This window comes from Columba livia, chromosome 6 (genome assembly GCF_036013475.1).
Source record: "Columba livia isolate bColLiv1 breed racing homer chromosome 6, bColLiv1.pat.W.v2, whole genome shotgun sequence".
In the NCBI taxonomy this organism is placed as follows: Eukaryota; Metazoa; Chordata; class Aves; order Columbiformes; family Columbidae; genus Columba; species Columba livia.
In genome coordinates this window covers 7,596,214-7,667,676 of record NC_088607.1, presented here as the reverse complement: position 1 = coordinate 7,667,676, position 71,463 = coordinate 7,596,214, and the positions used below count along the sequence as shown (strand labels likewise).

At 44.1% G+C, this 71,463-nt stretch overlaps 1 protein-coding gene, 2 long non-coding RNA genes and 1 other non-coding gene across 5 annotated transcripts; 1 reads left to right on the top strand and 3 right to left on the bottom strand.

Moving 5' to 3' along the window:
• Positions 1–14,815: 14,815 nt before the first annotated feature.
• Positions 14,816–14,898, bottom strand: TRNAL-CAG (transfer RNA leucine (anticodon CAG)). The gene has a single exon. It is a non-coding gene; the product is annotated as a tRNA-Leu (tRNA).
• Positions 14,899–28,777: 13,879 nt separating this feature from the next.
• VAX1 (ventral anterior homeobox 1) lies at positions 28,778–36,225 on the bottom strand. Its single transcript, XM_065066902.1, has 4 exons — positions 35,786–36,225; positions 34,604–35,098; positions 32,675–32,862; positions 28,778–30,984 (listed from the first exon to the last, which is right to left on the bottom strand). Exons 2-4 carry the CDS (start codon positions 34,839–34,841, stop codon positions 30,448–30,450), a joined length of 963 nt encoding a protein of 320 aa, XP_064922974.1. The 5' UTR covers positions 34,842–35,098; positions 35,786–36,225; the 3' UTR covers positions 28,778–30,447.
• Positions 32,855–33,862, top strand: LOC110363114 (uncharacterized). The gene is made up of 2 exons (XR_002421004.2): positions 32,855–33,092; positions 33,350–33,862. It is a non-coding gene; the product is annotated as an uncharacterized LOC110363114 (long non-coding RNA).
• Positions 36,226–52,617: 16,392 nt separating the features above from the next.
• Positions 52,618–55,453, bottom strand: LOC110363112 (uncharacterized). Of its 2 annotated transcripts, XR_002421002.2 has the most exons (3): positions 54,775–55,027; positions 52,948–53,158; positions 52,618–52,846 (listed from the first exon to the last, which is right to left on the bottom strand). It is a non-coding gene; the product is annotated as an uncharacterized LOC110363112 (long non-coding RNA). The 2 variants fall into 2 exon arrangements; XR_002421001.2 differs by having other exon boundaries at positions 52,618–53,158; positions 54,775–55,453.
• Positions 55,454–71,463: the final 16,010 nt, after the last annotated feature.

Here is a 71,463-nt window from a genome sequence, read left to right as displayed (position 1 = left end):
GGTTCCTTCCAATCCGTGACATTCTGTGATTCCATACTCAGTAGCTATTATAAATAAATGTATTGTGGGTTTTGTTTGTTTTTGTCCTGTCATTTCCCAGCAGTAATTGGTTATTTGCTGTCTCCCTGCACAAGAGGGGAGTTAACAGGACTCTTAGCTTGAAGTCAGTCGCAAGACTAATTTTTAAATGATTGGTAAGAGGCCCTCAAACATGCTACTTAAGCCCTGTGAATGTCAGTACATATTTCTTCGGAGATCTGAATTAGTGCAGTTGTTTTTTCTCTCTCCAAGCCTCAGTTTACCTTTACAATCCAGACTCTGGAGTCAGGACAAAAGGACAACTCCATTTTCTCAGGCATCAAAGCTCTTTGTACACAACCACCTCTAGCATGATCTTTCTGCTGCTCAGGGAACTTGAGTGAACAGAGAACATCCAAGACTGTTCAGCCCTACACGCCATCTCACACGGTAACTCTCATACGCTTATCAAGCTACCTTTTAGGACCAGGTAGACACTACTCACACTTGCTCTTATTGCAAAGCTACTCAAATGCTAAACTAGAGCTTAGACAATGTCTAACTACCTATTCACAGCATCAGCCTTACCTTATAGCTTTTCTCCCTCAGGGCTGTTTTCCTTATATACTTATACAAAGTAATAATTTCTCCCTTTTCACCCTAATTTTCATAGGGTGAGCAAGCAAAGCTCTGTCAGTCCCTCTAAATCACAGGCTCTCCTGTTCCCAAACTTATTTGACCTTTGCTTACTTGCCCCACTCATCTTCTCTTTCACACTACACAATTAGTTGCTTTCTTATCAGTCAAACATAACTCAAGTGCAACTCATTCCATTAACTTTATACAGGCATAGTAAAGGGTGAGTGTCACAAGGATGGAGCCAGGCTCTTCTCGGTGACAACCAATGACAGGACAAGGGGCAATGGGTACAAACTACAGTACAGGAGATTCCACTTAAATACGAAAAGAAACTTCTTCACAGTGAGGGTGACAGAAAACTGGCCCAGGCTGCCCAGGGGGTTCATGGAGTCTCCTTCTGTGCAGACATTCAAACCTGCCTGGACACCTTCCTGTGTAACCTCATCTGGGTGTTCCTGCTCCAGCAGGCTAGTAAACTTGATTTAAATGCTCTAGGTTAAACACCTGTGTTTTATTAGGACCACTATGGCATGAAGTAAAAACTCCATCTTTTGCTTTTATGTTTGGTTTCTAAAAAGGCACTGCTTGCTTAGGACCTCTGCTCAGGTGAGAGAGTCTATCCAATTCTCCAAACCCAGGGCCAAGGGGAAGCTCAGGATTTAAACAATCCTTTCCAGCACTCCCTTTCCAGGCACCCTGCAGTTTACATTTACAAGGATTCACAGAAGCCAATAGCAGAAGTTTCCTAAACATTTTTAGACAAAACCTGCTTATTTAAGATAACAGAGAGTATAAAAGACTAAGGTGCAACAAGTCAGCCCAATAGCTAATATCAAAACTTAGGTCAAGATACACATACCAGTGATGTGCAGTTAGACAGAAAGCAGCCAAATACGCAGGATACAAGCCAGAGACACACTCAAAGCAAACTGAGTTGAAGCATACCAAAGCACTCCATCTCTGTGGGGCTCCTTTAAACAGAGTTAGAGCTCTCAGCTGAGTGACCACATGTGTACTTAAGAACCAATAATTGCTTTGTGGCCTCAGATAGGACAGCTCAGGTCCCGGACCAGGAGCCTGATGCTTGTCAGTTGAGGAACACAACCATGTGAGAACAGTGTGGCTCCATCTCTCTTCTACATCTCCCTCTCTGCCTTTTCCTTCAGCTTCCCTGTCTCACACTATTCCCTCCTTTTCTTTTTTTGCTTCAGAATTTTTCCATTCTTTTCATGAAGTGGACAGGCATCAGATTATTTGGGATACAGTGACCTGCTTTTCTAAGATACTTTAGTCACTTGTTGATGCTTTCTAATGGTTGTCCATTCAGAAGGTGTTACAAAGGCTATGTCTATGTTGATAAACAAAAGAAAGCCAGGGAGAAATCTCTGTTTCCAAAGTCAACAGACTCATTTGGGCTTGTATCCTTGCTGCTCAGGGCTCATTCCTCTTGATGGGTAATGTTTACACTACCCTGGAGGTGGCTCTCTACTTCTTAGGCAAACTGTGGGCTTAGACAGAAATAAATGTATTTTTAGGTTTTAGAGTTTTTTTACCTTTCAAAACACTTGAAATAACGCAAGGGATGTGTTGCAGCTCATTAGATATTTTTTTTTTTTTTTTATTGGTATAGACCAAGACTATGTGCTATGCACTGCAATTGAGACACAGTGGTCTGTGAGAATGTTTAGGACTGCAAAGCCTGTGGAATAATGCCAGAGGAGAGACAAACTGCTTGGTATGACGGAAGACATGCTACCTCCTGGGAGCAATCCCTACAGCAACCTGTCCTTCGTGTTACCTTGGAGACTTAGCTAGAGCCTTGAGAGCAAGCTGGGAACTGATCTTAAGCAATGCAGTCAATGGAATGCTCAGGTGTCCAGCCTGCTCTTTTCCTTCTTTTATTTAATGCTGTAGATGTACCCCAAAATGCTGGTTTCCCTCTCCTCAGCAAAGGAGAACCTCCCCTGCTTTCTTTTGCCAGTCACCTTGTGAGACTGTCCAAGTCCACACAGCAGCAGCAAATTCACTTGGAATCCCACAAGGCCCTTTCCTGTACCTGCTTCACCCATGGTGGCCATCCTGAGGCACCTTGATCTTCCAGCGACTGGGACAAACACACGCATAATGGAGAGTCTGGCATTGTGCTTTTATCACAGATGACTTTTAATGATTATGCCACTATGGTCAGAGGGGGGGAGAAAGTGTTCCTTGTTAGATATAGGAGGAAGGAAATGCATACCACTACTGCTCTTCTTTTTTAATCAGTTTTAGGACACCTCTCAGTTCAGGAAATTCCCACAAGGAGCCATGTGATGGGGTAGGTGAGACACCTTTGACTATGTAAAGAAGAAAGACAGCCCTGTTCCCCCAGCTGTTACCCAGCCCCACTGCCTCTCTCCTATGCTGAGATTTTAGGCATTTTGCTGACTTATATTGTCCAAGTGATGGTGCCTGATGATTTGGGGCCAGGAGTGAGAAAGAAGCATTGCCCTGCAAAGCCAAGAAGGACACTGAGGAGATAAAGGGTTGGGAAAGGAAAACAAAGCTGATGCTGAGCATGTGAGTCCAGACATGCATGTTTCGAACCCTGGCTCTGTGGGGAATTACCAAACTGCTGTGTGTTCAGGTCTAGTGAGATGGTTGGTTATTTCTCATCCTAGGTCACACACACATCAGACACAGTTCTTTTCTGAACTAGATGATGCAAAGTTCCATTATTTAGTTAAAGTTGTGCATCTTCTCTGAGGACAGTGGCTGTGTGGTGGGACAAAGTCTTGCCATGCTCTGAATGGGAGAAATGTTAACAAAATAAAGATTCAAAGAGTGAAATGGCTTGTGCAGGCTAATACAGTGAGTACAAATGTGTGCAGAGTGATTATATGCACCAGTTGCCTCTCTCTGATGCATTTGATGGTTTAAGTTACACCTGACAAAACCCAGGCCTGATCTTTCTTCCTTCTTTAAACAGCCCATGTCCTTCTTCTTTTACCTTGCAATGACCTTATTGCTCTTGGATAGTGGCAAAGAGGATTCACTGTGCCAAAGCATCTTTATTTGTACAGTTTACTGTACCAGTTTCCCACCAAGCTCCCTACTCTTGTCATCACAGGTAGAATCAGAAGCACGTCTGCTCTCCCTCTATAATATCACTGAATTAGGATTTTTATGTAAAATCTTGGGGCCAAAGGAGCTTTAGCCACACTAATATCAGTGGAAATATTCTGGCTTGTAGCTGCTGAAGCTCAGGTCTGGTATTACTGGGTCAGCAAGGAGTTTGATGTTGCACCTTGATGGACCCTTTTTATTCTGATTATTTTTTTTCTGCTAGAAAATAAAGCTTTGAAACTGCTCAAATATTGTCAGAGTTGTCTTATCGTGTGTAATTTTGAAGCGTTTGTTCCAGGCACACTACAATTTTTGCCATTTAGTGATTACCTTTAAATTCTGCGAAGCCTTTTCTCATGTGCCCTTGTGCAGCGCTTTGGGAGATTGTCTGATGTGAAAGGCACTATTACACATTGAACTGATTATTGTTGTTTGTTGCTGTTAACACAGACAAGAAACCCTCCTGGCAGGGAAACAACTTCTTTGCTAATAAGTATTCATAATTTGTATCTCAGCAAAAGATGTAAACATATATTATCATTAAATAGGCTGTAATTTTAATTGCCTATAAATGTTATTAATTCTGATTGTGATTATTCAATAGGTAATAAAGATAAAGGCTGTCAAAATTAATTAAGTACATATTCATTAAATTCAAGGTAGCTTCAGTTTCTTTATTGCACAAATACAATTAACACTTAATCTGAATCTCAGTAAGTTACATAATCATGTGACTCAAAATAAAGGGAGGATACAACCTTGGCCTTTTACTTTTTACATGGGAAAACATTAATGATGCTGACATTGGAGACAATTAGACAGTGTCGGCCAATTGTTTTTAGTCAGCTTTCTCTCACATCTGTGGTGTCTACAAGCAAGAAGGGCCATTGTTTCTGCAGGCCTCCGTCGCGCTTTGGCTCTTTGTGCGAACCGTCAATCTCTTGCTGAATATCAAAGCTGTGAGGAAATTAGAACAGACCAGCTCTACTGCACCACACTAAAGCTTAGCAGGGTGCATCCACTATGCTACTAATTAGGCAGTGGCCAACAAAATAACCTGTCAATGTGTGCTTGCCATTTCCCACACACCTGCATTTCATACACTAATAAGCGTACAGCCAGGGAGAGAAAGGGATAACTGCTGAAGTGTGAAAAATGAACAAAATATAACAATGTTTCTCTCCCCACCTATACTACTGCCAATTACCATTTAACATGAGGTAGAATCAACATGTCGGAAGAAATACAATACAGTATCTGAAACTAAAGAGGGGGTAGGAAGGGGCAAAGCCACACATAGCGAGTGTATTAATGTTTGCTGCAGAACGTCGCGCTAAGTAGAATCTGTCCTTATTTGTATAAATCAGGAGGTTGAAAATGATCGTGATTAGGGTTTTTCTATTCACGTCAACTCGGAGAGAAATCCATATTTTAGTTGCTTACCAAAAATACATTAATAAACACCGTAGCAAATGGCATCGAGTGCTCTTCTAGCAGATTGCATCCTTCACGTGCACTGGTGCAGCTAAACCAATGCAGACTGACCCAACTTCTGATCTCCTCTTATTTACTTTCAGACAGCCGGTTGCAAACCTCCCAGAAACTTTTGTGCACCATCCTTCCACCTTATAATCCCTTCGTTTAAAAGTGTATCAATCAGGACATCAGTACCAGCTTGACTGGTGGACTTACTACATTTGTGCTATTATTTCCTATCACGAATCTTCTCTCTATCAAACACACAGTTAGAAAACTTCTAGAAATTACTTTTCAGTCTCAGTGACAAAAATATACAAAACTTCCATGTTATTATTATTATGAAAAGAGAAGGAGGAATGCTTATGCAGTGTTACAAATATTGTGTTTGAAAACAGCTCATCCTCAAAATGCAGAAATCAGTTTCGTTACAATCGTTATAACATCGCTGCGGATTCGCACAACTCCCACTTACAATCCCTTGTAAATTGCTGGTTTCGTACAATAGTAATTCACATACCACATATTTCTTTCCCTTTCCCTTTGCTTTAATGCCTGATCAGATTGCAAGAGTGATGATTTAGAAGGGATATGCGCTGAAAACAAAGCAGAGCAGAAGTAAAGATATTAAGTCAGGTGCAAAATACGCAGGGCCAAGCTGCTGAAGCCATTACCTCTGCTGAGGATCTGGCTCAGCTGAATTCAACACTTCAGACCTGGAGCTCTTTACTTTTTCCCTATTTGCACAAACGCAAGTGGTATAAATGCAAGTTTACTCATATGAAACACAGCAATTCCCTTGTAGGACTCCCTCCTCCATCTGCATGCATACACCTAAATTATATTTTCTTAATTTTTTTCCGCATGCTAAAGCATTGGTGGGTCAGGTAGACGAGTGCCAGAATTCCCTTCAAAAAGAGATTTATGGATGTATATGCTCCTGAGTGGCCATCCTACCAGGAGTCTTTAAAGTATAGCTGAATTTAAAACAAGAAATGAGAACCAGAAGGGCTGACGCGATGTGTGGATGAAGCTGTTTTCCTCCACAAGAAAAATCACTTCACCTCAATATGTAGGAGAAATGACTATATTGTTATGCTATCCTTGATGGAAATCATACAATAAAGGCCAATATTCAAATGGTATTTGTTAGATACTTTTGAACACCACTCTGCCTTTCATTAGACTTTATCCAGGAGCAGCATTTTCAATTATAAATAAAAACTTTCTCCGCCTCTTCCCACTTGAGCTCAAGTACAGAAGGCCCCTATTTAAAATGCAGCTCCCGAGCGGGCCACCAGGCCGCCTGTTCAGCTGCCAGTGGCTTTTGTGTACAAAGATGTTAATTGGTCCTAATCCCCTCCTAGAAGCTGTTTTGGTAGCCTGACCTGGCACCCCAAAGGACACCTTGGTGTGAAAAACTAAAGGGCCCATTGAAAAGAGAGTGAAAAGCAGCACTGAGCATTCCAACACATTTTAATTTCAGGAATTAAAAAAAAAAAAAAAGAGAAAAAAAAAAGAAGGGGATGGTGTAGCCAGAGGGGTTGGGGCGGAGGGGAGACAGCACACATCATCTTGCTGATTCTGAGTCGGTCGTACAAAGCTTTAGTAAGAGTGAAGTAAGCTCTACAAACGCCCTTTGCACACGCACACGCACACAAAATAAAGCTGAGGGCTGCTAATATTTCAGGTTCAGGTTTGAATATTTCTTCCATTTTGTTATTCTAACCCACGAACTGTGTTTTGGAGGGCTGGAGGTGGTTGAGAGAGAAACCCAAATGCAACCCAAAGGTCCAGCATCCTTTCTCCTGTTCGTCTGGGAAGGTTGTGGGTAAGTCCAGACGAAAGTCCATTTCCCTGCGTATTCTGATGGTCCGTTATATGGCACAAATAAACATCCAGGATCTGAAGTAGAGAAGACATTTTTATTAGGCACTTCCAGAGCAGCTGGGAGAAAAAAAATGGATGGAAAAAAGGGAAAAAAACTCAGCTATTATGGCAAACTTATAATCAAATGTGCACAAGAAATGTTAGATATAAACACTCCCCCTCAGGAAGTTGTAAAATGCTATCTGTTCAGCATGCCATTGTACAAAGTGTACATTTACAGCTTGGGTGGTAAATTATGCTAATAGAATGCACAAACCTCAACGGTGAGGTTTTGCATTTTTTGACACAGTTCACAGATCAACTTCATAGGTCAAAGGAATTTGCCTCCCACAGCCTGATAAAGTAGAGAGATACAAAGTGTGTGTGTATTATTATAATCTTGCTGAACGCAAGTTTTTAGATAGAATACATTTGGTATATTTTCATCCCTGCATTTGCTCATAATGAATATTTTTTATTAGACACTGCTCTAGGCAAGGGCAAAACACTTAGGAGACTCTTTTCACATAAGTGTTTCAAGGTGTTGCATGTAAAAACCCAGTAATAAAAGCTTCCATAGAACATCAGTGTACACAGAAAGGAAACTACAGTAGCAATTCTTTCACCAAAGAACAACTACTAAGATGTACTTTTTCATAAGTGTTTGCAATACGAGAAAAAAAAAAAGGCATATAAAATGATAGATTCCTTAACCAGCAGATACTTGCTGCTCAGAGAACAAGGACCCATCATTAGAGATGGAAGATAAGGCAAAGACACCAACACTTGCACAATTACTGTAAAACAAACAAACCAACCCTACAGATACAAAATGTCAAAGAAATATGGAGTATCTGGAGATAACAGTAAAAAATGGTGCACTCTCCTGTCAGTTTCCTGAAGCACTTCTGGTGATGAAAAGGTTGCAAATGAGAATGTCAGCATTTTCCACACCCATATTTAAAAAAATGAGTATTTTTCCAATGTCAACTAAAGAAAAGATATCTACCCGAAGTTAATCTTGCTCAATTAATCTTGCCCAGTTATCTCAAGGTGCATTTTTGATATGAATGACTGGTTCACTGCTCTCATCATGATAAAAGTCTTTCTCCGGCTTGGCACTTTCTGGGTCAGCTGCTTAAAAATATTAAGGTAAGGTATATCGCAAAAACAAGGCACACCACAACAGCGCCTTAAGAAACGGATGGAAAAGCAGATGATCAAGCTGGAAAATAATTCCCTCAGAAGCTGAGAAATTAAATTAATGGAAATGTCAAAAATTCAGTGCATGGGTAAAAAGACTGATAACATGCATTTTCCCACAATATATTTGTCATTTTAGAGCATACAGATAGATTTAAATGATTTTGGATGTTTCACAGATTTATTTCTGTTTCAATTTACTTCTTCACAATAAAAGCAAAGGCAAGAAGAAGGAATGCAAGGCAACTCAGGGAGTCAGGATTTGGGTAAGTGGCAGGGTGTTTCCACATGCCCTCCCCATGGTGTGCTGGAGGAGATGCTCAGCAAAGGCAGAGCATCTGCCAATGGAAAAGGTTGCATATTTGAAGAGTTTGAACCCAGAGAAATAAAAGGAATCAATTCTGCAAACCTAGACCTCAGTCCCTGCATCGTCTACGGGTGAATCGTGCTCTCTCTCCTGAACTGAACTGATTATTCACATGAGTAAGGTGAGCAGGGCTTGTCCCAGGGTCATCCACGTACAGTGCTCGTTATGAAACAGGCCTGAAGTTGCACGAGATGTGGCAGCAGAAGAGGCTAAACTAACTAACCCAAGAAATCCTGCTGCAAATCCCTCTGTGTCTCCTCCAAACTCTGCAAGCTTCTCTGGAGCTGCATAGGATCAGAGGAGAAAACAGTTCACCTTAAAACAAGGGCTGAGAAACACAGCAGATGATTAGGAAAAAAAAAAAAAGTAGCATTTCTTTTCAAGGTAACTGCAAAGTAACAACTCTGGAGGACCATATGGTTCTTGTTTTTCACTGGACTGCTCAGAGAAAGAGCTTTCCAATGAAGCCATGCTTCCGAACCGCTGGTGGTGTGTGTGAATCTGTGCTTTCCACTCAGTATCATTGCATTAAAAAAAAATACAGGGAGAGAAGTAGCCTCTGAAAACCACTCCATCCTCTTTGGGGAGGTGAGTGTTTAGTGAATATGTTGAACTTTTTTTTCCTCCCCATTCCAATCATTTCCCTCCACTGCCCCTCACATTTACAGCTCCAGTGGTATTTCAATCCAGGTAATGTATGTGTGTTGTAAATGTCACAGGGGTTAATCTCTACCAAGCTTTTAAGAAAATAAATCAGCATTTTGACTGATTTGATACTTAAGAAAAGTTTCCACCCACTCTTCCTTTCTTCTCTTGACATGGCAGGAGGGGTATTAAACTCTGGGGGAGCCTATAAGAAACTGTTGGGTATTTTCTGTTATCCCTGCCAGGTGGCAAAGAACCACAAGAGTATACAACTCCTTTTTGCAAGAGATTAGTAAAATAGAAAGATTCCTAAATGAGGGCCCGATCCTGCTGCGTGTCGTCTGTCCCCCTTGATTTCTGTAGCAACTGAAAGAAAAATAAAAGAATTTAAATGAAAGGGAAAAAAAAAAAAAAGGAGATAGAGTGTGCAGTGGGATTCCTCACCCCTCTTGTTGCACCCACGAAACTTTGAGCTGTGTGCTGAGGATTTCTACAGTTGTATGTTTTATGTTTGAATTTACATTTGTGGTGAAAATCGCAACCACACTCACACCTGCTTAAATCAGCTCCAAGAGCGCTACTCTCTCTAAACGTAGCTATGGCAGTGGGGCTGGCTGGATGCACGGACAGAATAGAGTTGCAGAGGGCAACACATTTCCAAGGTGTAAAAAATGTCCTCATTCCTGTTTTTGTAAAAGTCAGCAATCGGCAAAACCAGGTGGCTGGGAAGGAGGGGTTGTGGTGTGCGTGGTGCCAGAAGAAAGACACATCGTGACCAACAGCTGCAGAAGCAGTGAGCTCAGCCCTTCCAGGGTCCTTCTCCATCCTGAGTCAGGTAAACAAGGACTCCCCCTGTCCCCATCCCTTGTGAGGGACCTTGGTTCAGATCTGGGGACCAAAACGGAGTCAGCAGAACTGCAAAACTGACCTGATTTCTTCAGAAGGATGCAAAACATTCACAGAAAGGCCTAGAGTGATTAAACAGATAAATAATACAGGTGTTCTCTGCATACCCCATGTACCTCAATGAGATAAGACCTGTTCTGAAAGGAAAATAACAGCATCTTCATTTTAGAGATGGAGAGGTCTAGTATTATAATAAAAGACCTGGCACATGACTTTCAGAGGTAATCTGTCACAAAACCAGGAAAAGAACATAAACATATTACAATATTTAAACCTTTGGGGCTTGACACTACAGCGTGCCCTCCAAAACCTGCTGCTACTGAACCCAGGGCTGAGAAAGCCCATTAAAGGTGTTACAAACTCCAGACTGCTTAAGCTCTCACATGGGGTATGTTATCCCCCAACTCAGACTCAGATGGCAACAGTGGTTCCTGTGAATCAGTCAATTCCTTCTCCAAAATCCCCATTCACTTTACTCTTTAACCTTTTTCTGCAAAATTCTGGCAGTATCAAAATGTGTAGTTTTTCTAAAATGGATTAAGTGCCAGGAAAAAACAATAACAACAACAAACAAAAACCCACCAACCTCGTTCTCTCTAAATAACCTACATGCCCAGAAAACAATGAATACCCAGTGAATACACAATTTACAGAAAATCAATCTACATCTGTCCCCAAAAGCACAGCAAAGGTAGCGGATGTAGATTGGCTTCCTGTATTTGCATTTCCTTCACACAATGAGTGGATCTAGTTACATTTGTTTCACCTTTCAGCTATTTCTCCGATTTTCCTTTCTGAATGGAGGAATTTATCCCTTTTTTTTCTCCCAGAGTCAATGCTGGGGAGGGAAGCAAAGAAGTTATCAAAAGGGGGAGGGTGGGGAGAACAGCCTAGCCAGAGCTAAGGCTGTAATTACTTTAGAAACATAAAGGTCTATTCTCTCATTGCTGAAAAAGGGGAATTACACACATAACTTCCATTAGCATTAATGGGACTCACCTACATAAATCCCTGGTACATCAATGGGAGAATAGATCCTGTATAACTATAGGTACTGTTTACTCAAAGGAAGTGTGTACCAAAGCATACTGCCTAAATCAGGATAGAGTGGGTGAAAGCTCTACCTTACTCATTTCATTGTCATTTGCTCTTGAAGGGCAATTATCAAGAAATTATTAGGTAGTGGCATCTTAATATCATGCTCTCCTGCCTTTTTACTTCTTGTCTGACAAAGGCAAAAGCTGAGAGAACGCAAAATATTTTCATAATGGATTTTTTCCTAGTTGTTTTTCTAGTACTCCCTCAGGTTTGTTTTCTGCAAACAAACACATACATCATTTCTGTTTATTTCCCTCTGCCCTTCCTCCTTATGTGATTGTGAAGGCTGGGCCAATGTAAAGCCAGTAATGTATTCAAGGACTTTATCTCTTTTTCTTTTCATAGATATATGAGAGATAGAATTTGCCTTTTTTTTTTTCAAATTGGTCTGCTATTCAGAATGGTTAGCTAAATGTCGTGCATGAATGTCACTTCAGAGACTGTATGTAGCAAGGGATTTAGTGTTCACTATTACTGTTCCGCATGGTGCAGCAACATCTCGTTGGGTCAGTGCAATCACAAGGCAGAAAACTGGGAGCACCAGATATCCACGATACATTGGATCACTCCAGGTTTTAGAGTGGTAGGACAAGAATAAAGAGTACTTAAAGCAATTCTGGAACTACAAATCACTGTTTGGAACTTTATGACTATAAAAATGAAGCTGTAGTGTGTTTATAGGCTTACCTTGGCAGGCTGTCTCAATGCTCTGCCAGCACCAGTGTGCTGACAGGGGGATTAAAGGCAGAGTCGAGGCAGCTGTCTTGCTACCAAACAGAACATCCCATTTCCTGTTCCTAAAATATAGGTCTCAAAGTACTGAGTGGTTATTCCTTATTTAAATCCCACATCACTTAGGTGATGTGGGGTTTTTTTAGGTTTTGGTTTTGCTTTGTTTGTTTTGTTGTTGTAGTTGTATATATAGGGATATATTTCAGGGACTGTAAAATTCATCCACAGAAGAGTCTTCATCTTTGGAGGAGGCAGATGTCACCCTCACCCAGGAATTCAGTGAAGGGAAAATACCATTCCATGCATGCAGAGCAGGACCCCAGATGTGCCCTGCCAGTGAAGCTGCCCTCTCTCCTCCACACCTCTTCTCCCCTGCTTGCTCTTCCCTGGTTAGTAGAGGGCTAGCTGGCTGTTCAGATGGCTGTGTGAGTTTGGGAGCTAGTGCCTTTACCTGCTGTTTCAAGGAGGTTTTCTCTCTGTAAGTGACTCTTTAGCCAGCTTGTGGTGCAATGCATCCCATTCATTGCCAACATAAAATCTAAAATTAAAGGAAAATGTGATGTGGGAGAACTTAGCTGAGAAAAATGTAGATAGTACTTAATCAGAGACACCAACTTTAAGTCTGGAAGCACTGCAGCAAAGTCATCCTTTGCTCTATGAATTATCAGTTTCTATTGCTAAATGCAAGGATAAAAGGAGGAAGAACAGAAAATAAAATACAGACCCGTTCAGGTCTAGATGGAAAGACTGGATTTATAAAGCAACTCAGCTAATGTGAGTGGCATGAGTCAGCTCAATATATCATATTTAGAGAGGGAATCATTTGTGATGGTCTTGCAGCTCTTCCAGGCATATGCAGAGATCATATCAAATCTATCTAAAATGTGAAATTTCTGGTTCTGTAAGTCAAAGTCATTTATGTCCATGACTTTGATGAGGGCATGGTTTCACTCACGCTGAAGATAGAAGGTGTAGGGATGGAAGTTCTCACTGTTGGCTTATTTGATTCATTGGGACTGCTCCTTCGATGATTCCCCTTTTAACCAGAGGTATCACTGTGGCTGTGAGGGAAGATCAGGTTCTGCAGTTCTTATTTCTATAAAAGTGTGGATGAATCAATATGAGTTCTGCTTGAGTAAGGACTGCAGATGTGACCCTGCATTTTGGTAAACAAGACTCCCAAGAGGCAATTCATTTTGTAAGCAGCAAATGTGGGAGAGCAGGACCAGCCAGCTGAGGGAGAGGGGGGATCTAACTTCAGAAAGCTGTTGGAAATGGAAGAGATTTTAAAACCAAAAAGCTATTTTAGTTAGACACAAGTGTCCTGTAAAGCTCCTACAATTTACCTGCTCAGCACAGTATGCAGCCAATTGAAGCATAATGTATTGACTTTTCTTGGAAAGATTAGCTTCCTTTTGTACTTAGCTGCTTATTTTTATGCTGAACTTCTGCCTCTCCTGGAAGCTCCTCATATGTGTGTGCTTGTAGTCAGATTTTATCTACATACGCAGTGATCAGACAGGAAGAATACCTGAGGTATGCTCTTTTCTGTTTTTCATGTCTTAAGCATAGAAGACTTCTGTATCAGTCAAGCCTGATAATAAGCCCTGGATACAAAGTAAATTAAGGTTGACAGAAAGCAGAGCTTTAGCTAGTTCAGCATATTATAGATGTATTTGCTCATAAAAAGCAGCTAACTAACCTCTTCTCCTCCTCCTCCTCCAAAAAAAATCTTGGCATTCACAATCTGGTTGACAAATGATGTAATCCTTTCAGAGTGTGCCAGGTCCAGGAAGCCCCCCAAAGAACAGGTGATTCAGGTCGGTTTTGTTGGTGTGTATACATGCAACATCTGGGCACAACTGTCACGGGTGCTTATTGAGCAACTAATCCTTGTCTCAAAGAGGTTATACGTGTAGAATCATAGAATCATTGAGGTTGGAAAAAAACTTTAAGATCATCAAGTCCCACCACTAACTTCACACTGTCAAGTCCACCACTAAACCATGTCCCTAAACACCACATCTACATGTCTTTTAATCACCTCCATGGATGGTGACTCCACCACTGCCCTGGGCAGCTGCTCCAATGCCTGACAACCCTTTCTGTGAAGAAATTTTCCCTAATATCCAATCTAAACCTCCCCTGGTACAACTTGAGACCATTTCCTCACATCTTGTCACTTGTTATTTGGGAGAAGAGACCAACACCCTCCATGCTCCAGCCTCCTTTCAGGTAGTTGTAAAGAGTGAGGAGGTCTCCCCTCAGCCTCTTGTTCTCCAGGCTGAATAACTCCAGTTGCCTCAGCTGCTCCTCATGAAACTTGTTCTCTAGACCCTTCACCATCTCCATTGTCCTCTGAACTCACTCCAGCAACTCAATGTCTTTCCTGTAGTGAGGGGCCCAAAACTGAACACAGGATTCAAGGTGGGGCCTCATCAGCACCGAGTACAGCGGCACAATCACTGCCCTAGTCCTGCTGGTCATACTGTTCTTGATACAAGCCAGGATACTGTTGGCCTTTTTGCCCACCTGGGCACACTTCTGGCTCATATTCAACTGCTGTTAACTAACAACCCATCGCCACCAACACCACTACCATCTTTTTCCACCGCTTAGCTTTCCAGCCATTCTTCCCCAAGCCTGTAGCATTGCCTGGGGTTGTTGTGACCCAAGTGCAGGACCTGGCACTTGGCCTTGTTGAACCTCATACAATTGGCCTCGGCCCATCTCAGTCCCCTTGTCCAGAAAAGGAGCTGTCAGAAGTGGGATTCGAACCCACGCCTCCAGGGGAGACTGCAACCTGAATGCAGCGCCTTAGACCGCTCGGCCATCCTGACCTGCTACTGCCTTATCAAATGCTATTGATGGAAATAAACCATGAATGTAACTGCTCATAAATCTCTTCTCCTCTGAGAATAGCTCCTGCCACTGGAGTTCTCACTGCTGCCAGCTTGGGGCTTTTGATTCCTCCTCCAAATGCATGTTTGTGCCCTATGTACGCTACTAACCCTTCTTAACATTTCTTCCGAGAGAGCAGAACCACCTCAATTTAAGGGTTTAACTTGTACAGGCAAAGAAAAGCTGCCCCACTTTAGCAATATTCCTCAGTCAACAAAGACTATGATGCCAGTTGCTAATCTCAGCCATAGTTATTGAACCATTTTTTCCTTTAGAAACACACAATTATGGAATTCTTTGTAGATATATTGTATGCACTAACTTAATTTGAGCTGTATAATCTCATAATGGACATCAATGAATAGAGGATTAGTTAAAACCTATTAATAAAGAGATATAACAGGCCCTCCAATATTTTCTTTCAAAAGGCACAGTAAGCTTCAAGTTCTGCTTCTAGAGCCAAGCCTAAAAACCCAGCCTGTGTAGTGAGCATCACAGTAGGGGTGAGAGGGAGAAATTACTGCCTTTAAATTGTAGATTAGAAGTAAATCTACCTTGCACGTCTGACTGTAGTTTTCATTTTCCAGGAACTGCTTTATCTTAACATTCCCCTCCTTTGAGGTCCCGAGATCCCCTTAGGGGGTGGTGTCTGAATCATGTCCCAAGACCAGAGTGCTTTTGTGCAGAAATCTGGGCTCTGTGAGAGTGCGAGGACTGTGATGGCGTGGGGCTGAGCTGGAGCTAGAACTGTGCACCACCAGCAAGGGAATAGCAGGGCAACCTCCATTCTGCACGTTAGCTGTGAATTGGTATTGCTACTTGCAGCAGAGCAAGGATACCCAAGTGTGCAAAATATCCAAACGTTATCTGTTCTAAGGTGGAACAGACAGAAAAAAAAAAAAAAAGATACTTCTTTTATGCATGTGTGAACATACATTTACGTGTTTAAACTTTAAGAAGAATAAAAGCTTAAAGTTGTTCACATTGTGACTTCTTCCTCATGGTCTGATTCATTGCATTTGAAGTTGATAGAAACTTTCTCCTGCCAACAGTGGAGGCTGGATTGGAGTTCAGGTGAGCTGTATTTAAAAATTTATTTCGACACACATTGGAAAATTGTTTGGAAAATGTGGACTGAGAACAGAGAGGTAGCTAGAAAGGGAGGTTAGCTGAACATCATCTTTGTGCTACTGGGAGTAATTTAGCTGCCTGGCTTTTAAAAGTTAGCTGAGAAGAGAATGACACATCCTAAGAACTATTCAGCAGCTTTTTCTAAATATATTGCTATCAAGAAAAGAAGAAAAAGAAAAAAAAAAAAAGGCCACAGAGTATTTTATACAGTTGACATTCATGTTCCTTCCCAATATTGAAGGAGTGGCTTCTGATGTCCCCAGGGTCCTTCACACCTCTTATAACTCTAACATCATTCTAAACACAGGGAATTCTTTGGGAAGATCACATAATGCTGCTGAGAAAACTGTCTGCCCTGTCCAGCCAGCACTGACCGCATCTAGGAGGTTCCTCCCAGCCTTGAAGAGACAGCCCAGCACCTGCAGACAGCAGACCCCAACCCATATCTCACAGCACAGTGACATTCTGCCCCAAACCTCAGAGTTACCCACCACAGAGATGCCCAGGGTAGCTCCAGCCACCCCTTCCCCTTGTATCCATAGAAGAGAGGGAACAAGACATTGATAAAGTGACAAGGAGAAGGAAGGCGGCTCCTCCAGCAGTCTGCCATTTATTTCATGGGTGGCTTAGTAGATCACTAGCAATTTACTGCCTGAACAGCAAACTATCCCAAGACTGTTTATGCAGAGTTACAAATTTCCTTTTCAGAACACAGAGGGGTAATGGACAATGTCACCAAAAAGTAAAAAAAATAGCAACCCACCCCTTCCCCAAAACAAAACTGAAAACATGAGATGGGTGGGACATAGGACTACCATGGTAGTCCTCTGCCATATATTGTCTGTGGCTTCCTTAGATGAAAAATTTCAAGGCTGTTTTCCAGGACACCCAAATTTATTTTTAGTGTCACTTTCAGTTTCAAAGTTACAATAAATAATTACAATCCTGAAAAAGGCATAAGCATGCCAAGATTGCACCAAGATTGCACCATTATTATTATTATTGCTTTCATGTTACAATAGGTCATAGAGAGACAGAAGGCAGGAGCCTTAAAAACATCCTCCATCAGGTCAGAGCAGATGGAGTGTGCTGTTTCTTGGGGTCCCGTGGTAGAATCTGCATTGTGACAGAAGCAGCTCTGTGTAGCACAGAGAAGTGCTGGCTGGACCACAGCAGTACTTAGGAAATGCTGGCAGAGCTGAGGGGCGATAGTTGTCACTTTATTCTGTGCACTTAACTCCTATTAGTACTAATAGAGCTGCACACAAACAGTGAGAGCAGATCATGGCCTGCAGCTATTTACGTATTTCTGCCTCATGTCTTGTATTTTATGGCATTGTTCAGTGGTGTCACCTATAAGCTTGCAGTCATTGTGTTTCTATGTTGACATATGTGGGAATGTGTGTGTGAAATTTCTAGAGGCAAAAAGGAGGCACACATTTTAAACTGAAGTGTATTCTTCAACAAGGGAAGGGAAGGGAATTTCCTTAAGTAAACATTCTGCAGCACAACCCCCCCACTCCAAGTCTTCGTGTGGCCCCAAAAACTGCTTTTTGTAGGCTGCTGGTGCCCTCACCATCTTGTGTGAGACTTGTTTATTTGTATTGCAATGGCACTTAGAGCTTCCCGAGGAGTGAGGTCCATTGTGTTATGTGCTGGGCACACAGCTGAATAGGAACGAGCATGGCTTTCTGTGTGAGTGCTCTAGAGAGAGAATAGATCATTAAGGTCACTTGTTTTCCTTACAGAGGCCAACACAGGATTGATTCCTACATTATATTCTATCTGTGTATGTATTTTTCCTTCCCACTTTCAAACAGTCAAGGTGCCAAGATATCACTCACTTCCCTTAGGACTCTTCTGTTGCCCAGATGTCTTGTTCAGACAAAGTTACACCTGAGTTTTTTAAGCCCACTTTTAAAAAATGTCATTCTATTATTTCCAGACGGGGAATATTCATGCAGAGAAGGAAGCTTGTCACAGAGGGAAAGGGGAAGGAAACCTCGGCCCCTGCCAGAGCAAAGAAAAGATTGGAGGAGGCAGCCTGAGTCAACCATAAGAAGGGTCCCACCAGCTCTTTCTACCTCTACCCACTTCTAGACACTCCTGGCCATGTTTGAGACAGCACCATTGAATCCATTCAGCACTACAGCATTGTATCTATTCAGAGAAATGCACTTCAACAGGGCAACCACCCTTAAAAACAGCCCCATTGTTTCTCCTAAAAGCCTCATTGAAATCTGCGTATGTAACTGGCTGCTGTCTGTGAGTTAGCTATACTTGCACATTACTAATTTGAAAGTGAATGCTCCTTGGAGGGTTATTTTACTTCAAATACAGCTTCATGACAAAATGTTCCTCCTTTCTTCAACAATATCATGGAAATTCTTTCCTTTAGAAAGATGATCAATATTGCTTTGTGAACCAGGATCTGATAGGAATTTGTGTTAAGAACATCAGATCGTGGTTTAACGAATCACACTGTTCTGTGTCTCTGTGCATGTTTACTGAGAAGCACTTTTACCTGGCTTGCCCACCAGAGAGAGACACAATCACTTGCACGAGCACACATACAGACACTCACCTCAAAACAATCCTCTTGCATGCTGCCAGTAAAATAGTAAATGCAGTTGCACAGGACAGAGTTGCTTCTCGGGGATAAGGAGGAGTTATTCTCCATAATACATTTTTTGCTATCAAGGTGTCTTGCAGGAGCAGATTTGAAGACTTAACAACGCGAGCACAGGCTGAGAGTGCTGGCAGAGCCAGCAGCCAGACCCTGTGACGCCTGTTCCTCCAGATGATGTTGCAAAGCAAAGCAAGATGAAAGGATATGATAGATCTGTTCATGTCTGTACTTGGAAATCCATCAAACTATAGAAAGGCATTATTAGACACTGTAAATGAAACCCAGCAAGTACACCTATTGTCTAAATATCTGCAGCAGTGTGCCAGGCTTCACCCTTTTTCAAGCCCTGTCTTGATGATCAGCAACTTATAATTAGCTGGCTTGGACCTTTGTCGAAGTAGGTGCTTCTTTCAAGATACAGCTGTAGTCTGGGGTTTTACCTGTTGCCTGACCATCAGTGCACTCACCTCCCAGTGATCATAGAATGGTTTGGGCTGGAAGGGACCTTCAAAGGTCATCAAGTCCAACCCCCATGCCATGAGCAGGGACATCTTCACCCAGATCAGGTTGCTCAGAGGCCCATCCAACCTGGCCTTAAATGTTGCCAGGGATGGGGCATCCACCACCTCTCTGGACAACATGTTCCAGTGTTTCGCCACCCTCACAGTAAAATAATTCTTCCTTCTATCTAGTCTGAATCTACCCTCTTTTAGTTTCCATTACCCCCTCTCTTATCGCTACAGGTCTTACTAAAAAGTCTGGCCCCATCTTTCTTATAAGCCCCCCTTAAGATCATGTATGTTTGCATCACTGTTTCATATGGCTTCTGGTTCTATGAGTTTGTTCTGCTGAGTTATTTGTGTGTAGCACTGAGGTGCATGCTAAGACCGGCTTCCCAGGTGTGTTAGGAAAGACACATTCAGCCCTCAGAGAGGGAAAAAAATTTCATCTCCACTTTCAAATGAGGGGTTAAACAAAACTGTGGCAAATTTGACTGCTTCACAGGATGTATTAATGGAGTTGATGCCATGTGGATGGCAGAAACTGTACATATTGGCCAGTTGCTTGATACTGTCACTCTAAAGACCCCAAGAATTAGACCAATTTCACACTAGAAGAGGTGCCTGTTTCTCACATTTTCTTTCACAGTTGGAGTCCTGGTCACTTGTTGATCTTCTGTCCTCATAAAATCTTTCCAGTTCATTTAAAAGTTGGCTCTCTTGTGCATTTCTTAAATTCTTTTAGAAGCTCAAGGTTTGAAATGCTCCCTTACTTCTGAGACCGAAAGGGCAAAACTGGAAACTGAGCACCTTGACCCCAAAGGCCTTATGCTGCCAAATACAGTCAGCAAGAATTTGTGGTAAATGGGGCTGTGGGATCATGTTCCAGTATAAAGTACTAGCTAAATGGTAATTTGTACTCTAGGGCTTCTAAATCTTATGCTTTCCCTTCAGCTTTCTCCAATACATCTCTCCAGTACAAGCTAGAAGTTCTCCACTCTCCACATAAATTTTACTCTCCACATAAATAATGGATGGCCAAATAAGGCTGGTAAGTCATTTCCTTCCAGTCAAGAATATCACTTATTTCTATATAATTTTAGAAAAGACTCTTCTTTGCTAGTTTGTTTGCAGGATAACCCATGAAGAAATGATGCTGCCTGTGCCACTCTCTCTTTCCCTCTCTCAAAGCATACAGTGTAAAGGTATGCATGGAGCTGTACATTTATTACATAGCAACATAAAATGAGTTGTATTATATTAGCTGGTTATTGTCTAGTGAGCATTCTAGTTTAGATAGCACCCAATGTTTCATCTGAACTTTAATTAGTCACTGATCTTTCCTTGTCACTGCACTTTTTTCTGTGTTACCTGTATATCCACACCAATTAGATAAGGAGTATGGGCTGATTCAGAGATTCTTCTTAGCAGGAGCACACATACATAAAAATGTAGTCACATATTACACTTATTGGAAGCTCTCAAACAGGTGAACTCCGTAAACCTTTTTTTCACTGATATAGTCCCATGGGATTCAACAAGAGTGTCTTATAGTGGTGGTGTATCAACTTGCACTTAGGGGTGTATCTGCTCTCTAGGCTGTGAAACCAAATGAAAAAGTAGAAAATTGTAATTTATCTTCATTTTAATACAAACTAGCATTACAGTTCAGTAAAGGACTTGAACTTCTGACTGTAGAGTTTTCAGCATTTACTATATGCTCAAGGATTGAAAAGCTGTTTATTATTGTTATTCATATTAAAGCAATGTTTACTGACTGGCCTAATTATGCAAAAGCAGAGCAGGAGAGAGTTTCTACCTGCAAGTCTTACAGTATAAGCTAAATAATAGTAGGAGCAGAATGGAAAGGGAAAGCAAGGGGACAAAGTACTAGGACTGGAGCTGCCTGATTACCAGCAAAGGTCTGCATATTCTGGCCTCACTCAGTCTGTTACCATGCAATACTTCCTAGCCGAATATTCCCAGACAAACAACTATAGATCTAAAAAGAGCAGTGAATTCTTCTAATTAAGGATCCTGTTCACCCATAGGTCTTAAAAGTCTCTTTTAAGCGATGTAAAGCTTGCTCCTCTTGACTGTGATAGGACAAAACTGTGTATATTTGGGTTACCTGGAGGTTAGGAAACATGGGAGTATGGCTAGAGTAGCAGTGTTGGATTGAGCTGGCTACTCTGCCTGATGAAGATGTGCAGCACAGTGACAGAAAGGTATTACAGCAACAGAGTCTTTCAGCTGAAATAATTTGTCTTTGCTAAATTCTCTTCCATGATTGAAGAGATTCATGACATGCTGTCTCATCCCTGACCTCTGATTCCAGTTTTATCAAGAACTACTTTACCATTATAGAAGTGCTTTGGGATGCGTTCAAATAATTTCTGCAAAAGTCCTTACGCTGACGCCGATTCCCACATGGTGTAAGCTCACTCCTGCCAGACCACGCTCCTGGACCACAGACCCATGACGGATTTTTTTAGGGCTCCCGCATCCTCACAACGTGTTTCCCGGTACCAGCAGCCCCGAGACCCCCTCGGTCCCGGGCCGGGGCCTCGCGGCAGGGCCGCCGCTGTCCGCGGTGCTGAGCGGCCCCGGCCCGGCGGCCGGCAGGGCAAGTTCCCAAAAACCTTCCCCGGCTCCAGACACGGAGCTTCCCAGACGGACCTGTCCTGTAGAAGCGGTTTCTCTCTGTGAGAAGGTGGCAGGTTTGTGGCAGCACCAGTGCCCGGCAAAGCTGATAGGGAAGGGGTACGTAGTCAGCTCTTGGTCGTGGCTACACAAAACTCTTAGTTGTGTTACTGGTGCTCAGGGCACTCTTGCAGAAAAAGGTGATCGTCTTTGTCTAAAATTGTTAAAAAGGTGATTGTCTTTGTCTGAAATCGTTATGTCTTGGGGCCTCACTGGTTCTGAGAGGTTGTATTGTGTCTTTACACTAAGATTCATGTGTCTGTCCAACAATAATGTACAGAAACTTACCTAGAACTTTAGAAAATTCATCTTACCTATTGATAACAAGACAGAGATAAAGCTCAAACCTTAGATTTCATAATAACTATATCCAGATGGATGTGAGGTTTGGCTCATGAAGAAGTTTTGAGACAGTAATACCATCCCATCACAGAAACAGTACTCACTGCCCCCAGAGTCCACAAAGGGTAAATACATACTCAAAACTCCTATTAGCAGGAAGAGATTTCTAGAGACATATTCTGAATAGCAGGATTTGGGCATCTTCCATCAAAGCAAAAATATTTCTTCTTTACTTGTTTTTGGAAACAGATCTATAATAAATACTGTAGCCATTGTGTTTCATCTTTTCCCCGTTAATCCAGCCTTCAAATAACATTTACATATTTATTCTCAGCACTGAACATACTTATTAGAAATTCAAGATGTGCCACAGAAAAGTTTCTACTGCCTGATTACATGGCCTGTTGTTTTTTGTGGTTTTTTGTTTGTTGGTTTGGGTTTTGGGTGGGTTGGGTTTTTGGTTTTTGGAGTTTTTTTGGTGTGTTTTTGGGGGTTTGTTTTGGTTTGTTTTTATGTATGCATCTTCGATCTTGCTTCTGTGAAAGTCTGTGCACACAGTACAATGCATTTTACTGCAGGAGCTTTGCCACTAAGTCTGACTACCACAGTCCTGGATAGAAACTTCAGGAGTTCAAGCTGGAAATGAAAGACAGACATACTTGAACTGGAAATACAACTTATATGGCTGACGCTTTCCCTCTTTGATAGATAAATTCAATGCTTAAAAGTTTAAATCAATTCCTCTGATTTTTTCCCCACTTGGGTCTTCTAATGAAAGAGAAAGTTATTCTGAACACAAATGGCCTATACTAAGACTGAGGGCAGTAAGTATCTATGGAGATCATGTTATCACAAAACACTATTTAAACTCTTTGTGACAAGGGATCTGATTTCATCAAGTCAATAGGAGAGTTGGCAAGTGGGAGAGAAGCAAACAGACAAAGTTTCTTATGATCTTGGACTGAATAAAAAGCAACTAATTGATGTATCTCACACTGTTTTCTCTAGGACCATATTAGAACTATACCAATGGAAGAAAGTACTAAATACGCATGCAAACATGTTTAAGTGGGAGTAAATATCAGTTCTCTTCGTAAATAATGACAGTAAGAATATCTAAGGTGACACAATGCACCAAGAAATAATAAGCATAATCCCTTTCGTTAAAAATGTTTCACTCCATGGGGCCAGTAATCCAAAACTGTTTCCATACGACTCTGTTGTTTTAACAGCTGTGGCCATGGTATAAAGTTTCACATTTGGAGCTTGAGCACAATTAAAGTCCCCTCAACACCTGATGAAGTTGGTTCTTATTTACTAATTCATCTCAGTAATCAGTTGATCTTGAAGATGTTCGCAATGCTGTGTCCAGAGTAGTATAGAGATTATCTTGGAGTGTGCACTCAGGATGCCTTGAATTGCCTATTTATCCCTCCTTAGTTCTTTATGGCAGCACTTTATTCTCCTGCCTACTTATGACTTCCATTTAGGATTTGTTTTCTGAAATTGTTTAGAAGCCTCAAAGAGCTTAAGACCATCCAGCGGCAGGCACAGCTTAGGGGTTTAAGTTAAAGAGACCAGGCAGGAAAAGAGGAAAAGGAAGAAATATCAGGGCTAACGAAAGGAAATGACTGCAAACAGTAAATTTGAATTGGTTACAGTGGCTGTTAAATTTTTGGTCACAATTCTGCCTCACTTTCTTTGATGCAAGAGTATATACTGATACCTCCTTCTACATAGCTTTAGATGGGTACCAGTATCACCAATTCAGAGGAAGAACAACAAGAAAGTCACTGATTAATGATGAACAATTATCTTAGGATCAGACAGAAATTCTGGTAGAAACAAGACCTGGTCTTCTGTTCCTAATTTCAGGCTGGGGCCTAAGCCATGAGGACATCCTTCCATACTTCTGTACACTGTTTTGTCCTTCACTTGATTGTCTCTCTGAAAACATTTTTATAGCCAGGGTGAGGACTTCTTTCATTTGACCTTTCACGTGGTTATCTTCAATTTTTTCCCAGGCGTGGTCTTAGTAACTTTGTCTCTCTCTGTGCTCTGGCTGACTTCCTTCCCAATGTCTAGCCTAAATCCCTGAAGCCACAGCTCCTGACTTGCCAATTTGATCCTTGCCAACATGAGTTTCTTTCTACTCCCTATCTTCTCTCCACACTAAGATCAGAAAAACAAAATTGGGGAAAGGAATTTAAAAGGACAATAACTCCTTGAGGTTTCCCTTGCAAAATTTTCTCTGGATTGATCCTTATGCAGCCAGACTAATAGAAAGAAAAATAAAATCACTGAATATGACAGGGATACCCACCTTAGAAACAATCTAAATTCCTGTTAGCATGAATTTTCTTTTATTTTTGGAACAGAGTTGAAAAATCGGTTTGTCTTTGGTTTTCCATCAGTCCCACAATGTGATGTGCTGCTGAGGTTTTTACCGGCTAGATGTACCTTGTAACGTGACAAACTTTGTGGACCAGCCTTGTGTGGATTGCACTGTGTTATCTGTCCTCTGCTGCGCCTGATTTCTTGACTGATGCTTTCAGCTGAAATATAGAAAACATATTTCATCCACCCAGGCTGTGGCAACACAGCAGATGTGGCCTGTGAGTCGGTCTTCTTGTGTTGGCCACAGCACCATGTGTCAGGTAAAGGTTTGTATTCTGGGCGAATCCTTACTGGTGTGATGTTTTCATCATTGCTCACAGCAGGGGCATCAAACAGAAGAATGGGCTGCAGATAGCTGAAGAGAAAAAGGCTCTGGGAATTTATTACTTTGTTTTTTTTCACAGGAAGAATAAGAAAGAAAAGGCAGCACCTCTTGGCAAACAGTTACATTAAGTGCAGTTTGCAAGAACTGTGCATGAAAAGAAGTTGAAAGGATTTTGATTGTTCATGTAGAAAGGAGACGAAGAAAAGGTAAGCTGGTAAAAGAGAATTTAAAAGGTAGTGGCTGCAGAAGGTAGCATGGGAACATCTTTTCTGCTGCTTCTAATGACAGAACTTGGGAATATTCATGTTAACAAAAAGTGGAAAATGAATATGCAAAATGTAACAATTTTTGTTTTATATATGACTAATTGTGGAACTCACTCTACTAGAAATGTTTAAGACAACACTCAATTTAGAATCAGTCGCTCACACATGTATGAAGAATTGCATTAACAATAACAATTATGTATAGAAAGATAACAAACACCGCCCTTCAGTTTCTCAGTAATTATCAGAAGCAGCAAGGTGAGGAGTAAACTGCTTATTAGCGAGTTCTTACGTCTGAGTCAGAAACATTTCATTTCAGCTTTTGCCAGCTGGCACTCTGGACTGTGGATAGAGTCCGGGGTCACAGTTTATATTACGGCTGCTACACAGACAGCATCACATCGATGGATTTCACTTCAGCTTCCCTGGTAATTTTGTTAAACACTTGCCAGTGACTGTGACTTGATTCTGTTTGAGAGTTATTCTTTCAAAGTGTTTTTCTTCTCTCTGAAGAAATAAAATACTCTGAAGTTAATCAAGGACCTTGTGTGCTTTTTTATGTGTCACAAGGTCACATATCTTGGGCTGATGACAGGGTTGCAAATGGAGACAAAGTGGTCAGAGGCTGCACTAATCCCTGGCATGAGGGGTATGGAGAAGCAGCAAATAAAGCAGGACCTACGTTAAGTGGATGGGCAAATGCTTTTGAAAGAATCCTCTAAATAGACTAATTCCTCTTTTCCCTACACGGACCTGGCTAACATTGTTTTGTGTTCACCCTGGATGCTCGGGAGCTGATCCTGAGAGTTTTGCCTTTCTGAGAGCCACGGGACCCAGCACTCTGTCCATGTACCTGTGGAAATATTCCTTGGGTTCAGCTGAACAAACTGAAATAACCCGTGCTGCCCTCAGTCTTTGTTATTGCTTGCTCACCCTAAGTCCTACGTGCAGATGCTGCCAAAGGAAAGTTTGAAGAAGTCTGCCTGACACAAATACTTTCATTTTTGTCAAAAAATCATGCTGGAGATATGTTCATATTTTGTTTATTTGCTTTCCTACTAAATATTCGTATCCCTCACACTCACACATGCTGCTTCTGAATGAGCCAAATTTGAGCTCAGATGCCACAGTGATGGGCACAAATAATGATACCGCATGAAATGCAACAAAATATTTCGGTAGCAAGTAGCTTCAGGAGGGTGGATTGTGTTCATTGCCCTGGCAGAATGAAATTCAGCATTTCAATGAAAACAAGCAAGCAGTGTCTCTGGGCAGCACACAGCTTCAGAACAGCATTGGTGTAGTGAGAACAACAAAACAAAACAAAACAAAAACCTATTATTTATATGAAATTTTTTTATTTAGTCTCACTGTATATATGGATGTGCATATATCTGATTTTTAACTTGTCCTACACAGCAGCACAGCTACAGGTGGCATTCCCTCCCCTTTTTACAAAATCAGATGGTTTAGTTTTTTCTCCTGCTAAAAGGAGGCGATTAGGCACCCAGAAACCTCATGCATTCCAGATGCTGGAAGTTTCAAAGCAAATAATAAATTGCCTCCCTCCCTGTTGCAGTCCAAGGTTTTGACCCGTGTCACAAGCAGGGACTGAAATAGGACTGTGATAACCCTGCATGGGAGGCAGGAGGCAAAAGCCTCGGCATTTGCTTTACTCCCAGATGCAGCCCCTGGTACAGCAGTGGGACAGGTGGAATTTGAATGGTGCAGAAAAGAAAAAAAAAAAAAAGAATTCTTGAAGTATTTATTTTATCTGAATGGTTAGATAAGACACTTTCGCATCTCAGAGCACATCCTTATTTGGAAATATTCAGAAATAATTAATAATAATAGGAACAAAACTGTCTAACGCTTCTACTGAGGATGGTTGCAAAGCTGTAAAATAATATTTTGTGCTTAAGTGTGGGCAATTTATCTTGATGCTGGTTTAAATTGCCTTAGGTGAGGAGCAAAGAGCTTATATTGACCATGGATCCAGCCCTGGGACTACAGGTCAGGCCAGTGACCAGGGAAAAAGAGCGTCATAGTGCACGGGCAGGAACCCCTCTACTGTCTCCAGTTAAAAAAAAATAGAATAGCAGAGAAATCCTCTTTTCAGTTGAAGGCACCTTAGACAGCTCTGGCAGGACACATTCATCCTCATGTTCCCCATGGGTCACAGTGCAGCAACAGATTTGGTCACTGAAGTGGCCCCATCTCAGCAACACAGAGGTCCCTGTGGGACAGGGCAAATTCATCGGGCAGGACAACCCCACGCAGGGCAGGACAGCCAGGGCAAGGTTTGGGTGATGGTGATTGCCTCTTTGGCAAAGGCAACCCAGGCCAGGTCTCCTCTCTTTGTCCAGGGCTGCGGGTGATGCTGCGCAGTCCATGGAGGCAAGGCAGAAACCTGAAAACGACCCTCTCGCCGCGGGTCTCCCTGGCAGATCTGTTTTGCCACACTCAGCTCTTTTCTCTTTAACGCAGCTTCCTATCCCGCTTGAAGTTTTCTCTGTCTCGACAAAGAGTTTCAATGTCACCTTTTCAAATATCATCTGCGATCCCCCCTTTTACCGGGGTTGCCCTTCCCCAGATCATTTCTACACACTTAAGGAAAAAAAGAAAAAGAAAAAAAAAAAAAAGAAAAATAAAAAGAATCACCATCACCACCACAGTCTTCCCTTTTAATCTCGAGCTGTGCGTCTGCCCTGTCTGGGACAGGCTCACGGCACAGCCCAGCGGACACTGCACCGGGGACCGGTGGCCGTGGGGAAGCCGCGGGGCAGGCAGGTGCCTCGGTGCCGCAGGCTGCTCGGCCTGGGGAGCCGCAGTTTGACGCCTCGCTGGGGCCCTGGAAGAGCCATGGCCAGGCCGGGGGGGGGGCTCGTGGAAAACCTGGGTTCTGCCCAGAAAAGGAGTCTTGGGGCTGGGCTGCCAAACAGGACGGAAGCAAGAGCTATTTAGAAAATTCTTAAAAATATACATATTTATGCGTGCACGCGCATATATATACACTCATATATAGGTATGTGTTTTTATATATGCATATATAGATCCATAAATATATGCACACATGTATGCGCATCCCTTACGTGCCTGCAAGGCCCGACAGCCGCCCCAGGCAGGGGAAGAGAAGAGCGAACCCCGCGCCGGGGGCCGGCGGTGGCAGCCGGGCAGTCCCGGCACCCGGCTGGTGTCCCCACGGGGACCTCACCCGCCGCCCCGGCCACGGGTATGGGCACGGCCACGGGCCGGGGATCGGACCCGCGGGGCCGGAGACTGTTCCAAGGGGTGGGTCGGAGCCGGAGGGGGGAACCAGGAATGCCCCAGACTACCCCAGGAAGAAGAAACCCCACTCCACGAAATGGACTCCGCAATCCCTCGCTTCACAATTAAAAATAAAATAAAATTAAAATAAAATCAAATATCGCGAGGGTTATGTAGGGATGGGATTTTTTTATGGCAGTGTACGTATTAGATGAAGGTAATTTGGGTGCTATGAATATAAGACGAAAATACACCTAATTCCATCATCATATAGATATAATATATTTCACTCTCACCACATAAATACAAAACATCCAAATATCCAAAACATTCAGAACAAAAGTTAGTAGCAAGGGCTCAGCGCTCGATTCATCCATTATCTTTTCCAACTAGTTGCCTAGAAACTTCAAACGTAAATAATTTACAATAAAATTACTATTTTCTTTCGGTCCAGATCCTTCTGTCCAGTTCTGGTCTATAATTAATTCTATACACTACAGCAACCATTCCACTTTTTGTAATTTTTTTTTTTTGGTTACAATTTGGTGGCACGTATTTATACAATTTGTAAACGCCATGTGTTAAAGTTTAAAGAAAAAAAAAGAAACTTAAAACCAAAGTAAAGAAATATTTCTTCTTTTCGTTTTTCCAAAGAACTAACTACATACAGTACCCCTTTTCTTGCAAATTCAAGTACCGAAATTCAACAGGAAATATTCGATCCGGAATACTAGAGAATGAAATACATAGATTTCTGGAGAAAATAGCAGTAAGAATTCTGAAGGGAAAAAAAAAAAAGATTGTTACATAGATGTATTTTAAAGTACAAAAATAACAACAAAGGATATGCTTTTTATATTTTACGTTTGTTTTAAAAGAAGCGTGAGCGATGTACGAGGGGTTATTTTAGGAGGAAGGAAGGGTAAAGATTTTTTCTTTAATCAGGTGCATACGGAAATTATTTGGAAAAATGAAATACGAAAAAAAAAAAAAAAAAAAGGAAAAAAATTACCATCGCAACAGATCTGGATGCAAATCGAGTCGCGACTTCCATTATTTATCTGCATATTTGCTTTTGCAGATAAAGTCCGCAGGACTGGCCCGTGGGAATGAAAAAAAAAAAAAAGAAAGAAAGAAAAAAAGGGGGCGTTATGTTATCTCGAAGGGAGAGACAGTTTTATTCAAAATCTCTGCAGCCACTGGTTTCTGTCTCCCCGCTTCGTGGGTGTATTGTCAAGGCAGTCCGTTCCGGCCCTTCCCACGTTCAAGATTTATCGTGGAAAAGAAAAGTTGCTGGACATTTTCCTGGCTGGTATTAAGGGCAAACGGCAAGGACTTTACCCGGGGACTGTAGTGCAGTGAGTGTGAGTGAAACGGGAACCACAGGTGGAGCCCCCAAACCTCTGTGCTTAGGAGTCACTGAAGTCGGGGGAGGGAAAAAATAAAAAGAAAGAAAAAAAAAGGGGGGGGGGCATCACCTGGTGGCTCCATCTTCCCCTCTCTGAAATCCTCCCTCGCTTGGCATTGGCTACAGACGAGCCTAAAGAGCCCGGCCAAACCGCACCCTGTCCGCTCTCCCTCTCCGTCCCTTTCCTAACGGTGTCAAAGCAAACGAACAGACAGACATCCCCCCCCGAAAGGACCGACGGATCCCCGGGTCGGCGGGGCAGGGAGAGCCGCGGGGGCTGCCCCGCTTTCGCCGGGCTCCGGAGAAGGTCCCCCGGCAGCCGCCTCACCTCGCCCCGAGAGCACCGGGGCCCCGCTCCGCCCCGGTCCCCGCTCCGCCCCGGCCCGCGGAGGGAACCGCGCCGCGGGGCTGGGAGGCGGCGGCGAGGGAGGGGGCTGCCGGCAGGCCGCCGCGCCGCCCGTCCCATAAATACCGCCACAAATAGAGACTATAAATATAAATACGGGGAAGTTACTTAGAGTCAGTCCAGTGCTTTTTTCTCAGCGCTTTCTTTATTGTTGGTCCGGGAGTAGGGCTCGAAGGCGGACGAGCTCAGGTAGCGGGCCGACAGTTCCTGCAAGTTGCCCGCCAGCGAGCCGGCCACGGCCAGGGGCGCGGAGGAGAGCCGCCCGGCCACCGAGCCCAGCAGCGCGGGCACCGGCAGCCCGAACAGCCCGTGCCCGGCGGTGGCCGCTCCGTGTAGCGCTGCCGGAGGGGGGGGCCCCGCCGCGCTGCTGGCGGCCGGGGGGTGCGGGGAGCCCCCGGCGGGAGCCGCCGCCGCCGCCGCGCTGCCGCTGCTCGCTGCCAGGCCGGGGCCGCGCAGCGCCGAACCCAGGGCTCCGGTAGCGCAGGGCGGCAGGAGGCCGGGCAGCCCCGGTGGGGAGAGCAGCCGGCCTTGCTCCAGCAGCCGCAGGACGCTGCAGGTGGCGGCGGTCTCGGATACCACCGACCGCAGCTCCGAGTCCTTGCCCTGGTCCTTTTTCTGCTTGGTGCGCCGGTTCTGGAACCAGACCTTGACCTGCAGGCCGGGGAGAGAGGCAGGGTCAGCGGCGCGGGGAGGGAAAGGAAGGGCGACCCCCGCCAAGGTTGCCCCGGGACCCCGGCACGGCTCCGCTGGTACAGGGGGAAAGGCTGCGGGGGAGGGCGGGAGGCGTCCGGCCCAGTACTTGCTAACGGGGAGCATTTAAAAACGCACAAAGCGACAGGCGCTCCCTGCAACCTGGCTGCTCCCGTTTGGGGTGGGCCCCAGGGGAACAGAGGGGAATCCGTGAGCCCTTATCGCACTACATCTTTAACGTGACTTAACTTTTTCGTCCTTTACTGTACGCCAGTAGTTCTCTGGGAGCTGGATCCAGCCCTTTCCCCAGCGCTTTTTTCCTCTCAGCCGGCGCCCCGGCGCGCCCACGGGCCGGACTGCGGCCCCCAGGACCGTGCATGGCGGCGACAGCCGCCCCGCTCGCAGGGACCTCGCACCGCTGCCACCGCCGCTGGGGCCGCTCAGGTCCAGCTGCCTTCCCTGGGTGTAACCACAGCTTTGCACTTCTTCCCAATCTCCAGGCCTGGACAATTTCTTTCCCCTCACCACCCATTTTAAACAATATATAATTTTAAAAAGGAATCCTGGAAGCCCCTCCAAAAAATAACAAAAAAAAAAAAAAAAAAAAAAAGGAAAACATACCCCCAACTAAAACAATAAGAAAACCGTGGTGGTTTCTGTAACCTTCGAGCTATTGAACTTGTCATTTCTATCCGGCATGGGAAAGAAAAAAGCTAATTAGCTTGTCAGGGGAATTTATTGTTGTATGATATTTTGCGGAAATATGAAACCGGCTTTCAGAAGTTTGGTCTTTTTAGATGCCTTCCCGCACTCTCGTATAGTTTTAACCGGCCTGACCGCCTCCTGGCCACAGCCACTCTGCTCTGCAGAATGGAAGTGAGATTGTCCCCCTCGGAAATACAAGGACTCAAAATTAAGGCCCAAACTTGAGTCTTCTCCCCGGATATCTTGTACCCAGGAAAGAGCACTCGGACCGAAAGTCTCTAACCCAGCAGCCCCCAACGGAAGGTGCCAACCTCTCCACCCGGGGTTTTAGCAGCTATTTTCTGCTTGCTGCTGGCTGGGAGCGGCTCGGCCTCTCTCCCTTCTCCCGGCTGCCGCAGCACACCTCCGCGCCCGGGGGACACCCGACACCGGTACAGCGGAGCGGGGGGCACCGAGCCCCGACGGAGCCAGGGCGGCTCCCCACGGGTCAGCCGTAGTGGGAAGCTGTGCCACGGCCTGGGGAGGGGTTTGGCTTCGTGGCCCAAGATCCCGCGGACCCCTCCGGCCGGGCCTTCTCGCCGTGTGCGGACCCACGGGGCCACAGGAGAGCCCACGAGGGTGTGTGTCCCCACACGCAGGGACGAGTGGCCCCCTCCAGGGCTCCCCCTTCCTTGACTGCACGTAGTTAATAGAGATCCCCTTGCCGGGACGCCTCAGCCACGCACTCCTCAGCTCCATCCCGTACCTCCCCCATGACCGGACACGAGTGGGCGGCCTTTGCCTCTCCAGCGGGCCCGCGACTCTGCCCGACAGCAACCGGGGGACCCGGTGCGCAGCGGAGACGTCCGGGCCGGAACGGGGGGGTCCCACGGAGGGAACCGGAGCCGGCGCGGCGCAGGGCAGGGGAATGGGGGGTAGCCGGGGCTCCCGGTCCCGCTGGGGCTACCTGAGTCTCGGAGAGATTGAGCTGGCGGGCGAGCTCGGTGCGCTCCCGCCCCACGACGTACTGGCAGCGCTGGAACTCCATCTCCAGGCGGTAGAGCTGCTCGGCCGTGAAGGAGGTGCGGGTCCGCTTGGGACGGTCCAGATCAAGCCCCTTAGGCAGAATAATCTCTCTGATTGAACCTTTGGCATCTGGCAAAGAAAGGCGCAGTCAGTTTTACACCCAGACAACCCTCCATACTTTTTTTTTTTCTAATTTTTTTTTTTAATATTTTTCCGAGGGAAAGCGCCGCCGCCAGAGCCCTCAAGACCGAGACCCGAGTCAGACTGAAGCAGGATCCCTGAGACTGCGGCACTGCACCTGGCCACTGCACCCAAGGAAGGAGAAAAAAAAACAACAACAGAGAAGGAAGGAGAGGGCGGTGAGGGCCCAGGGCTCTAGAAATAATCCCCTCAGCCCATTTAAAAATTGGCTTGAATATATTGCACTGATAATACGACACTGCGGCATTACCCACGGCCCCTCTGGGAGGCTGGGGAGAGATCCTCCAGGCCGGGCTTTGTGCTTCGAGTGCAGGGCTACTCTTTGTTCCCCCTGGGCTCCGGATTAGGGCTTCCTGGAAGCCAACACACACACCCAGCCGCCCCCCAAAATATAAAACCTCTATTTTTTTTTCAGAACAAGTTTCCAAGAGCGTTCAGGGGATGGGCAGCGCTGCCCCCGAGCTGGCTGCCTGCCCACCGCGAATCTGGGGACACCTCCAGCCCACCCAGCATCCCGGAGAAAGCATCGCCGCTACTGCTGCCTTGGAGTTTTGGCAAACAGGAGAAGAAGGAGGGGGGGGGGAGACCAAAACGAGGTACCAAGTAGCTCGCAGAAACCTCACTTTTCTCGTAGCCCCCACCGAAAGAAAGCGGGACAAATCTTATTAACACGACTGTCAAGATAGAGCCAGATTCATGTTACATTAAAGCCTTCCCAACTTTGCTTTCCGAAATTTTATCTCCTCGGTACGTTTTAAACCGGAGACAATCACATCATTTTAATCTGACCCCTCTCTGGGTCAATCGGTCGCGCAAGGATTAATTATTGTTTACAAGGCCTGCTTCACACTAATTTTGTTCCGATGCTTTCCTCATTCTCCTCCTCCAAAACGCACCTTAATAAAACTGAAATTTCTTCAGTTTGGTATTTTTTGTGTGTGTGTGTGTATTGTCTTTTTTGGAGGGGGGGGCGGGGGGGTCGGGAAGCAGGAGTAGAATGATTTAATCCGTTTAGCCTGGGAGGGAGACGAGGGCTGAGAAAAATAAAGCGTAAACTATCAGAAGAAAATAATTTAAAAGCCCTTTGTCATTCCCCCGTTGTTTTTAAGGATGATGGTTATTTTAAAATAGCCGTTTCTACTGGGATGCCGGGCGCGGGGAGAGGGGGGACAGCCGGAGCCCCTGCCCTCTGGAGAAGACCTTCTTGGCCATTCCGACAGCCGGGCGGGAACCGCGGCCCCGCGCCATTGTACGCGGGAGGGATGCGCGGGCGCGGGAGGAGCGCGCCCGGCCGGAGGGGCAGAGCGGCGGCCCCGCCAAGGGCGCGCTGGTCCCGGCGGGGTCCCCGAGGGGATGGGCACCCCGGGAAAGCTGCAAAGCCGCACAAAACCGCGGGGCCGGCCTGGTGAGGGGCAAAGCCAGGGAGAAACCACCGCGGCTCAACTTTCCCCCGAGCCGCTGGCGGAAACACAGCGGAATAAAGCCGGGGTGGCGAGGGGGCTGCAGGGCACAGCCCGGCCGGGATGTGGGATCTCTCCTCCGGAGCCATACGAAGGTCTTTCCACCCAAAGACGGACGGGTCATAGGCAAAGCAACAAAACCAACAAATCTCCCGGGCGTGAAGACAGCTCACCTTCCCCCACCCTCGAGAAATACCTCAAACTCATACCTCTAACTAGGATCCTCCTGCAATAGTCCGGATCAGCCGAACTAGATTTACTTTTATTACAATCTTCCGTAGCTGCAGAGGCAGAAAAAGTTCCTTGTTGATCCTTCAAAAAAGAAGTAGAAATATTTCCTTCAGACCCTTTGCTTTCTTTGCCCTCTTTATGTCCGTTCTTCGAGACCCTGTTAGCTTCAGTCTCTGAACTGCATCTAACGTCCATTTTGTCTTGTTTCCCAAACATGTAGTGCAATAAAAACAAAAGAAAAGAAAAAAGCCACCCAAAAATATAGAAGAGTAGTAGTAGAAGAAGAAGACGAAGTCTATGCTGGATATTGCACGGCTTAGGGTCAGATCGGTGGGGATCTGTAAAGCACCTTGAGTAAGGAAGGTCGGGTTTTATCCCACTGGAAAAGCAGCGGCTTCCTCAGTCCCAGCGTCCTTAATGTGACGGTCCAGCTTCCCAGAGCGCCCAGTGATCAGGTACTCAACAATACAACTCTAAAATGATTTAATGTCTGCCTTATTACGGAGACATGTAGTTGTTAGACACACAGAGGGACGCGCACTCGCTGTTTCAATTGATTACGGGTAATTTTGCAGCCTCCACATTTAGGTTACCTCATGAATACACTAAATTGTTTGGATAATATATCAGATCGTAATGGATGGTTTGTGTGCTTGTCCCCAATCAAGTAGAGTTTAGCCAGTGAATAAACTGAAATGATTGGTCTTGCTTTCAGGAAACACACAATCAAAAGACTGAGACTTCCAGAAAAAAAAAAAAAAAAAAAAAAAAAAAAAAGGAGAGGAAAAAAAGGGGGGTAGAGGGAAAAGAAAAAAAAAAAAAAAACTTTTGACAAGATTCACCCTGAATTGTTAGCACCATTAGCAGCCATTATTAACTTTCTTCAGTATGCCTTTGACCTCCCGATTATATAGTGGCTTTCTCCAAAGCACGCCAAATAAATCTCAATAAAGCTGCTAGGAAGGGCTGGAAAAATGCAGTTGTAGGGGGGTGGGAAAAAAAAAAGCCCCCTGAATTCTAAACAAACAAACAGATCCCCAGCACGCTCACACACGGAAAGTTCTTCTTTCAAGCAGATCTCTCCAAGGAAGCAGGTTATCTTGGCCAGCAGAAATCCTCCTTAACACATCTCCCCACAGACAGCCATCTTAAACTCCTACCTCTCCTTATTTCAGTCCCGATACTTGCTTTTTGTGCTTCTCCCTCTGTGTGTGTGTGTGTGCGTGCATGTGTGTGTGCTAATTCTGCACCTTCGCAAACACTGAACCTATTCGCAGAGCCTGCTCATTGAAAAAAAAAAAAAAAGCAAAAAAAAGCCAGCTTTGTGTGCAGTGGATCCAGGAAGGGGGAGAAAGGGAGAGGGGGAGAAAGAGGGAGAGAGAGAGGGAGGGAGCAAGAGAGGGAGGGGAGAGAGAGATAGCCCGTGAAAAATCTCAACTGCGTGATCCACTAAAGGAGAAAAAAGTTTTACTCTAGCTATTTCATTGTCTCTGCTACAATATCTTTGAGAACCGCAACAGCCAGTAATCCAATAAGACCATTGATTAGGCTACAATGATTCAATTCAAGCAAATGGCCTTGTGCAAAGAGCATGCTCCAGTCCTTCTTGTCACCTTGCAGGGCAGAAGCCCTCTTCATGCTGCTCTCCTTATTCATTCCTTTATGGGAAATGTAGAGCAAAAGGAGTGAAAGATGGCAATTATCTAATTGGACTATTAACAAACAATTCTCTGAGTGTGGCTGTCTGGCAGTGGTTCTTGGGCGAGGTGAAAGGCCACATGTTGCACTGGCCCCATTCACAAAGAGTTTAGGGGCCTGAGAGAGAGAGAAAGAATTTTCCCTGAGAATTTTTCACACAAACGCCGGAGTATCCACCAGCGTGCTCCTCTCCTCCTCATCCTCTGACTGCCTGGGCCGCTTGCCTGGGAATTTTCCCCACCTGAAGCAGGCTGGGGGAGCCATGAGTTTTGCTGCAGATGATATCGATGGGTAAGAGCATAATGCGGCGCCTTTGGCAGGGCTGCTCAGCCCCACGGGTCTCATCCTGCCCCACTGGAGGAATAACAGCCCTCGCCCCACGGGACCCAGTCTTTGTTCAAGGCAGTATAAGGGGTGAAGGATCTAGAGTGGGGGCCTGATCGTCATGAATGGGAAATTCAGGGAAGACAAGAAAAGAAGAGAGGGAGGAAAGAAGATAAAGGAAGTGAAAAGAACAGAAGGGAAATGAAGGGAAATGAAGAGAAAGAAAAAAGATAAAGGAAAAGGAAAATAGAAAGGAAAAAGGAAAAAGGAAAAAGGAAAAAGGAAAAAGGAAAGAGGAAAAAGGAAAGAGGAAAGAGGAAAGATGAAAGAGGAAAGAGGAAAGAGGAAAGAGGAAAGAGGAAAAAGGAAAAGGAAAGGAAAGGAAAGGAAAGGAAAGGAAAGGAAAGGAAAGGAAAGGAAAGGAAAGGAAAGGAAAGGAAAGGAAAGGAAAGGAAAGGAAAGGAAAGGAAAGGAAAGGAAAGGAAAGGACTTCATAGATACATTTCGATGAGTAGAAATATTAAATCTTGGTCATTTTTCCACAAATCACAAGATAATTTATTTTTATTACCGTTGTCTAAAAAGTCAGATGGAGATGAAGTGTTATTCCCAACATTTTAATCAAGTCTTGTAATTTCAGCTATGTTTATACGTATAATTGGATGTAGAATGTCCTTCTTGTGGACCAGGTTTTATTTTCCCTACAGCCAATGCATCTCAGCAATCTCTGCTGGCCTGTTGTTATTAGTTACTACTTGTATGGCAGTCATACCCAGCGGCCCCAAATAAATTGCAGCCCCATTGTGCAAGGCTCCATGCAGATATATACAGAGGGTGGAATGAGTTCATTTCCTCCATGAATTCTCAATGCTGTGCAAAGGCCTGTTGTGTGAAGGGATGCTCATGAAGCAGGACATTTAAGAGAGATTTGGTCCTTTCAGGAGAGGTACAACAAGTGGATGCTGAGTAGTGAGAACATTTTCCATGTAGCTGAAGTATAAGTTTGTGTTTAGCAGGTAAGCTTTGTTATGTGATATACATAAACATATGCATGTGTATGTATGCATAGGTGAGGTAGTATCAACAGTCCCGGCTGGACATATTTGTTTAATGCTGAATAAAACAAAGTTCTATTTCAAACATTTTTTACATAACAGATATTTTTTTAGACAGAATAGGCATAATGATTCTCATGAAAGGTCTACTGTGAAATACAGAGAGCAATTATAATTATATTTGCATAAGTGTGTGGGAGTATGTATGACATTTCCCCCCATGTTTTTCGATATGCTAATGTCTAGGCATAGGCCATAATAATAAACATGGAGCTATTGAACTCAATTACACTGTTTGAAGCAGAATATCTGGAGATTAAATATTGTATTTGTGTGATAATCTGGCTTCTTTTTTTTTTTTTCAACAACAACGTGATCCAAAGCTCCGTAAATGCCAAGGGAACTTTGTTCTACGTATGTAATACCTTAACAAATGCATTGCAAACCCGTTTTTGTCTGTAGAAATGAGTGCTTTTGAAAGGCTTTCCTTTATTAAACCAGTTAAATTTGCTTTGACACATCATGAACACGTAGTACTGTTGAAGACCTGGAAATTCAAATAATGAGTCTAATCCTGCAGCAAACTGGTAGTGAGCAGACGAGTCTACCCACGTACAGCCCTGTTGCTTTAATTGAGGTTTGCTCATCTGCAACAAATAGCAAAGTCCAGAACAGCATTGGGAAATTCACATTTTTACCATTTCTGAAGTCAACATTTTCATTAGTCTAGTCATCACCAAACTTTCCTTTACCTATTTTTATTTAGTTTTGTTTGGTTGGTTGGTTTGGTTTTTGTTTGTTTTTTTTTTTTTAATAGAGTTAAAATAAAGAATTCTTGCATATTATGCTATTTCAGGACATAATATGCCCCCTTCTTACTATGCTAACTCCAGGGTTCTCTGTAGCATCAGCACACATCCATACTCCACATGTGCCACTGGATAAGCAGATAAGGGGTTACCTCTTATCCCTTTAAATAGTGATTAAAAATGACTTGGCACACTACGCACACACTCCCTGGCTGCACCGTGCTATGTATTATTGTTGTAAATATAACAAATACTTTTAAAATACAATATGGCTAAAATACAATTTTATTAGTTTGGATTAGCACATGGAAGACTGAAAAAGTTATTTCTCAGTGACTACCACTATTTATATTATTTTTATCCTTATTTGATGATCCTTTGCTCAATGGTTCAGAAAGATACCCTCACCCTACTATTCTAAACTTTTTCTCTTTTTTTGGTCAAATAAATATTTCTGTCCTAAATTCTTGAATGTCAGGCTGGTTATTGCGGTCTGAGCATGGTGCTAAATTGCTATTGAGCTTCAGCGCGTATGCTTGAAGTTAGAAGATTAATCAAAAAGATTCTGTGTTTAATTCACTTAACTTACTGTATAACTCAGAGTCCTGTCCAAATAATATTCTTTATGAGCATAAGCTTTTTTCTCCACTGGAAGAATCAGCTCTTGCCCTCCTTGGCTGTCTCTGTGTTGCGGAGTCATGCCAATAGATTTTTTCTTTGGTGCGGTTTCCATATCTCAGCTGAAGAGGAAAGCAGAGCCAACCCAGCAATCACAGACAGCTGACTAATCTAAATATCTAACAGGATGCCACAGGCACCCATTGCTGCCCAGGGGGGCGAATGGCAGAAGAGGGGTAAAGGCTTCCCCAGCACTGAGCTCAAAAGGCATGGCTCAGAGATCTTCAGAATCAAAAGGCTTATCTCTGTGTTTAATAGCTCTAAGTAGATTTTTCTTCCATTAATTTACCTAATTATTTTGATTCAGATTATTTGCTTTTGAGTTTACAGATGCATTTGGCAAACAGCTGCTAGGCACGTTGTTTAGATATGTATTTAGCATAGGGGATCTGAACTGGTACCTTGACGCTGAGCATCTTCCCTGTTATTTCCAATTAACAGACAATATGATAGAGTTATTAATAATGATACATTATTTGTGGAAATATCAAGGGGTTACTACCAAGAGGTCCTACCACACATCCAGCACCCTTGGTCACTGTTAATGACAAATGAAGGAGAAACAGAAAACCTCATTGTTACACATACAGATGCCATGTTTCTCTTGGATGGGGCATTTCTGTCCAGTGTGAATGATACTTTCTGTGAACAGAGAAGATGATCTTCATGAAGACAGGAGATTTGCTGGAAGGTTCTTATTTCAAATGGGTCTCAGTGCTGTGCTGATCACCAGGAACTCTGAGCACCTTTTTGAAACAAAGTGCACAGCATCATTAACAACTATGTTGTCTTGCAATTATTCACTGGTAGGGAAGAATTTGCCATACAATTTAAGACAAACTCTGAGAATTTCAGCATACGTATACTACTGTGTATTTGGGGGACAACTGAGAGGCATTGACTAAACTTGTAGTAGAAGACAGTAACTTGTTCTAGTGGGAACAGGCTCCATCCCCTGCAAGTGAGCCTAGAAAATGCTCTTCTTCCCATACAAGTGAGCAGTATCCCTGAAGAACAGGACCATGTCTTTATCTGGAAGCTTTATACTGTCTTTGAAGAAAAGGATTTGTGTCTTTGGCTCAACTCAGCTTTCTATGGGATGTGGAAAATAAGGTTGTAATGTTTGTGGTAGTCTACATGGCTGGAAACAGTACTAGAACACTTTCCAAAGGACTGATGCCCAGGTACATTTGTGTTGTTCAGTGGCATGTGGGTCACATTAAAAAAGACATCACATGGTGTGGTTTATGGGAAATTAAATTTCACAGGCTCACAAGAACTCTAACAAGTAAAACAGCCAGACAAGGACAATTTATCTCTGTCTTATAAGTGGGTAACATCATAATACATTGGCATGAAGTAGGGATGTAGATCTGTTTCCAAATAGGCTTCATCAGCTCTTACACAGGTGTTGTATCCTTCCTGTGCCAGTGCCCTCTGTGTTCGTCTCTGAGCAAGCATTCTGCAAGACAACTGTTTAAAATAAACAAGCATATCCAGACAACATCTATTTAAAGTATTGGATCAAGATAATATATGTTATTCCTTGTAGCTGTTACATTCCCACGCTTGTCTGTACCCCTGCTTACTAGCCCGATGCAGAATACAGAACTAGCTGCTTCTTAATTTTCCTGCATACTTTGCCAGTAATTGCAGTATTGTCTCTTCCAGATACTAAACTGAGCATATTGGCAGGACTCAGCAGTGCTGTTCTGGAGGCCGTAATAATGAGCATGGGTATCACACGTGCATCATGATTAATCACGTTGTGGTCATTATGAGCTGCCCCTTACAGTTATCAATCTGGACAGTAGATTAACGCAAAGCTTCATTGCCTGTATCATGCCCATGGCATATGCGAGCCATCTGAACAATAGTGAGACAGGATTCTTTTCATGAGGAAAAACTGTGAATTAAGAGGAAATACTGTTTGTTCTCTGACAGTTGATTGAGCGCCTTCAGTTTCAGCCTCAGCTGTGTCACTGACTCCATCTGTAACACCAGCACCTGAACACTCAAACTTTCTCTGCCTTCACTTCACCTTCTCCTGACAGGGGTATTAGTTTTACCAGCTTTGCTCGACCACTCATGAGCATTTACCACCCGCAAGCTCTTTGCCCATGAGCCTTTATGATCAGTGCTAAAGCTCTCACAATCCTATTCATTCCCATAGTCAATACAAGCAAGCTTGAAGGTTTAAACAGAGCAAGAGGAGAAGTTCGCAAAGGTGAGATGTTCAGGATAATAGATGTGGTCTGTACTCTTCAGAACTTGGAGTTTTAACATTGAGGACTGATGTATTAAAAGAAAAAAATGCCGTATTTTGGGTTTAAACTTTTTTTTTTTTAATTTTGAAAGCTTATTTCAGATCAGACTGAACACAAATCATGTCTCAAATACTTGTAATTATGATCTCAAGAAGCCAGAGGAAGGCTGTATAGGATAGCTTTGCTGAGCTGAGTCTGCTCCTCAGGTACTATCTAATCACAAGAATGACATGAGAGATCAAAAGCTGATCCTTCACTCTGGGGTGACATCAACTCTGCCGTCATCCCAAGGCTGGTGTGTTTTGGTGATCAGAAGACTTGGTGGAAATCTTCTTGAAGTTATATTTTGTTGGTGGTGGTTTTGCCTTATTATCAAGAACTTCTCCCATGTAAAAATGGGAAATGTCATCAGAAGCTACAAGAACAAACCATAAACAAAATCAAATCTGAAAGGTGTCTTTATCTGGGTGCTTTGGTTACATCCAACAAACAATAAGTTAAACAGAGAATTCTTGAACTACAGGTCTTGAAGTTTAACTCATGCCATAAAGAGAAATGTGGCCACAGTTTTTTGGACCGAATGTGTGGCTTGAATACTGGCAGGATTTTGTGACCTGAAATATAGTAATATTTCAGATGGATATCTGAAGTAATGTTTCAATATACTTCCTAACAATTTTTCAGGCAAAATGATGGAAAAAGTAGGCAAAAAATCAGTGCAGTTTGGTTTATTTTAACCTGTCAGAGATTGCAGGTCAGTTTAGGGTTATGTCACTTTATGGTGAATACTTTACCTGATGGATTTAAACATACTGGAAGGTTGAACGTCATGATGGCAGACAACTCTGAACATGGTCAAAGACAAGGTAACGCAAATCACCAGTGATTAGCTGTATAGCTCAAATAATCTGAAAAGCCCTGAATTTCCAGGAACTTTTAAGGAAAAAGAACCTGCACCAAGATTCATCAGTGTCTGATTTACCTCAGTCTATAGAAGCAGTTTAAAAAAAAGAAAAAAGGATGTATTAAATAAAACACGAGAAGAATTAAAAAAAAAAAATCAGGATTATGCCATTAATCCACATTAATTCTGTGTTCATTCTTTTTACCCTCATCTCTTATGAGGTATATAGCAGAGTCCAAAAACAGTCGAGAAATGAAAATAAAAACAACTACAGAGCTGCTAGGATGAAGACATGAGAGTTGTCAAAGTCTAGAATTATTTTGCTGGGAAGAAGAAGATGAAAGTGGAGCCAATTGTGGAAGCCAAAATTCTCAAGCACATAGCATTGAATTGACTTTTTATTATATCACACAATATGAGAACAAACATCAGGTTGAATTAAAAAGCAGCAAATTTAGAATGAAAAGCCCAGACACATGTCTCATCAACTATGGGAATAGTTTTGCAGGAGGTTACTGAGGCAAATGCCTTGGCTTGATTTTAAAGTAAATTGGACAGTGTTAGAACTACCTCACTGCATAAGGTAGAAAATGATGATCAGTGTGATTGAATCTTATAAGCAGGGCATATAAGACACTGGGCCCAGGAAGGAGTGATGCAGAAGCACATCATTTGGAGTTTAGTTTGTTCTTCTTTGAAGTATCAGGTGTAGGATATTCTATAATATATCAGAAAGACTGATGGCGCTGAGTAGAAAGGACTGGGCTACTGTATTTTAGCAGCTAATATTAATACTTATTACTACCTAACATGTGGCTCCATTAAGAAAAAAAGTGAGGCTGTGATGAGTGGAAGAAACAAGCCGTTTGGCATAACCACATCATAGGGGGAGTGGGAAAGCGTTTAGTAAAACCATTTGGTCTTAAGTGTTCCTTGTGTGGGAAAGCAGCTTTTAGCTTGAACTTCAGCATTAGTAGGAAAGACAGAAGTATAAGGATTATTGCCTCCAAAATATGCCTCTACCGAGCAAAACTGACACTTTAGCACTAGGTTTGTGTAAAGTTGGGACTTTGGAGGTAGAGAGGTGCAAGACACATCTCATATCCTGCGAGGCTAAGGGAATAAGTAATATTTTGTTGGTATGTTACCCAAAATGTGGAGGACAGCTGGGCACGTGATGTTTTGTAAAGCCAAGGCTATTGAAGTCTGGAGCACTGGCAAACGCTTTGGGCCTGTGCTTCGTATTTCCACAGAGAGCAGGCAAGGACAAATAGGAGAAGAAAAAGAAGAAGAAGAGATATTTTGTACTGCTGGACTCCAGCAGATTCCTTTGACAAAGGGATCTACTAAATTTGGAAACTAAACTCCTTGGGCATCTTTATGGTAGAAGGTGCATTCCACCTCCAGGTGCAAAAAAAGGAGCATAATTTATTATGTTTTCAAGTTCCTAGAAGGAAATAAATAATCCATGAAAAAGAATAAGACATCCTGAAATCTGGTTCCATGCTGGCTTAATTCTGACATCCACTTTCGCATGAAAGGAGTAGCACTAGGCTTGTAGTAGTTGCACTGACAGGAAGAAATAATTTGGGCAGAAACATGACAACAGCAGTTTTTTCACCATGTCGCTCAGTCTCCTGTTAATGGATATAAAGGTGTTCATACATTGTTATAGTTTTTCTTCTTAATTTGTATAGCAGAAAGATACAAATCTCAAATAACAGTATGTTTCCAAAGCCTGGGATATTTCTAGGATACTGTTTGGCTATTTCTATTGTTACAATGTTTCTATGACCCGATAACACAAGAAAAATGAAATTATATTAGTATTATCTAGAATTCCCATACCTGTTTGTGCTCCTGATGGATTAGATGTTGTGCCAAAGACTGAGTATACTTTAAGACATTTATAACCTGAACAAGACTAATTGGATAAAAGAAATATGGTGTATTTTATTTTTAAAGATGGAAGAAAATGTTTTATTTTATAGATGGAAAAAAAAAGAACCACAGACAATGCTATGTTTTCCCAGTGGTGCCAGAGGGACAGAATGAGATCCTCAGGGCAGCACTATAACCCTGAGACCATACAACAAGAAAAGAAAAAAATATTCAGGAAATGGAAGAGTTATTCAGCAAGGAAGCTAAATAACTGCCAGCCCTTTGTTGAGTTCTAAGGTATAGAAATGATGCTCCCCACTCCCTGCCTTTTAACACAGCACACGTAACATCCACCTGATGTCTACCTGTGAAGGACAAATGTTTGGTGTGTTTTCAAAGGGCTTGCTATTGAAATGCGTACTCAGGTCTCCAGGTACTGGGTAAGAGGGGCAGACATCCAGCCGTACCAACCTTTTCCAGATCAGGAGGATGAGCATCTCTGAGGACCCTTTCTAAGCTCTTCCACAGAGATGTGGTGCTACTGATGTTAAAACTGCTCTGGATTTAGACTCCTGTCAGATTGAAGTCAGCTGTAATGACTCTGAGTTAACAACCCACTGCCTGGTTACCATGAAGCTGTTGCATGCAATTTTTTGTCTTAGTCTTATCTTTTTGCCTGTTACACCTTCATTTCCTCCTAATGAAGAGCAGAATGGGACCTTTTGGTGTCTGTCTTGTTTTATCATGGGAACTAATTCACTACTGTGTTGGCAGCGCTCCTACTGCTGTCAATGGGAATTATGTACTTTGAATAAATGAGAATGAGGCCATAACTGTTTAAGAATTATGCTATTAAGACAGCACAATGTGTTTTATTTTTATATAGAGCATTACATATGAAGAGTCAAAACTGCTTTGTGGAGAAAAGGGATAATAGACTGTACTTCACAGAGTTGTTTGGAGTGGTGCTCTGGTTCAGAAGGAAAAGGACAAATGACTGTAGAGATGTGAAGAGAAGAGCAGAAAAGCTGGGCCTTCAAGGCAATAAAGCAGCCAGCGAGTTTCCTGAGAGAGCAGGCATCGCAAAGGGGAAATGGAAAGATGAGCTACTGAAAAGAGCTAAATGTCAGCTGGACAAAAATGAAAAGATGTTATAGAACTTCAGGCTGGAGTAATGCTTCAGTCTTCCTGCCAAACACAGGCCAGTGTTTAGCCTTGAATTAAGTACCACAGGTTGGTGACCACTTACATGGAACATATTTTCTCCCTCTTACATGCCCACCTGCTTCTCTCATCTCAAGACGTGAAATGTACTGGGGAGATGCTGCATGACATATGGGGCTGTGTTGTCCATTTGTTCCTGTAAAGTCTTTCCAGGTAGGGAAAAGAGCATCAGCCACTTCCCAAAGTTTGTTGATAATGTCTTATTGGCCAGTTGCTATTGAGTTATGCTGCAAACCTGAGTGCAGTGAACAGCCACATGCTATGTTGTGGAAAGGCTGCTCGATGTGAATAGCTGCTTCCTTATCAAATGAAGTGTCAGTTGTTGAGCTGCATGGGAAGGCTCAGGCACTGGTCCTTTCAGGCAAATGAATGCCACATGTGAATTTCTTGTCATTTCATTATGTTCCTAACCTTTGTCTACCTCCCTCCCATCCACTTCCTTTTTATTTAACATGGGATTAATCCAGTTGCCTGCAATCTGACGGAACTAAAAGGGACATGCGCTTGTGTTGCAGCCATTTTGTGCCATTTTGGGCTCACATCCCAATTTCAGCCAGCTCCCATCCCACCGGCAGTGGGACAGCACCCTGCCCAGCCTGGGCTCAGAGGCATCGGGAGCTGCAGGGAAAAACCATCGCTGTGCTGAGTTCGCTGAATCTGACTCCCTGACGTGGGTCTACATAAGCTGTGGTCGATGAAGTAGCTGAAATATAGATGAGCCCAAAGGCTGTGCCTTCCTCCAGGAGGGAGTCTCTGGAGGATGTGGAGATGTGGCGTGTGCTGCATCTCCCTGCCCGCCTTCCACCCCGCTGCCTCCCCGGCTGCTCTGCACGGCTGGGTGCTGACGCTTTTGCTTCAGAAAGTGCTTTGCAGCGATGTTTGAAACTCTGCCGTGCATGGCAGCAAGCATGGACCCTGCCAAAGGAGTTTTTAGAGCAGATGTAGTGTCCAAACAAAACAGTCCAACCCAAAAGCATTTCATAGAAATGCAAACAATTGTCTCAATCGTGCCCCTGGCATTACATGGTGTTAAAAAGCTCAGCTTGCTTAGTTTAACTTACTGGGGTGATTCTACTGCTGCACCTTCTTCTGGAGCTTGGTCATCCAGGATAACAGGGCTCATTCTCAGAAATGCTAAGAAATGTTTGCACAAAGTTGGGCTTTGATTAATTTGATCCCTAGGGCATGCAGAAAAGTAAGAGAAAAATATTTTGCCCAAGTAGATCTGCAATCAACAATCTCTTCCAGCTTTATTTTTGCCCTAGAAGCAGCTTTTGGCATTTTCTGTTATCAAATCCCTGTCCAAACATTTACCAGGTGACAGGAGTAAGGTAGAGGAAATGTTAGCGTTCTTTATTTTTGCAGAGGTGAGGTGGAGCATGGGCAGGTGAAGCAACTGGGATATTAAACTTGTAGCAGTGCTGGAAGTGAAAACTTGTGGGGCTTTGCTGCTTAGTTCTGTGTCTGCAGCACTTCTGTCCTGAAGCCCCAAGTAAAATAAGTCAAACAATATAGACTCATAACATTTGAAATAACTAATGTGAATCATTAAAAAAATATTCATTAGATGTTGAGATTTCCCTTTCAACCCTTTTAAAAAATAATATTTTAATATGACATCCAGCAAGAACCCTCTTCTGCTATATACAAAATTTAAAATCTACTATTGAAATGAAATGCAAATAGAACATTCAAAGAGTTCCAATACAGCAAAGCACTTGAGTATGTGTTTATCTTTAAACACATCTGGAGCCCCATTGACTTTGGTGGGACTACTCATATGCTTAAAGATAAGCCTGCTTTTGTTGGATTATGGCCCTGAGGATGTAAGTGCTGGGGGAATCATTTTCATGCTCTCCAGAAAGGGCTTTAAATCACTTTTGTTTAAGGAGAACTAAGTGGTTGGACGTAAACATACCTAACAAACCAATAGATCAAGATTAACTTTTATGCTGAGCCACTTGACACATCTCTAGAAATTACTTACTGTTGAAGTTTGGTTCTTAAAGAAAATAACGATCCAATTATTTTTAAATGAAATAGAGCTGTAGAAAAACCTTGATACCTCCACGTGGGAATTTTGTTCAAAAAAAAATGGGAAAAAAAAGGAGAAGAGAGATATAGCCATGTTAAGGGGAATGCAGTGTGCGTGTCTGAAGGGCAGGAGAGTTAGGTGAATTATTAGATTTCAGCACTTGAAAGGAGAAACAGTGTTGTACATAATAGGACTTTGACAGACCGTCTGCTGTTGGTTTCACTGTTCTGCTGGTGATGCTCTGAGATCGACAGACCAGATGTGCAGCAGGGAAATATGGCCTCAAAAATATCAGTTGGCTCTAATATTGTATCTTTCAACTGTGGATGTTAAAGAGTCTAATCCAAAGTCCTTGAAAATAAATAGAAATGCTCTCACTGACTTCAAGGAGCTTTGCCTCAGGCCCTGAACCAGTCCTCTTGCCACACTACACAGGCGCTTGGTTCTACTCAGCTGCGCGGATCCGGCAGGGTCAGCACTGCGCATCCCCTCAGAAGGCACACGGGCACCAGAGTTGGGATCCTACCCCTGCCCTTGACATGCACACCCCTGCACTTGAGAAAAAAAAATGGAAACAGCACTTCTGTCCCAGAGTCTTTGTAGGTTTTCACTTTTTCCTGATCCACTGCAGGCTGTGGGGGCCGTGCTGCTCCCACCACTTCAGTGTAATCCCCACAAGTGGGGCAGTGGTGCTGCATCCAACCTCTCCATCACCTCCCACAGCCACCATGCAGCACTGCTGCCTGGGGCACTGCGGGGATCTGCTTTCCAGCCAGTCTCAGGACTGCATTGCAGGTGCAGCCCATGCACTTCAGCTTAATTCTTTCACAATTGTGCTTGAAATCATAACAATAAAAAGCAGTTGGTGTTTTGCTTTCTGTTTGCCTGTTTTGTTTTGCTTTTTAAGTAAAAACCAGAATTGCTAATACTTCATGAAAACATTGTTTTTTAAGCATTGCCACCTTTTCTCTGTGCCTCATCAGGAGTCTAGGTCAGGAAAGCAATGGGAAATACAAGATAAGAAAGCCCTACCATCTAGGCCAAGCACAGCAATATAACATCGCTTCAGCGGTAATGACAATGGAGAAGGAACAGAATGCTATCAGGGGATAATCGTGTCCTGCTGGCAGCTAAATACGAAAGCCAAAGCAAAGACATTTATAAAATAAACAAGCATCAGGGAAGATGAGAAATTTATTACAGGGCAGGAAATAGTGATCTTCAACAATGGCCCAGTCTGGTTTCTCTCATCTTTGTAGAAATAGTGTAAATTAATGCTTTGTCTCATGTATGTTTTATTGTTTCTCAGGCAATTACCAGACTGTATTCGCTCTAGCGTAGGGGAGGGAATTGCACATCATCTGATCCAGCAGAGTTTATGGGGGAAAGCAGGCCAGGAAGACACATGCTTGTTTCATGGTTAAATCTGTGAAGTCTTCTGCCCACAAACAAAAGTGATAGGTCAGGCCATATCACACCGATGTACGACGTAAGCAGTTCTACATCATGCCAGAAAGTTGCGCTGAATTGTGGTGATGTCATTTTGGCAGCAGAGCCTGGTTAAGTGGTTTCTTCATCTTGCCCCTGCATCATGCCATGGCTGCTTCTCCCAACAGCGCCAGCTTTAGCATTAAGTAAATACATCAGGAAGCTGATGGAATAAAAAGGCCCACAGAAAAATGGCTGGTTTTACCCCCAGTCAGAATCCTCTTTGTTTCCGGTGTATCAGCCGCATAGATGGGGTGTGTGAGTGACAGGCACAGGGGTTATGGTGAGGATGGAGAAGGAGATAGGAGATCCCTAAGTCAGGATTTCTGCCAAGGAGAGGGTAAGGGGGACCATACCCTTAGACAAAGTGTAAAGTTACACTAAGACCACGACATAAAATGCACTGCCCCGACATGGAAAGCCCCCATATGCTGCCATACTATATATTTACTTTCTAGGGGGTACCAGCTCTATGTAGACGTTTCATAGAGGAAACAGCAGTGAATGCAGATTGGGACCAAATTAAAGAATATTCTGACTTTTCCTATCATTTCAGTGAAAAGATCTGTAAGAAAGATCATGCATCTTATCATCCATGTGCCAAACAGAGGGGGAGGAGTAGAAAAGAGCAAGAATTTGGACATAATTAAGTAGTCACGTTCCTGTCTGGAATGAGGCCTGAGCTGAACCTGCACTCTTTATTAACCTTCTGTAGCGGGGCTGGGGGGGGAAAGAAAAGACATTAAAAACATGGTAGGGTCATGGTGACAGGTGTACAGATGAAGAACAGAGAACACATATTTAAGTTGTCAGAGGGATGTGTGACTTAAAGCTATGGGATAACATAAAATCTAAAACCAAAAAAATAGAATTGACCATCAGAAAACATTTTCTAGCAACGCTGTTTCTCAATATTTTCTCTCTTTTCTGAGCTATCTGGTGGTATAACAGCCTCTCAAGACTGCAGGATAATTCTCATGGTTTATTTTTAAATTTAAATCTGGACTGAAAAATGTAAGAAAATACTGCTGAGTGAGGATAGATTAGATAGCCTAATAGGCCATTTCCCTCTCTAATTTCCATTAAGATGATTAGTTGGAATGCTGCTTGCAGCATATTAGTAAAAAAACACAGGAAACACAGTCATATGGTAGATCTAATATCTCAAACTAATGTTTGTAGTAATAACAGTGATATAAAAAACCATCTCAGGTATTTTTATAACTCTAATTAGTGCCTGAGCAAATCACAATCTTTAATGTGTGCATCTTGCAACACTCCCCATGAGAAGAGATTTGTATCAGCTCTTTGAAAGGAGCAGATACAAACAGGGATTTGGTTGTCTGGCATGCAAGGGCAACCAGGAAAATAGATCTGAATTAACTGAAGCATGAATTTAATTTGGATCCTTCTGCCAAGTTACATTTTGCACATAATCCTCATTCAGAAGGAAAGTGTCTTCCATTGAGTGGGAGCATTTGACTCTTGCTGCGTACCTGTTGATGTCGATATCCATTACCAGTTTAGAATGGATTAGTTACACTGTACAGGGACTATTAAATAGAGAATTTGTTTGCATTTTTTTATGCTCACGGTTTGACGGGCAAGCTGCCAAGCTTTTTAGAATTAACTACACAAAAAAGATCACCTCCTCTGCAGTAGGAAAAACTGAAATAGTAGGGCTCGGTTTGGTTGTTCAGCCTGGTCTTGGGGAACCATAACTCACATAGTTTAACTAGGATGATACAACTACTATAGGAAAGGCCATCTAGCCCAAAAACAGTGTTGGATCGGTGTTTTAAATAGATCACAGATGGAAAAAAAATTACTAACACGCTTGGAAGATGGGAAGAGGCATTTAAAAACCTCATTTTATTTTATTTTGTAAAGATAACGCTTTGATACCTTGAAGTGTCTCTGAAATAAACCCCGTCAGTTTATCTTCCCCGTGGCTGCACCCTCATTCTGGAGCTCTCTGCTCTGCACGGCACAAACATCTTCCTCTCCCTGCATCAGGCTGCAGCCGAAGGCTGGAGGGTTATTTTTAAGAAAGTGGTTCATTGGGAAAGCAGCGTTTGATGCGTAAGGTTTCCAGCTTTATTTTGAACCATGGTAAATCAACTCCAGAAAAACAAACAAACAAAAAAACCCACAAAACCCCCAAACAAAACAACAACAATAAAAACAAACACAAAAACCAAAACCAAGCAACAAAAACCTGGAGTTGTCTGACTTATTGGGGAAAAAAAATAGCGGGGGGGGAGAATCAAACAAAAAGCTCTCTGGGATGCGGGTGAGGCTGACACGCAAACTAACGCCGCTGCCTTACAGGCTGCTCTCGGAGCAGAGAGCCACCCCCAGCCCAGAGCGGGGTGGGACGGGGGGAGCGGCCGGGGCTTCCCCTCGCCCTCAGCCTCGGGAGCAGCTCTGCCGTCCCGGGCAGCTCCCCCTCCGCCCTGCTCCCGCCCGTGCGGTGCCTCGGCCAGATCCGGACACCCGCGGCCGGGTCGAGGAGGCTGCAGGCGGCGAGAGGGAGCCGAGCCCGGCCCCACTGGCAGCAGCCCCGCTCACCCACCTCCCCGTACCGCGCACTTAGCGGGGAGCGGACAGGGGAAGGCGACACCCCGCCGGATCGATACCCACCCCAGGGCCGCGCTCCCACGCGAAACATTGGGCAGCTCCTCCGCTTCGCGGCTTGGGAAGAGGCCCCGGCCCGGGAATGCTGCCCCGCCGGCGCCCTCCGGCAGCGGGATCCGGCCCGGGCCCCGTGGGGCGGCCGCTGCGCGGGGGCGGTGCGGGCACGGCCGGGCCCTCCCCAAACAGCCGCCTCGCCCACGCACGCCCCGCCCCCTATTCCCACGCGCGCTCCGCCCCCACGCGCGCTCCAGCCGCCTCGTGCAGCCCGTTCCCACCCGCGTCCCGCTCCCCGAGTGTTCAGAACGTCCCCGCGCCCCACGCGCGATCGCCTCACGCGCGCTCCTCCCACCTGTCTGTGACCGGGGGAACGCCCCGCGCTCTTGCCCCTCCGAACGGGGAACGGCGGGTCCTGCCGCCCCAGCGCGGGCGGTGGAAGCCGCTGCCGCCGGGGTTTCCTACCCGGGGCCCCGGGAGCGTCCTCCGCCCGCCGGTGCCGGGGGCAGCCGGGAGGAACCAGGCCAACCCCCCCGCCCGCCTCTCCCGGCCCAGATGTTCCCGGAGCGAGTGGGAAACAAAACCCATTTGTTTTGTTTTTGTTTGTTTGTTTGTTTGTGTTTGGTTTTGTACTTGTTTTTTGTTTTTATCGTGCGTGCCACCTTCAAAGATGGAGCGGGATTGGGGCTGTGAGTCCCCGGCACAGACAGGCATGGGCTCCTGCCTCTCTCTGCCCGCAGTGCGGCCAGCAGAAGCCAAAGTCAGTGAAGAATACAACTCACAGCAACTTGGAAAACGCGTGGGCTTGGGTTTTGTTCAGCTGTGGGGAAACTAGAAAAGAAAATATAATTGTTAACCTGAGCTCGTAATTTTTGCTTTATCTCGTTACAGAGTAAGACTAAAAAGCACGGGTTTGGTTTTTTTTTTTTTTCTTACGACAGGAAAAGAAGAAAAAATAAGAAAAAAAATAGTGCAAGAAATGAGGCAAATGCAGGAAATGAGAAATACTACTTTAATATGCTCTTCGACGTCCGAAACGAATTAATTTATGTTAAGTAAACACAATTTTGGAGAGATTTGTGAACCTCTACGGGACATTTTATTGACTCAATAATGTGCCTCTCACGTGGAAGCACAACTAAAATCGTTTTAGGTGACCGTAGTCTGTTCTTCGAAAGTGTTGCGTAGCATCTAAAACCCACTTTGATATTAAACAGCTTAGCAGCCCTGAACAATTTAAAGGAAGATACTTTTTTAATTAACTAAGACATTTGACAGGTGACTAGTTGTTTTAAAATCTCTCGCCGTAGCAGACGGCCGAATTTTACCTTCATTGAGAGACGTTTTTGTGCGATTTGCTTTTGCCTTTTTCCGCAGCCGGTGTAATGGCTTGTTTCTGAAAAGTAAATACCACACAAATATTCCCCCCCATTTTATCGAAACTTGTTTTCTTCTCCGTCGTCGATGGTCTTTAGGTACCGAAGCAGCACAGGGAGCACGTCAGGGAATAGCCGAATGGAATAACGAAGTATCTTTCTGCTAAAGGAAGGAAATTTCAAATACAGTAAATCAAATCGAGTAATCAGATGTTGCAGATAATGTTTTATTTGTGCCAATTTAAGAGATCGATCGTGCCGGCCCCGAGGGCCGCTCCGGCCGGGAGCGCAGCCCGGGCGCTTCCCCCGCGGCTGGGCCGGCCGGTCCCCAGCACCGGCTGGTACCTAGAAACGGCCTTTTGTTTCCAGGATCTGAGACCGGAGCCTCACCGAACTTATTTGTTATTTTATGGGTGGTTTGGAGATCCAGATTAAAGAGTTAATTCTGCTCCCCAGAGGCGCCGGACCGCAGCCTCTCCCCAAAGCCGGTTTTGTGACTCCTTTCACGGGGCGGGCAGGCGTTACAACAAGAGGACCCCCACGCAGGACCTGGCCCGGTTCTGCCTCTCCCTCTTCGCCGCGCTGCCGGCGGTTGAGCCGCCGCTTCCCAGCCAGCGGCTGACGGCCGACGGGACGCGGTCAAGCGGGGCGTTTGACTTGGATTTATTCTCTTCATTTTCTCCCCAGGCTCGGGCAGGCATCCCTTGGATTTGCGGACCCCGCCGAGCACACGTCAGGGCCGGGCCGCGGGTGCCCTGTCTGCGTGGGGGGAGCATTCCTGGGTGCCGGTGTCGCCAAGGCCACCCGCGACCACTGTGCCTTTCCTCGGACATCCCTCGGTAAAACCAGCAGCAACGTCAAGAGGCAGCAAACCCACCCTTGCGCCCTTTTCCAGCCCTTTCAACTGGAAATCTCCAACTGGGGCACCCAAACGGGGGAACTCCGGCTCTTGCGAGGGGGGAGGTCCGTCCTGGAGCCTCACCATGGGCTCTGGGACCAGCCGGCCGTTCGGGGGTGTCCCTCTCGGTGTGTTTAGACCAGGCAGCGGCCCTTTCCAAGAGTCCGCGGCTTCGTGGGGAGGCCGGGCGAGAGCTGCGGAGCCGGCACTTTCCTCGATTCCCCCTTACGCGTCTCCATCACCCCCGCCGCAGGGTCGACAGGCTTGCTGCTACTACCTGCTCTCATCCTCTCTGCTTCCCTCGACGTCCCTCCGAGCTCTGCTCACCCCGGCGTTGGCCGCTCCCCCGGGGCCAGGCGAGGGGCAGCGCCCGGCGCCCCCACCGCAGCAGGGCTGGCAATGGGCCCCTCGGGGGCAGCTGCGGGCTGGAGACGGCACCGGCACCTTCTCCCCCCGCCAGCCGCAGCTGCCCTTCAGTGCAGAGCGAGGGTCCTTCTCTCACCTCTCAGGTCTCCAGTTGCTGGGAAAGCCTAAACACAGGAAGAGACTCTTTCTCCCCATTAAACGCGCTCTGGGGGTGGGGGAAGGAGGCTCTTCTAGGAGCGATAAAGATTGTGAAGCCCAGGGATCCAGCAGTCGGTTCCTCGGCTTAAGTAGAACATTTTGTCCCACACAGCCCTCATCCCCAGCAATTAGGGTACCACCCTGCACTTTGCCCTGACTGGAGGGGTGGATTTGCCGTCTCACACCTTGTAGCAGAAACAGCCCCCTCGACCTCCTGCAGCCAGGCTTGGCGTTTCCCTATCGTAGACCCCCTCAACCGATAGTTTTGCTCCTGTTAAAGCTACAGCCATCAGAGAAGTGAAAAGTTTCCTTCATACCTTCGTGGGGGCACTGGCAAGATTCAGTGACAGCTTGGAGGAAGTGGAGCCCTCTTATCCCCACCCAAGGGGACACGGAGATGTGAGCACAGATGCGGGCAGGCCTTTCCTATGGCTCAGCAGCTGTGGCCTCCTAGCCGATCCACCGGGCTCTGCAGGGAAACAGCAGCTTTCCTCCCAGGAGGGAGCCCCACCCTGCCTTGCATATCTTGTTGTGGATATGTGTACACAGAAGAGTTCAGCCCTCCAAATAACTGTTCCACCTAATCTCCCCCATCTCCATCCCAGTCGCTGGGATGTCCTAGTGTCTTCCAATCCTTATTACACTCTTTGATCCATGTTTGTCCAGACAAACCTGCAAGTTCAGATGCTATTTGGAGAGGAAGAGATAAGCTTTACCCTCTGGACCCCAGTGACTTTCCTTGTTGCGAAAGGCACCTGCTGTGGCTGCCTGTTGCTCAGAGCTCTGTATCCCAAGTGTCTGTTAGAGTTCTCCAGGGAAGAAACCTCAGCAGAAAAGCTCTCAGAGACCTTCACTTCATTCCCTATCAGGAGGGTCAGCTTCCTTCCTTCCTTCCTTCCCCAGCGGATTCTGAATGACAAGGATGAAAGGAGGAACTGGGCTAATTCTCCATCCTTTACCTGACAAAATATCCATAACCCTTCCAAGGCCTTCCCGCTATTGGGACATGTTGTGATGTTTCACTGCCTGGAGCTATGCCTGGCTCTGGGAGGAGCCCTCTGGGATCTAGTGGCAATCCTCGCTGTGATTAACATGCCCAGCAGTTAAGCCACTGTGGGCCACCTCAACAAGTGCATGAGAAACCTGGCTGGTGCTGCAGGGAAAACCCATGCCAGGTATTTGCGAGCAGTCTCAGTACACAAGTGTGCTGGAGCTTAAAAGAAGGCTTGGAACTAAAAATAAGGTTGAGATGGGAGCATGGTTTATGGACTCAGGCAATCATTCACAATGGTAATTTCTTACTGTGAATGCCTCTGTTCTTATAGGTGAGAGAGGATGCTGCAGGTGCAGTAACAGCACAGAGCTGCAGAATCTTTCAGTCATTTGAAATACAGCAGTTCCTGGAAACTGAAGCTGCTCACACCACTTGGCTTGGGCATCTCTCCTTTCCTTGCATCTAACATTCAGAAAGACATAGGAAAGAAAAGGGCTTGTAAAGGCATGGAGTTCCATCATGTCCATCACAGATAACTGCCTTGTTGGTACTTAGTTTATATGAAGTCACATATGTGGATTCAACCATGCGTACTGCATACACAATGCACCCTACAAAACACCTTCTCACATGGGGTGACGAACCAGAAAAGGGGCCAAACACAGAAAATATTTCAGGAAAAGCAGAGAAAGGACTAAAGAAATTGCCAGTATAAGAGGGAATTGTTAAGGCATCATTCCCAGAAGAGCTTGGGTAACTGCCTGAAGAATGGAGAAACCAAACCCAACTGCCTTTCCCCTCCTCCCAAAAAGCCTGTGAGCCCTTGCCAGTCTTACCTAAAGGAAAATTTCTTCCTGACACCAGCTCTGGTCAGTTCACTGGTACCATGACATTATGTGAAATGCATTGGTCATGGTTGTTCTTTATCCATACCATTAAGCACTGATTCCTAAACTTATCCAAGGGAATATAGTCAAGGGAAAGAGCTTGATCGAGAGCAAGCTAACCTCCACCTGCTCTATTAGGCAAACTGGTGTTTTTTTACCAAGCATCAACAGGTTGAGAAATAAAATGCATATCAGTGCAGGCTTTAGAGAACTGTATTTAGATTTACAAACAACATTGTAACAGGATCAACAGGCTATAATTAGAATTTAATAATCCAAGTGGAGGAGTAATATGCCCGCTGCTTGAAAAATTGGAGCCTTTCTTTTGCAGTTCTGAACATTCAGCTCTGCAGATTGGACTCCAACTTGCTTGACACAATTACTGTCCTAGTGAGGCAAACATGTTACAAATAAGAACAATAAGATCAACAATAGTCTAAGTCTAATACCATAAACAAAGGGAATAATCAGAACACCTCCTGCCCCAGCACAATCTGCACAACCGAGACAACCAATTAGCATGGTTATAGGAAAAATATGCAAGAAAATGTTATATGTTACAGACTTTTGGAAATACTTTAAGGCTGGCAAATATGCTAAAGGCAGTGCTGTCAGATGAATGATGTCTATTAGATTCAGTCTTTGTGGTTATTTCTAAAGTCCACCTGAGCCAGGGGTGACACTCGGCAAAGTTGATGAAGGGGGGGAAAAAGACCAGTGTAAGCCAGATTCTCCTCACATTATGCTCGAAGTATTTAGTATGAGGTGTGTAACTAAACAAAAGATTAATCTGAGGGATCCAACACACTTGCTGAAATGCATACAGCCCCTAGAATATGTTGGTATCACAGAGCAGACCCCTGGGAAAGCTCCTGCCACAGTCTGACCACAGAATGTTGTAGCTCAGGCCATTTTCCAGTCCCCAATATTAAAATAAGACCTTGCTTCTCATTTTGCTTGCTAAGAACATGTCGAAAGAGATTACCTACCTGGCTTGAGGCAGAACCTCTTCAGAGCCATTTGCCAAGCTGGAAGAAGGCAGTCCTGCTGCCCAACAGAGATGCTGTGGTGCTGTCTCCTGGCATTTGGTGTTTCCCAAGTGCATCTGGGATCTCTTTTAAATGAGTGAAATAGTGGCTCAAAGGAGAGCAGCTCTGATCCCTGAGTAACAGGAGGGACTACAGAAAGGACAGAACTTAGAAAAAGTTTTCCTTCTCCCTACTTTCTGCCACAATAATAGATATATTTTCCCATTTTGCTTAGAACAGGTGGAGAATCCGATTTTAAAACTTCTGCCAAAATGCAAAGAATAGTTCTGGGGCTATTACACCTGTCTGAAAATAAATGGTGCACTATTATCTTTCATTTTCCACAGGTCAGGAATAATCTGGAACAGGATCTGGCCTGGCCAGAAGGTGATTGACAGAGATACCCCAAGTCAAAAATTCAGTTGAGAGGGTGTGATCAATAAATCTTCAATGAAACCCTTGACAGAGAGTATATATTCCACAGTCTATTTTAAAATTGTAACTTGATTTCTTCACATGCACTGACACATATTTGGCTTCTAGAAGTGCTTAGAGATTTACATGGAAGTAATGATGTCAGGAAGAGACTCCAAGGTGAAAGTCTATGCGTATCCTATTACCAGGTGTCTGGGTGACTAACCCAGACGTCATATGGAGATGAATGTTATTTATCAGTAGGGCTCTGAGCCCTTCAAGTGTGTCAGAAATGCCTGCACTGTCCCTGGGTGCTGGTATGTGCCCTCAGCCTGATGAGCTGGCTAAAAGATGTGTAAAAATCAACTGACATGAAGAAAGCCAAATGAGGGTGTTTCTGAAGAAATTCAGTTGTGATGCTTATTTCATCAAGTACCTGTTACATCCTATAATTTTGCAACAGGCCTGGGAGCTGGTATTTTAATTGAGGGTGTGAGAGTTTGTGCGGAACAGCTGAGTCTGTTTAGCTCCTGCCTCCTGTAGGCAGCCTGGATTGCACCAGTTCTCACATGTCTTTTAGGAGACAGCTGTGGTCTCTACTCAGGCACCTTGCAGTGGAGATCCCTTAGAGGTCTTCATCTTTGCATGTGCTGAGCTGAAATTCTCATCCTCAAAGATGCCCAATGTTTTGCTGTCAGGGGTGCCTGGGTGAGACATGCCACAGCAGTTTGTTACAGCAGCTGCCAGCTCCTTTCCTCACCAAAACAGAAGAAGGAGAAGTGGAGAAGCTCTCCAGCACCGGCACCTAATGTAGGTCCTGCCCAGCTCTGAGTGACAGGGAGGGACCTCAGGGTAATGTCCGGTGTGGCAGAGGGGAGAACTGGTGGGAAGGCTGGGAGAGCACATGCTCCTAAGTTGGGTGAGGGGAGGTAGAGCTTGTCTAGGCCATCATGATGTCTCTGTCCTGCTTTCATCTCCTACCAGCCTAGAAATCAGACAAGAGTGAATGAAATACAGATGGGATTCAGGGGAAGGAATAATGTTATTTCAAGTTCTTGCTTTTTATGGTTAAAATGACACTCCTCAAACTAGCTAGATGGGGGCAGGCCGGCTATGGGGAGAGCCAGTATCTGCCATAGTTACACTTGAAAAATGTAGTTTCTCTGGAGATTTCATTTCTTGCTCTCTCTCCCTTGCCTGCAAAAGCAAGAGCTGCGCTTTTGGTGTTGTGCTACAAACAAGAGCTCTCAAAAAGGAGCCAAAGCACCCAGGAAAGCAATGGTAAGCATACCTATGGCACAGTGTTTCATGGCCACAATACACCTGTGGGCTGGTGTCTGCATTATCCTCTTGCTACCATTCACAGCAGCTGAAGATTGAGTCCCTCAGAACATACATCTGGTCAACTGACCCAGCATTGTCAGGCCTTTAAATATTAATCCATGAGGTAGCACGTAAGTGGAGGTAACACATGATTGCGTGTATGTTTGTTTGTATTTGTTACCAGGAGTTCACCAGCAAATTCGTAGGAGCCCACTGTAGTGACCCTGCTGCATTTACTGACTTGTTTTCCAAAGAAGGACGTTTACAGACAGTCACAATCCATGAACGTATATTTGAATGCAAAGACATGCTACAAAGGCTGAGTGAATCGGGTGTCAACTGCCAAAACTTCCCTGCAGAAACATCGGCTTGCCGCACCCCAGCCTGGCTTCCTAACTGTCCCTAAGCTCGCTGTTTAGAGCAGCTGATCATTTGGGGCTCTCCAAACTCTCGGGAGGAGAGCTGCGGCAGGGGGGGCTCCTGACTGCTCTGCGCCGGGGGGCGGCTGTTCCCCGCATGCGACCGGGCTCCGGCCCGCGGGCTTTGAGCCCCCTCTTGCGGCAAATCGCCGGTATTTAGGACCGGCTTTTCTCGCCGGTATTTAGGACCGACCGGCTTTTCCCCGCGGCTCCGTACGCGGCAGCAGCAGCCTCCGCCCTGCCCGGGGCCAGAGCAGATATCTCATTCCTTTTCCCAGGGGCTGCTGCCGTGGCTTACGCGCTGTTTCCTTTGCAAACTCTAAAAATCTCTTCTGAAAGCCGATTTTGAAGGTGGATAAAAATGCAGGCTAGCCAACCCCGGCCCGGAGGCAGGTTTTCCCAGCAGAAGCCTGCTCTCGGTGAACTCCTGTTTCTTTCAAGGACTTGGAAACGCTTGAAATGATTTCTTTGTCACAGAGGTACCATCTTTGGCTCAGGAAGTCCATGAATTGCAGATTGCTTGAGGCTAAAAGACTATTCTGGGAAAATATCACTCCATGTTTGCCCTGTTCTTGTACCCTTTCCTAAGCAACTGCTGATGGAAACAGAGGAGGGGGGAGATGCTGGGCTCTGTGGATCTTGCTCCTGCCCCAGTGTAACTGTCCTCATGCCGCTCTGAGCAGGGCCGATGGCACTAGAAACACATGCTTTTTAGGAACCACTCTGCAACGGGGTTCTGCAAACAGAGGCATTTGTTGCCAAGGTGCATCTCTTCACAATCCAATGCTCTGGTTATGGCACAGTTCACCCCCTTCTGGGATTCAGTGCAACTTTTTGCAGAAATCTGCTGTAATCTGAGCAAAATGAGAGTGCATATGTAGAGATGAGAGGATCTTAAACTGGTTTTCTTCTTTAGGAAGCCACAGGCTTCCCCTCAAAGCAGACAGTTGTGCACTACAGTCTCAGTGGCTCTGCTGCTTACATGTCCTGTCCTTATAACTCCTAGCAAGACCCCCTAATGCTTGCTGTTCAGAAGAATCAGTTTTCTGTTGCTTGTGATAAGGAAGTTCAATCAGGTTTTGCTGCACAGAAACTTTCTTCAGCACAGTAGACCATGCAGATGATGTTTTCATTCTCAGCAAGGTCAGGACTTGCTTATATGAATATCCTGGGTATGTGTTGTAGCACACATGCTCAGCTAAATCTATGCATGCCCTGGAGTTGCCTTGTGAAGGATTTTGGCTGGGAATGGTTTGCTTTTGTGTGAATAATTCAGATGTCCTGCTCCTGACAGACTTCTTTTCTGAGAACCACTTGGTGGTGACCACAACCTCAGTGTTGTCCCCGTGGACCTTCCTTCAGGAGTGTCTTATAGTGACAGGAGGAGTTGCATGATCCAAGGAAAAGAAGGCGGCCAGGGGTATCCCCAGGGAGAAGCAGACTGTTGTTTGTTTTTTTTTTAGTAGCGTGCTTACAGCTTGAAGGTTTGGACTGAAATTCTCCATATCATATATGTGCTGCATTATACCATATATCTGCTTTTGATAAATAGACCTAAAGGTAAAATAAATGTTGCAGAGATGTTCAATAAGTGAACTATACTTATTTTTGTACTGATTGAGGCTGTGATCCTGACAAAGATATAGGATGACTACATGTAAATTAAATACTTTAACTCCATGCAAATTCATAAGGGGATGTATCCAGATTGCAGCCTTGATTCAGCTGTTTTACTTTTGAGTACTCAACTTAGTTGACTTAAACATGTAGTTGAAATAGAGTATAATTCTGCTCTGTGCTGGGATTTCCCTCTGTAATATTGTATGTTGAATTGTATGTTGAATGTATTGCACATTTCTCCTACAAGACAGCAGAGAGCAGCAGGGAAAGTAAGAGAGGAGACAAGAGGGAGACAAGGGTATGGTTTGAGTGAGGAGTCTACAGCTAGAATGTCTGCAAAGACTTATTAAAGAAAAAAAAAGCCAATTCTGCTTTCATATCCATTAAAATGGATTACATGAGTTTAAATGAGAGCAGAGTCTGACGAAATTCTGCTACACATCAGCTATATAAAAGCATTAAGTTGAATGCTTAATTGGTATAAATGGCATATTTCTCCTATTAGGGTTGGACTGCAAACAACCTCAGTCTCAAATTAATGAACAAATATTGTGATCATTTCAGAAGGGTGAAAAAGGGCCAAAACTCCAAAGGGCACTTCCCAAGATAATTTACTTGTACTTACGTAAACATCTGACCACAAGGAAGGAGTAAGGTTCTCTACACTGCTGGAACAAAATTTCAGGAAGGAGGAGGACCTCTCTGTCCTCTGGCAACCTTCTTCTTGTGCATTTGGGAACAAACCTCAGTTATGTACAAAGCTCCTGGTTTTAAGATGCCTCATCCAGCCTGCAACACTGTGCAGGTTATAGCAAATCCCTCATTCAGTTTGGAAATATTTTTAAAAACACTGATTGATAGCAAACCCTGGCAGCTCTCTAGTTCCTACCAACTGGTAGAGGAATTGGTAAATGCAAAGAAATCAGTTACTCACCTGAGAGCAATATTCAGAGAACCATATCAGGAGGTAACACATTGGAAATTACTCATCCCTTCTGGATGAAAGAGGGATCCTGTTGTCCCCTGTCCTCTAGATGTGGCACACTGGTCTGTCACTGGCACTCAGAATACTGCAAGCCTCTGTGTCCAGAGATTCTTCTCTGCCTTCAAGGTTTGTTAGCAAAGGAAGCATTAGTCAGGGGTTTTTAAGAGATACCAGCTACATCTGGGTGGGTCATGGAAGTACAAATTTATGGGTAAAATAAGGGAAAATCGTGGTTTGGATTAAATCACTTTTTACATGAAACAAACATGCAAAAAAAAAAAAAAGACAATGAAGTGTCTGGAGGTCCTGGGGACATGGCCACCAATGCTGCCCAGTGTTCAGTGCTGCTTGATGCTACCCAGTGGTGGTCCTGGTGCATGCAGCCACATCTGCCCCAGCTGTGAGGTGAGGCCTCAGGCTATGCAGAGCTCAGGATGGGGGTGCTGAGCGCCCTTCCATGCTTTTGGGCTCTGAATGTGGGTTGTGATGTTCCCTCCTTATGTTTCCCATTCCCATGCAGGCATCCCAACTGCAAGCGTCCCACCACAAATGCTTGCAGATGCAGGAGGCATGCTCAGAAAAAAAATACAGATCCCTCTTGTTTGGCCCCAGGTTTCAGGGGTCCTGTAGAGTCCCCCTGACCTTGTCAACCTGGCTTCTTGCTGAGTTTTAAAGAACAACTACTATACCCCTGCAGGCTTTGCAGCAACTGTGCTATGCAAGATTTCATCTAATAGTTGATTAATTTCTTAGAGGTGGCTGTTTTCTTATAGTTATACCTGAACAAGAAACAAAACATACTATGGTGCTAGAACACGTAGAACGACAGAAGAATTTAGGTTGGAATTGCTCTCTGGAGGTCTCTAGTCCTAACTGCAGAGCTAGATCAGGCTTCTCCTGGCCCTATCCAGCTGAATATTATAAGTCTCCAAAGACCAAGATTTTACAGCTTCTCTGGGCCCCTCTTCTGGTCTGTAACCACTGACCTTGTGATTCGCCCCCACCACCCTGCTTCTATCTAATTGTTTTTTTCCTTGTCATTTCTTCTTATCCTTTTTCTGTGCACCTGTGAGAAAAGATTGACTCAATCTTCTTTGTAATCCTCTTCAAATAGTTAAAGGCAGTTAGTTCACCCATAATTAGTTCACCCATAAAACTTGGTTTTTTCTGCACTAACCCCCCTGGCTTCTTCAGGGAATCTTTATTTGTCATATGCTGCAGATGCCTAAACATCTTAACAGCCCTCCACTGGGTTCTCTCCAGGTTCCTGGTAAGATGTTACATCTGTCTCAATTTAATGAGTTGTAACAAAAACGGCAAATGTAATTAAATTTATTTATTTACATAGTGTTCTTAAAGACTAACCCATAGTTCAACTGGTACATGCACCATGGATAACTGCTAACCTGAGGAGCTAGACAGTAACTACTCTTCAACAGGTAAAGCACACGAAGATTAGCTAGAAAATCTGAATAAGAAATGTATCTGACCATAAAATAGAGCATTTACTGCAGCTGTTTATAGAAAAAATGATGGATGAGGCAGAAATATTGCCAAATATGGTCCAAGAAGATCGGTGCAGAGGGTTCTCTCTCTCAAGAGCACAAACAGAGATGCTAGCTCCGAGACAGAGTGAATGGCCTTTTTCTGAAGAAATGTTTGCTTAGATGGCCAAAAATACTGTAAATGTGAGCACTTTTAACTAAACACTCTAGTAAAAAGCAAGGATCATGCCTCTCCACCTTTTTCTGTGTGTGACATTGATCAAGGAGCTGGGCTTTGGGAGAGAAGCAGCTGTGGGTCCCTGCAACTCCACATGAGGAGCAGCGGGATCAGGGACCACAGTTCCTGTGCGTGCCCTGCTGAGGGACATCTAATCCAAGTCTGTGGATCTGTAGCTTTTGCAGGACAGTTATTTCAGAAGTGGCCTTTGGCGGTGGTGTGGTAAATGCCAGCAAGATTTACTGAAAGCATAATTACACACTACCCTGTCCAAGGGTAATTGGCTTGTTGAGCTCTTCAGCAGCGGTTTTGCTGGCAAAGAGCATGAGGTTTGGTTTGAGCAAATCTTGCCAATACAGCTTTAGCAGCAATATTTTATCAAGGGGACCCAAGTCTGGCAGAGTTTACTGAAGCAGTTATGCTGCATTTCCAAGCTCTGCATGCAACCAGGACCCATGACATGTCGAAAAGAGATTATGGGCTTTGTGCCCTTGCTGTGCACTTGTGCCTCTCAGCTATTTGAGATGTGGTTCATCAGCCAGAGAAGCCGATCTGCAGGTGTAATGGGATAGAGTTTTGGGGCAAGCATTTCAGCCATCTGCTAGAGATGGACTTTTAACACATCATTCAGTGTTATGGAATCATAGAACAGTTTAGGCTGGAAGGGACCTTTAAACCTCATGTACTCCAACACCCCTGCCATGAGCAGGGACATCTTCACCTGTATCAGGTTGTTCAGAGCCCCACCCAGCCTGGCCTTGAATGTCTCCAGGAATGGGACATCTACCACCTCTCTGAACAACCTGGTATGACCAGATATTTATTCACCCAGAGCCTTCTGGACACCAGCAGCTTTCAGGAAGGGAAGAGGCTCTGTGGGAGGAAGGATCCCTTTGACCTCTCCTTAAGTATAGTGTGATCCAGGGAGAACATACCCAGTTCTGCATACAACCAAAATTCCATGTATACATGTATGCCTCCACAGGGAGGGGTTTTCCATAATCTGGAAGAAAGTCCTGGCACGCAGACCAAGAAATCCTGGCAGGTGTGATGTGATACTCAACAGCTAAAGAGAGTCAATGCCATTCTACCATTCAGTAGAGATAAGTGGCTGGGAAATAACCTCTTGAAAACTGCATAAGAAGGCAGCATGAGAATGGCTACAGCTACAGTTCTTCCCAGTCCACGTTTGCAGTAGCTCTACCCTAAAGCCCTATCCCTTAGAATATGATACAACCAGCTGGCTTTGGCTGCCTGGCAGGATTCAAGCAATAACCCTCCCTGAATTTATATTCATCCTGCAGTTGAGCTACTCCACCCATGTATCTCAAATACCTAAGTGACTATGGAGAAAGTCGATGTCATTTAGATGGCTTTTTGCACGTAGCCGGAGTGTCGGGCAGCAGTAGTGACTGTCACTGATGACGGGCAGCCAGGGTGCCAGGCAGTCTTGGGAAGCATCCCCAGTGTCTGGGTATAACGCAGTGGTCATGAATCTGCTGGGTTCATTACACACGAGGCCTTTTTCCTAGATGACTCATTCAGAAGTGCCACTGGATTATTCTTTTTTATTGAGAATAATGAAAGAAAATACTTCTTTCTATGTTCAATTTTTATAAGAAATTCCTCAGAAAAGTTGGGCAATTTTGCATGCGTTCCTTTCTAACCCAAAACATTTTTCAAAAGATATTTTGATAATGCAGTCTTATCGACCCAGGCTGGGTTGCATCACCAAGGAATTGTGGCTTAAACTAATTAAACATGTGAAGCTACACTTGACCGGTCTAGTGTTTGAAAGAATGTTCCCCACTAAGGTGGAAAAATGTTGTTTACTGAATCACTAAAAAGCACTTACGAGCTGGTCCTGTGACTGCTAAAAACATTTAAAGGGCCAGCATTACAAAGGGTAAGCTAATTAATGGTGTATTAGCCGAAATGGGTGGGACAGGGTTTCAAAGGTTCATGTATGCCTGCTCAGAGCTAAAGAAAATCAGTAGAACTGAAAGAAATTTGAAGACAAGTGTCAATTTGATGATGTCCCAAGGCACACCCATCTGTGAAAGCAGCTTCCACTCCTTGAATCCGCAATGACTAATGAGCGGTAGGATAATGGAGTTAAAACTATTGTAAAAGTACTTCACATAAAAAAGGGGAAGAGAAAGTTCTTAGTGTGTCATTAGGAAAATTGGGATGAAAATAAGCAATTGAAAATTTAGACTAAAGTTCAAGAAACTCTGAGCCACTGACATTAATCCATGTCCAATCTGATTGCCAGTGATGGGAAGCAGAAAGAGGTGCCTGATTGTCAGAAGCCTACAGATTCCTGCCTGTGATTTACAAAGTGCAATGGATGGCTGAGGATAGAAAATACTGTAAGCATTGTACTTCGGGGATTAACAGTCCTTAACAACCTCAGAGCTGCTCCAAATACAGGTTTGACCTCAATGTTATCAGTAATATTTGGCCAATACTACAGCCTGTAAGGGATGACTGCTTCCCTGTGTTCTGTTTAACTGAACTTGTATATGACATTGGAAATGAGCTCAAGAGTTTTTTTTTTCATTAGCATTTCGCATGTTGAGAATTGAGAGGGTCTATGCCACTCACAGACACAGTCTCGGATACATGCCGGTGGATATTTACAGCTAAAAGCTTGTTCCTGTATTTGAGGTTTTAGATGACCCTCTTTTAAAATGCTTATATACATATGGTGCCACATTAATAACAATAAAGAATAACCACAATTTTTTAAAGAGCAAAGTAGACTTGTCATGTTGAATCTAAGTGTTTTTGCCAGTTCAAATAGTGTAAAATTGCTCTGTTGACATGAATCATGATGCTTAGCTTTTATGCAGCATATAATCTCACATGCTCTAATGTTAATTAAATTCCAAAGAAGCAGTTTTCCGATCTCTCCACAGGGAGCTTGTTTGCCTTAAAATGAAACTACTGGGCTGAGATAGTCTCCACTATACCAGCATTACGTTCACTACATTAACTCAGTAAAGACTTTGGCATAAGACATGTAGCTGAACCTCAGTAATCCCCTTTGCTTATCGGGAAACCCAGGACTCCTGCACTGTGTCTCATTTGCAATGAGCTCTTACACTGGTGACTCATTGCGATATTAACCTTTCCGTTTGTTATAACACCCTGAAGCGTTATCACAGCATTCAAAGGAGTCACGCAAATAAATGAGCAACATACACATTACTGTGAGGTGATGATGGCCAGGCTTTGTTTGCAAAGCTCATTATGAATTGTTGTACTGCGTCTGTCAGGGTTTGATTTTAGTTCTCCATGGCCCTTTAGAAAGGGGCTGGGGGAGTGTTGTCTGTCCACAAGCAGCTTCCCCTCCTAGTCCCAAATGTGTTTTCACTTAGGACATGGTTCAGGTAGCAGAATGAGCAGAAAGAAGACGAGCTATTCCACAGAGCTCTGCTGTGTTGGAAACTGGAGTTTTGTAGTAATCAAACCCTCCACACATGCTTGTGTCCCTGGCTCCTGGGGGCAATTGCACATGAAGTTCAAGAAACTTCATAGTGGGGGAGAGAAGATGTTGAGGTTACAAGTTCCCTAAGAAGGAAGGGGTAATATTTTCCCCATTTGAGACGTGTTCCTGAGGGGCTGAGGGAGCAGCTCTGCTCCTTCTAGGCTATTGCTGGTTGCTCAGGTTCGGGGAAGGGGTGAAAGAAGAGGGGCAGGTGAAGACTTTCTACGCCGGCAATGATTTGGGGGTGGTAGGAGAGGGGATGAAGTGGCTGGTTAGCTTGAGGCTCGTCCTGCTGCTTCGTCACCAGGCAAAAATGTCACCAGGCATCAAAGGTGTTTTCTGACTATGTGACTTTATCGCTGCTAAAAAAGAGGAGGAACAGAGATTAACACCCAAACCTTGGCTGCTCCTGAGGCATATGAAGAGTGTTTGCCTCTTGTAAATGAAATGATGGGTCCACTTGCTTGGCTTTGGTGTGAACAAAGAATGAAATAGGAAATGCTCCTATTCAGAGTGAGAGTCCTGGACATTTTTGAATCCACTTAGCATTATGTGCAGTGTCAGGATGCTAGTCCTGAGTGCTCTCAACTATTCCCAGAGGTTACAAGCTCAAGCACTTGACTCAAGCAAGAGCTGAGACTTTTAAAGGTGGATACAAAGCAAGCTAAACCTTCCCTTGGGGTATCCAATAGACCCTACACATACAATTATTGCATTTCTCTCTCCATCCCAGCAGTGTGAGGTGTAAGGGGACAGCCGGAAGAACAGCAGGTATCAGGGAAACTCGTACTACAGGTGAATATGGTTGGGGTTGAGAGGAGAAAAATAGTTGCACAGTGCCTGGAAAACATGTGTCACTCATCTGACAGGATATATAGTGCTCTGTACAAATGTCCTGTGTCTGTGTTGGGACTGGGCTCAGCACTGCTTCTGGGCCCTGCTGTGTGCTGGAATCCCACCAGGGGAGGTCTCTATGTCTAGGGATCAAATCTAATGTTTTCACAGCCTTGAGATTGCTTTCTTAATCCAAATACTGCTGCTACTTGTTTTTTGTTGGTTTAGGGTGGTGGTGTTTTGTTTGTTTGTTTGTTTGTTTTTCTCTTGGGGTCGATATCACCTTTATACAGAAAGACCCATTTTCTTTGGGAGCTTAGGTATGTTAGTGCATTCTGGAAATACTTTGCAGGGTACATGTGCTAGAGCAACAGATCAAATCCTCTGTGATCCTTGTTAACATCCAATCTTGAACTGAACATTTTTAATTCTCATTGTCGTAAAGTGCTGCCAGGCTGAGGTATTAGTCCTGTATCAAACAGTGAGAATCAATGCTGGATGCAAATAAAAGAAAATAGTTTAGTCCTTTGCTTTTTTTTTTTTTTTTTTCCTTTTCTAGGGTACTTGCCATCCTTCAAGTCACTTTGGTTTTGTTGAAAAAAGGAGAAGGCATTGCTCTATCGAATATTTGTTAGTACAGTACACTGAATCCAATGGTGTTTCACAGAAGAGAGGTAAACACAGCAGGTCTTTTATGACATAGTAGATGACTTGATGCAGGAATCAATTATTGAAAAACATCTCACTGCCCAAATGATAACCTTCTTGGTTCAACCTTTGCAATCCAGGAACATCAGATAAAGTAGTAATTCTAACATAGGTATTTACACTGGAATAATTAAACCTTGCAGCTGTGGTCACAAACTTTCCTTTCAAGCAGCACCTTCACACCACTCACATTTGCCCTAATCAAAGAAATGGAAGTTAGGAAAAGTGGGGGCTTACTGTCCATTAACATGAATAGGAAATGTGTATTGCAAAAATCTCTCTCAATACAAGTATCAGTAACTCAATTTGGAATAACTTGTGGTTAGTGGGATTTGCTTTTAAGCAACTGAATTCAAATATGTAATACAGCAATAGTGGGAAATGGTTTAGATTAAGCAAATAATGTAAAAGTCATTTCTGGATATATTTTTATTAAATTTTCTCATTGTCACAAGCTCAGAGTCTGATGTTGCAAATGGCTGAGAAGCTCCGGGGAATTGCTAAATACTTTGCAGTCCTACCATGTATAGGAGGAGGCTGAGAAGATTTTAAAGCACTTTGGAGGAAAGAGGTTTATTTCAGAGATGCAGATGAAAAAATCCGCAAGATAAATTGTGTCAGAATTACTGTACTGGTAAGTGAAAACCTTTTTCAGAAGAACATAAATGTGAATATACTGTCTCAGATATAGGGCCCATTTGGGCCCTGTCTTCCGCTTTTCTAACTGCCAACTATTTTCAGTTCAGGGGGTTACTGAACTTCATGTGGTTCGCAGTCAGTCTTAACGATTGTTCTTCTAAACGTTTCTCCATCCTTTTATTTAGCATATGTATACTCGACATCTTTTGGCAGAGAATTTTCCAGTTACATGGGTAACCATCCTGTTTTCTTTGTTTCGAAGCAAGTTTCTGCTTGCTTCTTTTGGTGGTCCCCCATTCTGGTCCCAGAAAATATCACACACAATGATCCCTCACCTGCTCTCTCCAGACCACTCATCACTTAGTATGTGAAATTAGGATTGTTTATCGCTTTTCACATGTATCCACCTTGCTTTTATCTGCCTTTTTATTGCGAGACACCCCCAGGTCCTCCTACAAGTCCAATCTGCTCTCAGTCTTATAGCTCTTAACAACTTCACGCCGTCAGCAAACATTACCATCTCTCTGTTTACCCTCTTTCCAGGTCGTTTATGAACTTGTGTAATAGCTGAGCTCCAGCACAGACCCACACATCACTCCACCAGCGACCTCCCTCCACCTTCTACTCCTGCCCTCTGTTCCTCTCTATAAACCATTTATTTCTTCCTGTGAAGAGTTTCTCTCTTATGCCATGGCTGTTTAATTCCCTTAAAAACCTTTGGAGAGGAACTTTGTCAAGACTCCTTTACAAATCTAAGTAAATTCTACCAAAGCTCTACAAGAGAAGCCAGCATTGTGCTTCCAGCATGGAGCACCCCACTGCCTACGGCCACTTGGCTCTTCCAGCTGCTCCTTTGACGTCTCTGTGTCCCTGGTTCCTCTGATAAGGACATCAAACTTGAGTACATTACCTCTAAGTACAACCTCTCAGGAAGCTCTGTTGCTTTTGATTAATTATGAACATCAGCAGTTTTCAACCCCATGTTTTAGGTCAACGTGAAATAAAAAAAGAGATTGGTTACAATAAGAGGATTTATACATCTGTTCTCAAAAAAGCACTACGGAGTCAATGAGGCAGATAACCAGAAAAGTAGCAAACACATGGGCTTATTTTTGTCTTAGCCCTGAAAGCCTCTTTTCTACAGTGGAGGCTCCCGTATTGGTAAGCGTATGATATCTTGTGATCCAATTTGCTGAGAGTTTGACCCAGAAGAAATCATAGTAACCATGTAGAATTTAATTGCAGTATGGACATTTTGTTCACATACAGCTCAGTAGGTCTTGGATGCACAAAGCTGTTTCAATTTTTAATGGAAGACTCATAGAGATGAAATATTTAACACCTTTTTCTGTAAAGTCCAACTCCCCTTACTACTGCTACTAATGTTGTAAAGGGCAGTGATACTGCCCATTGCTCTGAGTGTTTTAGAGTGACAGATGAAAATAAAGGTTTTATTTTTAAAGTTGTATGTAGTTTGCAAAGATGGCTAACCTTGAAGTGAATCCTGCAGTTCTTACTTACTATGGTCAGTGAGATTTTCAATTATTAGGAAGATTTTAATGACATGAGAACTGGTCAAAACCTTATTGATTCTTTTTTTTTTTTTTTAAAAAAAAAAGCCTTTAAAATTCAAAAGAAATCCCCTACAAAGATTACATGAGAGAGTGAGAGACTCTTTAAAGCCATCTGAAAGAGAAATTAATTGTTCTATACTCAGCCCAGAGGCTACAACAATTAGTGCCAACTTCATCTTTTGAATAATTTTAAATTTCCCTGTTCATTTCTGGGAGATGTCTTTAAAGGAATCCATCCCTTATAGGGTGTGTTTTCCCTCCTGGGAGCTGGAGATGTTTCTAATGTATCAATGAGAAGCTGTAGTTCAGAACAAGAAACTTTAAACACGAGATGGCTCCAACGGAAACACACAGCAGCTGGTGATC

Bases quoted from the DNA above. Each gene is read 5' to 3' on its own strand.
- VAX1 (XM_065066902.1), bottom strand. From the start codon at position 34,841: ATGTTTGGGAAACAAGACAAAATGGACGTTAGATGCAGTTCAGAGACT. The intron at 32,863-34,603 runs GTATGAGTTTGA...TTTCTTTGCCAG, and splicing joins CAGGAGGATCCTAGTTAGAG to ATGCCAAAGGTTCAATCAGA. The intron at 30,985-32,674 runs GTAGCCCCAGCG...CCCGGCCTGCAG, and splicing joins TCAATCTCTCCGAGACTCAG to GTCAAGGTCTGGTTCCAGAA.